This window comes from Stegostoma tigrinum, chromosome 14, assembly GCF_030684315.1.
Source record: "Stegostoma tigrinum isolate sSteTig4 chromosome 14, sSteTig4.hap1, whole genome shotgun sequence".
NCBI classification, from domain to species: Eukaryota; Metazoa; Chordata; class Chondrichthyes; order Orectolobiformes; family Stegostomatidae; genus Stegostoma; species Stegostoma tigrinum.
This window is the reverse complement of record NC_081367.1, coordinates 67,367,193-67,423,093: the sequence shown is the minus strand read 5'-3', so window position 1 is coordinate 67,423,093 and position 55,901 is coordinate 67,367,193. Positions and strand designations below refer to the sequence as shown.

General features: G+C 41.4%; 1 protein-coding gene across 1 annotated transcript; it reads right to left on the bottom strand.

The window, feature by feature from the left end:
* Nucleotides 1-2,041: 2,041 nt before the first annotated feature.
* On the bottom strand, nt 2,042-55,485 carry LOC125457415 (profilin-2-like). The gene is made up of 3 exons (XM_048541579.2): nt 54,902-55,485; nt 17,377-17,569; nt 2,042-4,175 (listed from the first exon to the last, which is right to left on the bottom strand). The coding sequence occupies exons 1-3, from the start codon at nt 55,031-55,033 to the stop codon at nt 4,078-4,080; spliced, it is 423 nt and encodes a 140-aa protein (XP_048397536.1). The 5' UTR covers nt 55,034-55,485; the 3' UTR covers nt 2,042-4,077.
* Nucleotides 55,486-55,901: the final 416 nt, after the last annotated feature.

Genomic DNA, 55,901 nt, shown 5'->3' with positions numbered 1-55,901 from the left:
GTTTACAGACCAGCTTAATATCTGTAATGAGGAAACTGAAGTTTGGGATCAAGAACTGGGGTTACTGAACACCTAGACTGACTTAATTGGGGGAACTTGTCATCAATCCACAAAGTCATAACTGATAAACATATTTAATTTTTTAGTAGCTAAGGCAGCAGACAGGGGAATGAATGTTTATAAGCTGTTGTCAAATGCCTTCTGGGAGTCCAAAGTCCTATTTCTAGGTAGAAGGTCTCAGCACTGAGGGCAAATTATGAAGATACCTTAGATTGGTGTGTGATAGGTGACAAGGTGGAGATATGGGATAGAAACTCTAGCAGGATGTGACTAGTGTTGTTGCACTAGGGCTTCAATTATTCACATCTATTAATAACTTGAATCATTGCACAAAGTGATCAGCATTAAATTATATGCTGCCAAGTTTGAGGTGGCACAGGCACTAGCACTGCTGCTTCACATCGAGGGACATTGCTAGCTAGGTAGCATTGATTGCTTTGCTGTAATTGCCCAGTGGGCAGTTAAGGGTCAACCCCACTGCTGTGGGAATGGAGTCACATGTAGGCCAGACTAGGTAAAGTTGGCAGTTTCCTTTTAGGGAAGGACGTGAGTGAACAAGATGGATTTTTCCAGCAATCAACAATGGAGTCGTCACTGTTTAGATTCTTAATTCCAGATGTTTATTGAACTCAAATGCTACTATGTGCCATGTTGGGATTTGAATCTGGGTCTCTGGATTAACAGTCCAGTAATACCATTAGGCTGCTGCCTCCCCAGAGAGACAGCTCACCTGGGAGTACTGCAAGCAGGTTTGGGCATCACATCTTATTAGAAGGATATACTGGCCTTGGAGGGACTACAATACAAGAATAATTGAAAGTATGTAAATTGTCCAGAATTTCAAAGGTTAGGGATAATTTGATAGAGGCTTCAATACACAGTCCACAGGGAAAGATAAAGGTGGATAAACTATTTCCACTGCTTGGAGAACCTTTAGAACTAGAGGGCATAAGTCAAGGAATTGGGGTAGACACACCTGGGGTAGATAGTGTTTCTACAACTAGATGGGAGATTAGTTGTCAAACTTTCATCTGATTTAAAATTGTTAGTACTTTATAAACAAGGGATTATGGGCCAAAGGCCAAAAAGAGAGTTTGGCCACAGATTAGCCATTTCACTGCATTGTGGAACAGGCTTGAATGACATTCATGTTTTTATCACATCACCCCAGCTCCCTCAATTGCTCTTAAAAAAAAAATCTAGCTTGTCACCCTATCCTTATGCATAATCCATGCATTTCTGATAGCATTCTTGGCAAAATCCCTCTTTACAGAGTGACAAAAGAGAACAACACTTTCATACATATTCATTTTCTAACCACCAATAGTTAGGAAGGTTTTTTAAAATAAATGCCTAGCTTTTTGCAACAACTTCATTTTCATGTACATGTGTAAATTGTGATTTGAACATTTAAACAATGTGGTTAAGTTGGTTCAAAGGGTAATTCCTGCTGAATTTTGTTCTTTCAAAACCCTCTATTAAAGAAATGGTAAAGTTGCAGAGGTGATGTACAATGTGAGGCTGGATGAACACAGCAGCCCAAGCAGCATCTCAGGAGCACAAAAGCTGACATTTCGGGCCTAGACCCTTCCTCTCTGAGAAAGGGTCTAGGCCTGAAACGTCAGCTTTTGTGCTCCTGAGATGCTGCTTGGCCTGCTGTGTTCATCCAGCCTCACATTTTATCTTGGAATCTCCAGCATCTGCAGTTCCCATTATCTCTGATGTACAAAAAGGATGAGTTTGCTTTTAGATGTGCAACTAGATCTCAAATTGAAAAGTCAGTTGATCAATTCTGAAGCCCAGAAACCATATAGGTAGAAATGCACATGAATCCAAGAGGTTGTATTTCACAAGATTGTTTATCAACAATAGTGGTACAGTAAGACTAATGCATTTATTTATTTTCACATTTGAGTCATATTCCTTGATTCACAAATTGACACCCCCCCAGCCCCCCCCATACAAAAACATATAGCCAACATTTGGTTGGAATAGATTTATTTCATCTGTCTGTAAACAAGGTGGTTCAACAGTTATGGCATTTTGTAAATGCATATTAAGTCAGATGAGTTAGACTGTATCCCAGATGTAACAAAAGTGCAGGGAAAGAAAATGGACAAGTCAGCAACAAGAATTTTTAAATCTGTACATATTTCACAAGGCCTGAACATTAAGTATATGCTAGAATAACGCCCCTAAGGAAGTGCCGTTCAACTGAAAGCCTTGCAGCGGCAGTTAAAATCCATCTCACAACAGCAACAGATCAAATCTCTATGCATTATGGCACAGGATACACAAACATTTGCAAAATAATTTCACAAGACAGCCAAGTGTGATTATTCCAACCAATACCATCTCCCATTTTATTCATGTGAATACAGAAGGTTTATAATTTTGTTTGAACAAAACATAAGTTAGTGATGTGCTCAAAAACAGACATTTCCACAGATTTCAAAAACTGAGCACAAGGCAATTCTTCCACAGTTTCCTTCTGCAGCATGGGCTCACCAGGTCTAATGCATCAATTCCCTTGATTTGAAAGATTTTAAAAATGAAGTTTGTAATTTTCTATGGACGAAACTGCCACCCACATATACTAACAAAAGCAGTGACCATCAACTAACATTCATGTAAAAGTTTGAATATATTCATCCAAATTGCTAATGCAATATTGAGGAGTGGCAGCAGTCCTTTAATGGCATCACACAGCAGTCTGTGCTCATTTAAAAAACCCCAAGCTGCAACTTAATTGGTCCTATGAAGCACTCAAAACCAGACACTCCAGATGGTTGTGTTTAGGATATCTACTGTTCAAAATGGCAACCTTTGTTAAAAAGTTAACTTACATTAAAAAGGAGCTGGCAAAACAATATTTTTTAAGTGCCTGAGCTACTGCAAAGATGGGATGTCCCCAGAGATTAAACTGATCAAAGTCAGGATTGTGACATGTCCATGGGGAGGGAAAAAAAATCATTTACACACACACCTGGAGCAGTTCTGCAATTACACCCATGAAGTCAATGCACAAGGTCTAATACTACACAGTTAGGCATTCATGTTAAGAGAGTGCATCCACAAAACTGATGCAAAATTACCCATTACGACTCATTTACAAGTAGTGAAACTGAAGGAAAATTGAAATGTTTTAACAATGAGAATGGGTAATGGATGTACAGGAAAGCATAAATTATGGCAAGCAGATAATGGATGCAGTTACCCTCCAATATGCTCAAACAAAACAGGAAGACTAGGTGAGCTCTGCAACTTCGCAGAAGTGCTGACTCAGCAACACTTAATTTGAAATTGTACTACCAGCACCTTCTTTAAATTTTACAAAAGCACTTCAATGGGGAAGTGGAAGGAGAGAGAATAATCAGTACCTGGTTTGGTGACGATGTCAATTAATTCTCTAAATGCTAAAACAAAGCAATGCCCAGGCTTAGCAAGTCAGCCCTATTTTTTTTTTGCAACAATATCAGAAGTAATAACATGCACATCACCATTTAGTTATTGTGCTAATGGTGTCAAAACATGGGATTTACTTTCCATTACACCTACAATGTTATTACAATTAAATAGTAAGGGGGCAAAGGGAATAAATGCGATCAGAAGTGGATAAACTTAAGAAAAAAATTCTACCAACTACACCCTGGTAGCACTGCCAATTCAACTGGGTAGTGAGGATGAATGAGTTGCTAGGTGGATGGGAAGAGGCTACTTAGTATCCAGAATTCCTCAGGTATATAACCATGGTAAATGTTTTCTTGTTGAGTACCCCTCCAGTGGACACTTTCCTTTCCCATGATAACCAATGCTGGAGCACACAAGGGAGGAAAAAAAATGAAAAATTTAAACTTTCCCCACCAATACTGGGATATGAAGGAGACATTGGTTCATATCCCCACAACCCTGCACTGCTATTAAGCTTTCTGTAACTTCAATGTGAAAGAGTAGGTGACTGCTAAAGGAAACTTTAATAGCAATTTTTTTAAACTACTGAATAGGAATCCTGGCCAACTAGAATCCAGATTCTCTCAAGTATTTTGCCATCAAGAATGCCTTTTTATTGAGGAGTCCTCCGTGGATCCCTTCTTTTCCCATTACAAAGACCAAGACTGGAAAAAAAGGAAAACATCATAAATTACAGTCATGACAAAATACAGTTACATGGCTTTATGATGACAAGCAATGTCTTACATAAACCTTTACTGCAGTATGGTTTTATTCAAGTGGATTTAACTAGACCCAGATCCTTCAGCATAATGCCATATTAAAATTAATATTCAATGCAATTATGTTGCAAATTTAGAGATACTGCTCAAATCATGCAATGAAAATTCTTAACCTGAAAATATCAATACCTTAAACACCATGATTTATATAAATCAAGATTTTTTTAAAAAGATAACCAAAATCTCAAAGCAAAGGAAAATACATAGTCATTAGATCCTAGTTATGTACTAGAAATGAAATTTTACAAAAAAGTTCTCAGCTAGCATACAGCAAGACAGGAGCCAGTTCATGCAAAAGCAATTTCCAAAGTATTTACCCTGAACACTTGGCCTTAACTGAAACCTAGATTGCTCATTGAAAAGGTTTTAATTTTAAGTTGGTGACCAAGAGGACAATTTGCTCCATAAATACGATGCAAGCTGCTCTGAAGTAATGAATAAAAACATTAGGTAGATACTATAGCTCCATCAATCCATATAAAAAGGATATACACAGTGTGTGAGGGCAGAGAAAAATTGTTTGTGAAAGGAAACTAAGTATAGAAAGCAATACAAGGAATTCCAGAATAAATGCTTCTAGAAACATGTTTTCTCATAAAAAGAATATTCATTTCTTGACCAAGTAACTGCTTGTTGCTCTTTTTGCTGCTAAGTCTGAGTTAGAAAACAGGCGTGACAATCTTTCAGAGGCTACAAACATTACTGATGTTAGATTCAAGTCCTGAAAATGTGTCCATCATATCCATACAAAGCTGTACTAGTTGAATATTTCAAAAACTCTGCTTTTTGTAAGTGCTTCTGTAAGGTTTTTTTGGTTGGAACATTCAAACATGTTATGGGGTTTTTGGATTATTTATCCATACCGATCAAGAGGGCCCAACATAACAGCTTCAAACATTAGCTCTACAGACTCATCACTAGAATGGAAAACCTTCCAAACCTATTAACATTATTCCAGGAAACTAGTCTAGCTGAGAGTAATCCAAGTTGATTTAATTTTTCAATTTGAAGATTTAATAGACGTCCCTCATGTGACTCAAGAAATGTTGCAGCTTTATTACAGATAACTGTTTAGATAGTTCAGCAACCAGCATAGCAGTAAAAGAGCAAGGCTAGTGATAACGTTTGTTATGGGCACATTTCTCTTAGTATCAGCATAGATTTTAGCTACATCCAGTCTACACATGGAATGGGGGCTTCACTTATTGATAGATTCAGCAAATAACTATACTGATTGCAGCTAAAAGTAATCATGGACTAAAAATCTGTAGACAGGCCAAAAAACTGCAAATGAATATTAAACTATAGAAATATTTGAGGATAAATAGTTACATTTAAAAATTAAAGTCAAAATGATTCAATTGAAAAAGGGGCTACAGTACACATTAGCAGCTTTTACACTGCCACAAAAAAATTCTAAATTATGGCAAGGGGTTATGATAAAAATCACAGGTCAAGAGTATGATAAAAACTCAAAGGCAGTCATTAAGGTTTTAAAAAAGGGGTCCTTGGAACTACACTTCTCCTTACAGTTGGGCAACATTTTGCAATTCACTACGTAGGAAATTACTTCCAATCCATTACTGGCTTTACACAGTAGGAGCAAATATAAACATAACCAAGATGGCAGCTCAAATACCAGTTGGTCAAGCATGTCCACTGTTGGAACATAAAAATAACACAGTAGGCCTTTTAATGACCACTTCCTACCCTCTAACTTGTTTCACCATTAGATCATAATGGAGCTATTAACTCCAGTTACTAGGTTAGATACAACCCCAAATATCCTTGTCTAACAAAAAATTATCCATCCGATTCCAAGCTTAGCAGTTTTTGGTGCAGGTTGGAGAAAGGAGAAAAGAAGAATTTGCTGACATCAGCATGATCAGTCTAGCCCTAATTTTACTGCTGTGTTCCCTTGTACGAAATGCCTCCGTAGGAAATTGCCTTGGCCTCAAATTCTTTAATCACTGAAAAATATGGAGTGATATTAGGATAACACAAGCTATACAACTTTATAGTACTGATGTCACTGACAAATCTGTATTACACCTGATCCATCCTTTGAAGTGCAGTACCCACAAATGATACGTAGTACTTTTAACTTTATGCTAACTGTGGCGGCGGGGGGGGGGGGGGGGGGTTGGAGTGATAAAGTGCTATGTATCTTTGGGCAAGATGAAACTTCAAAAGTGTACATTGTTCATTTTTCCATTTATTATCTGCTAAAGGGTTTAAAAAAATCTTTGTTCAGCTCCAATCCTAAAAACTTCAAAAGACCATGCTAATTGGATGGCAACTCCCAATGACTCATCTACAGTGTGCATGCAGATGTTAGTCATTGAAGTTATCCAACTCCCCTTTTTAAATGGCAGCATCTGTGGAGAGGGAAGCAGAGTTAACACTAAGTCTTGAACGACTTCAGTTCTGAAAAGTCATATCAGACTCGAAACGTTAACTCAATTCTCTCTGCATGGATCATGCCAGACTAGCCAAGTTAGACCAGCATTGTTTATTTCCAATTTCCAGCATCTGCACCATTTTTTGAACACTTGCAGCAAGAAAAAAAAATGACACCAGGGTTTCCCAATGCAAAAGTTGCAAGCTGAGATTCCAGAGTGAAGGTCAGAGGCAATAATGGCTGGAACAGAGCTTCAATCAAGCAAACAGATGCTAGATAGCTATAAATCCTGCATTCTGACCCATGGTGTAAATGTCGTCCTAGAGAGGCCCGTTTGGGTGCCGGAGCCAATGATTTTACATGCTTTTAGAATAAAGATCTCTCTGTTGCTCTATTCCACACAGCTCCTACAGTTCTCACTGGAGAGGGGGGCAAAAAAACTTTCCAGCAACCTCCCTAGCCAAGCTATTCCACTACAATGGCAACTACTCAGCAATGCCAAAAACTGCACAGGCATAATTTGTACACAAAGAGAGCAGGACAAATCCAACCTGGTAAATACCATACTAAATCAGTCTCTCAACAAATGAAGGAAGAAGTCAGTGCTATTAAGCAGCACCCATGTAAAGGAATGCAGTGCTCATTGGCTCGCATTGTGAATTCTGTCAGCTTAGCTTAGCTCAGCTCCTGACCGAGTCAGAAACTTGATGGAATGAGTGCAGTTCCAATAATATTCAACAAACTCAATTATATACAAAGCAACTTGCTGGACTAGCATCACATCCACAAACATTCACTCCCTTCACCACTGATCGTAACGCTACTGTCATGACCTACATGAAGTTCTGCAGTAAGTCAGAGGCTTCTCTGACAGCACCTTCCAAACCTAAAAACCTCCATCACCTAGGACAACTGCAGTATGTTAATAGGAAGGCCACCATCTGCAGTTTCCCTTCCACATTACATACCATAGTCACGTGGGACTACATCTCAACTGCTACTGGTTCATAAGAGCTGCTAGACTGTTCCAGCATTGTGGTATGGGGCATTCAAAGATTGTAGCTACTCAAAGCACCTCACCAGGTGTTTCTTCTGATGGGCAATAAATGCTACACTAAACTGTGAAATTCAACCAAGCTCATCCATCTATTGTCTCACGCAAGTTGTGACCAAAGCACCAGTCTCCTTAACTGTAATACAGGCTCAACATTTCCTCAAAAAGCACAACCTCCATTCTATAACTACCTTCAAACTATTTCCAATAAATATATATAACCTGAAAAATGACCAGCCCTGGATGTAGTACTTTAAGTGTGGTCTAACACCTTACAAAGTTGTACCAAGGCTTCCCCATTCTTAGATTCACTCATAATATTGGTCAGTCTAATTGCCTTTATCACTTACTGTACTTGCATGCCAATTTCATCAAGTGATATCAGCACTCTTCAATGCAGTACAAGTTTACTAAACCAGGAAGTGTATTAACTGGTTTGTCCAGTTTTGTTTACAGCAAAAGAGCAAAACTGCTGTACTTAGCTTAATAAGTCACTGCATTTTTTTTAAGCCAAAGGAAGCTCTGCATGCTTGAACCCAAGATCACGTGCTTCAAAAACTAGTTGTAACGTTTTTTGGTAGGGGGCAGAAGAGAAGGAGTGATAAAGAAGGGAACAGAAAGATGACCAGAAGGATCTTAATTTTAAGACAAACTAAAAAAGGCTGTAAAAATTGTGGCTTGTGTACTTTGTTCTTTGATTCAGAGCGCAATTTTTTTCCTTTTTTTGCTCCTTAGCAAAAAGACAAACCTGTCTTCAGCAAACTGGATAGTTCAACTTGATGGAAATCATGTGTGCAAAATATTCACATGCAACATTTGTCAAAACAATCATTGTTTGGTAAAATCTTGCTATCCTGGATTTGTGCAGTACCTTAAAAATAAAATGTCCTTCTAGTTTTAATATTCTAAAGTAAATATCCATCAAGGCCAAACTAAAGTTAGGTAAATTGTATAAATAGGAGAACAGAATTAGGCCATTTGGCCCATCTAATCTACTCTCCTATTCAAGTCACAGCTAGTGTGTTTCTCCATCCCATTCTCCTACCATCTGTGCCCTTAAGACCCTTACTAATCAAGGAACGCATCTGTTTTGAGACAGTCAATGACTTAATGTCACAGAAGGTTGTGGATGCCGAGTGCCACAGATTCACCACTTTCTGGTTTGAAATATCAGCAGCTTTCCACAAAGTTAAAATAAAATTTCCAAACTGAAAGCTCCCATTGATGAGTTGGTGTGAACTTTAAACTTTTAAGTTTTACCTTGTAACAAAATACCAATGTCAGACATGTTGCCTGACAACTTAAACAGCCAGAAAATTTCAGCCAGATGGAGATACTAGAGGGAAAACAGCGACTAAATGCTTGGTGGAGGATTAAAAGAATTTGATGCGGGAAATAAGGGTTCTGGGCAGGTTGCTGAGGAAAATGTAGAATCTTATTTTGCTGTGTCTGCCATTTAAGGTATGCGCTGCATGTTCTACCACTGAATTCACACATCTTGTTAATTCCTAGAGTTACAGAAAATATATATATATATACTGTTTTGTTGAATGTTGTACACTAGAAAACCTTTTTAAAAGCCACAGAATCTTCTGACTTAATTCCTTTAGTAAATACTGTCAGAATCCTGTAATTTTCTCCAAGGGCACTGTGGGTCTACCAACATGTAGACTACAGTTGCTGATGGAGGCAGCTCATCAGCACCTACTGGATAAATGCTGGCCAGCCAGTGACACCCACATCCCAAGATGGGTTTTTAAAAACCCTAAACAAAATATTATGGATACTTAATACATTTAGATTAGATTCCCTACAGTGTGGAATCAGGCCCTTCGGCCCAACAAGTCTACATCACCCTTTGGAACATCCCACGCAAACCCATCCCCCTGTAACCCACACACCCCTGAACACTATGGGCAATTTAGCTTGGCCAATCCACCTTGCCTGCACATCTGTGGACCGTGGGAGGAAACCCATGCAGACACAGGGAGAATGCACAAACTCTGCACAGACAGTTGCTCCAGGCCGGTATTGAACCCGGGTCCCTGGTGTTGAGGGGCTGCATTTGAGCCACCGTGCCACCCCAAAGCTGACATTTAACTCAAAATAAAAAGCTAAGTTTTCTAGATGAGCCACCCACCACAACGTCCCAAACCCTTTTCAATTCTGACATGGCAGGAGTCAGGAATACAAACAAAAATACTCATTAGCCTGGGTAAGGCCAACTACAAATTGGACAGAACATATCTGACTAGTACATGCAAGCTACTAGACTATCTACTCCCAGCATATCATGCCCGTAAGACACAGTTTTTTGCAAAACATCTCCTGAATTCAAGAGCTCCACTAAGAACAAACAAACAATAAATAAAAATCAATACAAATGTCAGCCCCAAAGTCACAGATCTGAAGTAGTTAACTAACTCCATCTGTCAAAATTCTTGATCACCCCATTCAGCAAGATGCAGTAATGTCACCAGAAAAACTGTAACTATGCACTAAGTATTCTACTAGTGATAGGAATAAATGCTAAATCAATACTCACATCAAGTACAGCAGACTAATTACATTCAAGATATGCATACTAAATCATTATCCACACCAAATCAGGAGACAAGTATTTATATAAAAAACATACAGTCACTTCATGACAGCTTATCCTGTTCGTAAGAAATAGCTCTGCCTTCAACCCTATTCCCACTGAACTCGTGGCCCAACTTTCTTTTCTGGTCCCCATATTGACTGCTATTAACAGTTTTGTTCAGTCACTGCTCTTCTGTAAGATGTCATTGTTTTCTTCCCCCACTCTTTTCAGAAGTTCAACCCTGAACCCCAATATCCTGTAAATCACTGCCCATTTCCAACTTTTCCTTTCTAAGTCCTTTAATGTGTTCTTACCTTCCAAGTTAATGGCCATCATTCCCACAACTCCACAAATCTTCCCAGACTTTTATTCCTGCCACACAACCAAAACGTCAAACATCATCCTAAAGAACTACAAACTTTCCCTTCATCCTTTTGGTCTTTTTTGCATCCTGCAACACAGCTGATCACACTACCCTCCACCAGCCATCATGGTGCTGTTGGGAAATGTTTCTTGGCTTCATGGTGATCATAAAAGTAAGTATATTAGTTCTAATGCTTCCACTACTCCCATAGCTACCTTCTAGTCCTCAGCTCCACGCTGTCATCTGAAACACAGTGACACTTCTCACACTGCAACAACCAGTTCTAACTTGAAGTCTTCCACAATTGCCAACTTAATTGACATCCAGTCTGGATGAAGGAAAATTTCCAAATCAAATCCTGAAGCCTGTATATCTGGCCCTTCCTCCAAACTCCACTCCCTAGCTACAGACTCCAACCATCTCCACCGCAATAATCAGACTGAACCCATCTTTCATAATCACACTGCTACATTACATCCAGATAAGAGCTAATGACCACATTCATGCATCAGTTACCATCTCCACATCAACTTTACTCAGGCAAAGCAGACAAAGGGGAACCCATATGTATGATGGTCTTGGATTTCATAAAGTCATTTAACAGAGACAGAGACAGTGTCTCAAAAGGTTAACACTAGAGCGTGAAGTCAGCGGTAACATTAACCATCCAACAGAAGCAGTGAGTGAGTAGGGAAAAATTGGGTCTTCTTCCCAGGTTGGAAAACTAACTAGTGGGGTGTTGTACAGAATCTGGTGTTGGTGCCTTAACAACTCAAATCAAATTTGATGGTTTTGACAGGCCAAATGGCCCAATATCTGCTCCTGTCTTACGGCAGCTAAATGCCTACCACGTACAAAAAGTAAAAACAAGTTGCAAATGCTGGAAATGAGAAGCAACCACAAAATGCTAAAAACCCTCTCCACAGATATTTTCCACTTGGAAAACATTGGAAGAACATGACGACAAAGTTTACAGAAGGAAAAAATAAACACATTAGAAGAGTGGGCAAAAGGTCCGACAGATTAAATTTAAGTATGTGATAAAAGGTGATGCACAGGAGACGCTAAATAAAATAACCGCCCATGATGTTAGGAGCAAGGTATGGCATGGATACAGGATTGGCTGACTGGCAGAAGGAAGTGGAAGGCAAATGAAAATCACTTTCATTTTGAGGGGGCTATAATACAAAGAGCAGAAATGTACTGAGGCTGTATAATGCTCTAGTCAAGACACTGAGGCTTGGGCTCCATATCTATCAATGTGCTGACTTTGGAGGGGGTCCAGGGATGGCTTACAAGAATGATCCCAGGAATGAGGGGCTCGTCATGTGACCAGCAGTTGAGGATTCTGGCCTGTAGAAGGACTTTGGTAGGGGAACAGCAAAGATCTCACCTGAAACTTACAGAATACAGAGAAGTTTTAATAGTGTGGGCACAGAGGAAGTGTCTGTCCTGATCATGGAAATGTCGAGGACCAAAAAGCACAGCCTCAAAGTGAAGCAACAATCCTTTAGAACTGATAAGGAAGAATCTATTCAGCCAGTCGGTGATAATCTGCAGAACTTACTGCCACAGAAGGCAGTGGCAGCCAAGGCTCACATTATTTCAGACAGAAGATGGATTATTAAGTGAGACTGGAGAATGTGGCTGATGTTTCTCAACTCCAAATCAAATAATGGAAAAAACTTGATGGGCTGAATGGATTAAATCTCATATCCTTGTAATACAAGGACCCAAGCTATTAAAAATTTCCAACCTAAACCAAGATGCTACTTCAAAATTGACTCAGGAAAAAAGGTATTTTTCTAAACAATTTCATCTTCAGTGGCTTAGTATCACTTTTTACCAAGTTAAAAATCGTATTAAAACAAAACATTTGAGATCATTTAAAATTTTGTACATGCAATAGTTGCAGGTCCAGCTCTACAGGACAGAAATTCTAGACCATACGCACGGTTAGACATCTAACTTTAAATGCCAGTTAAATTATACCGAGGGAGACAGGATTTCTTCACATACAAGTGCAATGATCAAGAAACACCTGATGTACCCTGCCTCAAAGTATGCTCCACTTTTAGATTAGATTCTCTAGGTGTGGAAACAGGCCCTTCGGCCCAATAAGTCCACACCGCCCCTTGCGGTGTCCCACCCAGACCCATCCCCCTATTACCCACACACCCCTGAACACTACAGGCAATTTAGCATGGCCAATCCACCCAACCTGCACATCTTTGGACTGTGGGAGGAAATTGGAGCACCCGGAAGAAACCCATGTAGACACAGGGAGAATGTGCAAACTCCGCACAGACAGACAGTCGCCCGAGGCTGGAATCGAACCCGGGACCCTGGCACTGTGAGGCTGCAGTGCTAACCGCTGACCCACCGTGCCACAAGCAAGCAAATAAACTTCACCAAAGTAGGTGCAAAACTGAGGAAGATGGGGAATAAATAAATAGGGAATCCTGCAAGGTTAGAAAAGGTAATAAGTCACAGACTGGATGGGTTACATTCTAAGACATAAAAGGAATAGATACAGGTAGCGGATGCACTGGTAACAATCTTTCAAGAATGCTTAAATTCCGGGCAAGTTCCATAGGACTGGAAATTGAACAAGGTAGCAGCTTTATTCAAAAAGGAAGGGAAGGGGAGACAAAAATAAACACAAACAGGCAACTAACTACAGGCCGGTCAGCTTTAATTTTCCCATGGGCAATAGTTTAGTTCATTATAAAAACATGCAACAGCAAATAAAAACAGATATAGAAATCTAGTCAAATGGAGTCAACACAGCTGTACGAAGGGGAAGTCATAGATCAGAATCCCTAGAGTGGAAACAGGCCTGTCAGCCCAACAAATCCATTCCAGCCCTCTGAGCATCCCACCCAGAACAATCCACCACAGCCCATCTAACCTACACATCCCTGAACAATACGGACAATTTAGCATGGCCAATCCACCTAGCCTGCACATCTCTGGACTGTGGGAGGAAACCCACGCAGACAGTTGTCTGGGGTTGAGGCAGCAGTGCAAACCACTAAGCCACCGTGCCAGCCTGAAAAATTGAGGTAACAAACAAAACAAAGAAGTGGGAAAAGTGAACTAATAGATAAAGATACTTGGATATCCAAAAGGCAGTCAAAAAAAGAGTGCCAAATATGTAAGAGTTATTAAAAAAAGGAGACAGCATGGTATTGGAACTAGTATATCAGCATGGAAGGAAGACTGGCAACCAAAAGACATTTGGGACAGTATTTTTCAGGATGGTAATCTACTGCCACCATAATTATTCACTATACATCAGTAACTTGGAGGAGAAAAGTCAACGTACTATCAAGTTTGCAGGTGACAAAAATAGGACTGGCAAGTATGAAAATAAGTCTGGGGCAGATCAAATGAGTGGTTGAAAAGCTTGGGAGATGGATTTGCCATTTAATCTCAGTACACATCACTCCTTCAATAATCCCAATAAATTGGCCAAACAATTTTCCTGTCAGTCATAAGACCACATGGGCTCCAATCATGACAATATGAAGCAGAATGAGCACAGCAGGCCAAGCAGCAGAGGAGCAGGAAAGTTTGACGTGTCGGGTCGAGATCCTTCTTCAGAAATGGGGGAGGGGAAGGGGATTCTGAAATAAATAGGGAGGCAGACAGAAGATGTGGGAAGAGGAGACAGACAGGTCAAAGAGGTGGGGTTAGAGCCAGTAAAGGTGAATACAGGAGAGAGGAATGGTTAGGGAGGCAGGGACTAGCTGGGCTGGTTTTGGGATGCAGTCAGGGGAGGGGAAATTTAAGCTTGTGAAGTCCACATTGATACCCTTGGGCTGCAGGGTTCCCAAGCGAAATACAAGATGCTGTTCCTGCATCTTTCAGGGTGTCATTGTGGCAGTGCAGGAGCCCAGGATGAACATGCCGTCCCAGGAGTGGTGGGTCATAGGGAAAGAGGAGTTGAAATGGTTCACGACTGGGAGGTGTAGTTGTTTATTGCGAACTGGGCATAGGTGTTCTGCAAAAGCGGTCCCCAAGCCTCCACTTGGTTTCCCCGATGTAGAGGAGGCCACAACAGGAACAGCAGATACAATATATCACATTAACAGACGTGCAGGTGAACATCTGTTCAATGTGAAAAGTCTTAGGGCCTAGGACAGGGGTGAGTTTCGGGGCAGGTGTAGCACTTGCTTCGGCTGCAGGGAGAAGTCTGGGGTGGTGGGGGTTGGAGGGGAGTGTGGAGCGGACAAGGGATTCACAGAGTGTGTGGTCCTTTGGGAAAACACAAAGGGTGGGGAGGGAAAAAATGTCTTTGGTAGTGAGGTCAGATTGCAGAAACGCAAGATGACACGTTGGGATCTGGAGGTTGGTGGGGTGTTATGAGAGGACGAGGGGGATTCTGGTTTGGTTATTACTGCGCATAGGGTGTGAGCAAAGAGTTGCAGGAAATGCTCCAATCATGTTTTTCCACCCGAGTGCCCAATTATAATAACCTTATCAATTCTGACATGTTCCTCATGATATGCCAGTTTTAAAAATTAGTCTTGTGCAATCAACATCTATTAAAGCCAGTCTGGGCCACGTAAGTTCGAACTGAATTGCTGTTTTGTGCCACAGGAGGCTCCACAGCACTGAGGACGACATCTCGTAAGGGGACAAAATGTCTTGCTGTCAAATCTCTCAGCTGTGAGCACACCAACATCTACAACCTTTTCTGGTTAGTCTGACAACAAAATAAAACTCCAAAAAGCACTTCAAACTTAACACGTGCTTCAGCAGACTGGAACAGATTGCCTGCCCTTTAGAAAAGTAAGGAAGTGTATTAAGCGGACATCAGTATTGAAAACAACGTCATAAAGGTTTGGGAAATCTGACTGCATTTTACTATAAGGAAAGAGGAAACTATGCAGCCGACGTATATTGCATCAAAATTCAAAAAGTCAATAGAAATTCAAAATAACAAAGCTCTAGGATAAATGTCAATTAATAAGACCATTTTAATTAGCACACAGGCTAATGTGCACTTGAACAGTATGCCATTAAACATTATTAGTTTTTTCACAAGAAATGGGCTTTGACGGCTAGGTAGCACTTACTGCCCGAGGTGGTGGCCACCTTCAACCACAGCCTATATACCCACACAGTGTAGTCAGGAAGTTAGAGGGAGCTCACAACCTTGACAAATTTGGAAAGTGCGGAGGAGCCTTGGTGAGTTGCTCTGCTGCATTTTGACAGATTGCACACACTTACCATGTATAATTGGTAGTGAAGTTAGAGAAGATTCAACATGGATGGGATGTTAAATTGAGCAGGCTGCTTTCTCCAAAAAAAGCCAGCATATTTACTAAAATGTGTTAAATAATGTTAGGTAGACAACCAAAGCTTCAGGGGAAAATAAAAATCAGCAATGCAAGTTTAAATAAAAACGTTATTCCCAATGTTGCGAAGCAGAGGGAAGGAAGCAAAGTAGTTGTGCTGGTAATGAAAAAAATTAAAACACAATTTAACTCAAGACTCCTGAGATGCTGCTTGGCCTGCTGTGTTCATCCAGCTCCACACTTTTATCTGAACTCAAGACAGATTGTTGTTAAAAAACAGAAACTGGCAGAAGTGAATTTTTTCAACCTGTCGGGAGGAAAAGTATACTTTATGGTTTAAAGTGTTTAAAAAACTGACATCTGTTGGGTTAAGATGGTGGTAAAGCATGTCACAAGTTAATGCAATACAGACTTTACTGTTTTACCAGTTATCTAGAGTATCCTATGGATTTACTACCACTCATTTAAGGACATCTAACAGAGTCTCTCAAATTGGAATACCATTTAAAAAGCAAAAAACCTAACCAGTATAACTGTGAACTCTGATACAATTACTAATCCAGTCTAAATCTAGGGCAATACCAGAATCAATAATTGAGCAACATTTTTCACTTTTTCTAAAGGAAGAGAGAACCATGTAACAAGGATTCTTTTGGTAATCTGCATAAATGGATGGTCAAACAAGATCAGGATGAGGTACCACTTGGTTGAATTGCATGATGGGAGAAAGGACAAGGAAAATGTTCTGAAGAAACTGGGCTTTTGCCTATTAATGCAGTTTTCATTGAGCCAATGTCTTGTTTGTTTGGAGAAAGCACACCAAACACTTATTGCACACAAAATGCAAACTAGCCAATTTGTGTACACAACTTTGATTACTTGCCCAAGTAGAAAAATTGCAAGAATATTTAAAAATTTAATCTTAGACTAGATTTAGAAAGTTACAATATTTCACTTTTGCTACATGAACTAATTGCAGTAACATATTGTTAAGTTTTAATAGACAGGGTAATAAAAGCCTGAAGCATGCCTCTTGTTTAATTGTTTAATTTTAACTCCTCAGGTTTACAGCACTCAATAGCTGCAGATTTAAAGTTCCTTCTGTGGGCTGTGCATCAAAAATGTGTTTTGGAATTTTGCAAATTGATTTCAAACAGAAAAGAAAGCATATAAATCCAAATGTTTGAAAATTTCAAGCTCCATGTTTATTGCTAACTCCACATCCTTCAATGGTTTTAAAGACCAAGTTTTAGTTTCACTTTAAATCAGAGCCCTAATTCTCTAATTGCAAACAAAAAACCCAAACAGAATTTCAAACTTGTTCGTTATTTGAGCAGGTGCATATGCTATAATGTGTGGGATCTTAATTACTTACTTTTGCCAGCTCTGGCAACAGAAACATTGTACGTTGCTTCTCCAGTTTGGCTCTTAGTCCTCAAGTCCATTGTGAATTCACCATCAGCAAACAGTTGATCTCTGATAACAGAGCACTTCTTTCCACCCAGGACTAAGCCATGGGTGAAGAAGCTTTGGCGATCCTTTCCAACTAGCACATCTATTTCTGTAGGCTATCAAAAGAAGATTTCAAAAAAAAATTGAGTAAACTTGGTGCACATGCACAACACTTGGTTGCTTGATTCAAACCAATCTTGGCAAGCTGGCCGTTATAGACAGCAGTAATTTAAAGTGGCTTAGTATTAGTTCTAATCAAGACCAAAGTAGCAGCTTCCCAGTTACTGACAGCAATACTTCTCATGAATGTAACCAGCAAATGTTATAGGTAAATTAATCCTATATTCTGAAACCATAATTTATAAATCATGTACTATATTTTTAAGTTGTGAGCTAGAGTCAGGACTGATTAGCAAGCAAGTTTGCACATTTTGTGCTGAAGAGGCTTAGCACATTGTAATACGTGGACATTAAAAATTTGCTGAATTAGCCAGACTTAAAACACAAGAACTCAAAACACATATGAGGCTTTGAGAAAAGCACGAGCCAAAATTTATAGAACAGGCTACAAGAGTACAGATGTGAAATCTGTAAAATCCTGCTACACAGGACTGGTTTGGTTCTGGGATGCATTGCCAGAGTTTGGTGGCAGATTAAATTCTTGAAAGGCACAATTTAGTGATTAAAAGAAATGCTCAAAACCTTTTATTTTGGTACTGGGGGCACAGGAGGTTTAAAAAAAACAAGTAGGGCTCATTTGCAACAAGACAGTCCTTAGATTTCCACGATCATTGAATTGTTATTTTTTGTGAAATTCTGATCAGCACGCGGATTCAAAATAGGCAGGAAAAAAATAACTTGAGGGGCAGGAAGAGAGAAAACAATTACAAGTTCCTCATTTATCAACAGCTCAGGTAGCTGCTGAAAACCTGACATCTAGCATTTGGAATTGTACAGTAATTAGCATTCATTGTTACAAAGTAGTTGGTAAAGTGGTTACACAGCATATTCACCAGCCCATTCTACCCATGTCATTTCAAAAAAGCATCCTCTGCCTTTTTCCTCAAGTCTGCAAAATTGTTTTCATAATCAAATTCTCTTAGGTAAGTAGAAACATATTTGCCCAACTCTGGTGATGCATTCCAGAACCCAAACATCCTTTTGTGGCAGGTTGAGAACAGATGCAAAATTAGTTTGTCAATTGCCTTAAATTTATGTCATATCCTTAACACATTTCTACAACCAGGCATCAAATTTTGATTTGTGCACTTTCAAATCTATATTTGGTTTTCTCTTCTCCATGGAGAAGAGACACTGGAGACTATAGCAATCTGTGCTTAGTCAGATTCATTCATCCCTTGTATCAATACACTTAAAGCCCTTCTGCACCAGCTCCCCGTCCTCATTCTTCAGCACTTGCAAATTGGACAGTATTCTATTCAAGCCCAAACCAGTTTGTAAAAACAGTTCACCATAATATTCTTGTTTATGAACCAAACAGGAGACTGTATGCCTCAATGATCACTTTATAAGCCAGCTCTATATTTGAGTGCTTATACAGTTAATTTAAGCTAGTCCAGTTGGCCAGATACTCAATAATGTAGTAGTCAATGAAACCAAAGATTTGTTATTCCAGTTCTGGCCAAACCTACGCCCTACCCCAAGAATGCATGTTAAATGGTAAACCACCACATGGCAAAAACAGCTATGAAAATAGCCAAGAATGAACAATATCAGAATGATCCAAAAAAATGCATCTTCAACAAAAGCAAACATCGCCATAAATTAAGTAGTGCAAGAATGGCACACTGGAAATATGACAGGTCCAGAACAAAATATTAAATCGATCAAAGCTAATTTGGAGTGTTGGCTATGCACTCAGACAGGGATGATCGCGCTTTGTGCCACTGAACTCAGCAGAGGAGCTTTCTGCATATGTTGCTGCTGCACACTTTTATTGTACCATGCACTGGTGTTCCATCCTGGCCTTCAACAGAAGTCTTCAACGTATCCTCCCTTTTCTTTTAGGAATGTTAGAAGGTGCTGTGTGCAGCAGTCCCATGCATCAGTAGGCTAAGTAGGTAACCGCCTCCGAAGAGAAAACAGCCTGATGAAGTAGGACTGTGGCAACTTTACCTTTTGTCCCTTAGCTTTCAACAACTACACTGCATTTGTAATTTTCCAGCCTTCTGGCACCTCCTCAGAGTCCAAGGGACACCAGCGCTTATGGTCAGTGCCCCAGCAATTTCCACTCATCCTTCAGAATGCCCAGAAGGATCTCATTTTTTCTTGGCACGTTCCAAGTACCAATCAATAACAGTTCAAATTTGGAACTCTTCTGGTGCCAGTTTCCTCATTTATCACCACGGCCTAGGCAGTATCTCCCTCTTTTGATAAAGAGGGAAGCAACATACAGTAAATCCTCTGTAGACATGAAGTCACAAACAGCAAATTCATCTACCCATGGCAAAAAATAAACAACAGGATGGTGTTTGCATGACTTTAAACCAATTTTTAAACCAAGCTCAATACATGTGCTTCATTTGTGGGGGTTTTCAGGAGCCTTTGCAGATATGGAGGAATAGCTAATTAACACATCACCCAGAACCCCCCACCCCCACCCTGCTGGGGTCAGGAGGTCCCTTTTTTGTCCTTAACTTGCTCCCAAATCAAGTGCTTCCGACATGAACCAGGGACTTACAGACAAGCGAGTCTCATCCCAGTGGTAGGGAAACTACTGGAGAAAATTCTGAAAGAGCGAATTAATACCCACTTGATGGGATTTTTTGAAAACCTTTCAGCTACACTGCGGATTATAAATTCAGTTGATATAGCATTTGACAAGGTCCCATGTGGGAGACTGATTCAAATGACTTAACCATTTGACAAAATGAGGGAATTGAAGATTTGGATTGATGAATCAGAACCTGGCTTATTTATAAGACACAAAGGGTAGTGGTAGAAGGCTGTGCAAGTGACTGGTGTCCCCAAGGTGGACCATAAACAGCAGTACTGAGAAATTTGTTACATGTATAGGATTTAGATGAACATTGTGTGCCTGTGCCCATGTGCCCGAGTGTCAAATTGGCAGAGCGGTTAATAGCCAAGACTGTTGTAGGTTACGAGAATATATAGGTGGGTTGGTCAGATGGGCAGACAGTATTTAGCCTTAAGAGCAAGGTATTGCACTTTAAAGAAACAGGGTAAAGGAATATATAAAATGAACTGCAGGACACTGGGTAGCTTAGAGGAACAAAAAGGATATTGGCGTAATTATTCACAGTACCCTGAAGTCAGAGAAGTGAACAGAACAGTTAAAAGGTGGCATATGGGACATTTGCCTTCAGTCATAGTACTGGGAGTAAAAAAGGAGGCAATGCTGGAATTGTACTGAGTTGGTTAGGCCACAGCTGGAAGCGTGCAGTTCTGGTCATCTCATTAATGCTGTGACACAGCCTTCCTGTAGAGGGAGTAGAGGACAGGTACCAGAATGTTGCATGAATGGGGAGAGATACACAGGGGTGGATGAGAAGGTCTGGACGTGCATGTGCACGCCTGTGTATCTGAATATGATTGAGGTGTTCAAAGTGATAGGGTGAGTAGAAAGCAGCTGTACCCTTGGTTGAGGGGTTAATCTCAGGAGGGATAACAAAGGTGCAGAGTTGGATGAACACAGCAGGCCAAGCAGAGGAGCAGGAAAGCTGACATTTCAGGCCCCAAGTCTTCTTCAGAAGGAATTCTGAGGGTTCTAGACCCGAAACATCAGCTTTCCTGCTCGGCCTGCTGTGTGCATCCAGCTCTACACCTTATCTCAGATTCTCCAGCATCTGCAGTTCTTACTATCTCCAATCGCAGGAGGGCATAGTTTTAGGGTAGGAGGCAGGAGATTGAGTGGGAAGTGGGAACCTGGGATGACAAGGCTAGAAACCTTATTTAAAAATATTTGGAGTATCTGAAATATCACAACATTCAAGGTTATGGGACAGTGCAGGAAATTGGGTTAGCATACTTTCAGTAGCAGTAATATTGTTGCAGACTTGGAGAGCCGAAGGACCTTTTCTGCACTCTAAATCTATAATCCCTTTACCACTTATACTATTCATACATCTAATGGGCACCTTTTGTGTTGGCTGCCAGTCCTGTCATAATTACTCTCTGCTGCTCTTACCTACTTTCTCACTTCCTCTCTCAGCATTCGGTATTCTTCCCGGGTCTCAAGTTTTATTTTCTACCCAACTCCCAAGAACACTTTTCATCTGTCACCTAGGAAGCTCAGAATTTGTTGGCCCTCTCATCTGAGAAAATAAGCTTTTACTGTACTCAACCCATCTCCTCGTTGAAGGTAGCTCATTGTTCAGTTAGTTTTACCTGCCGCTCATTGCGGCCAGTCAATCCCACCCAGTTCTTTTCTCACCCAACTGAAGTTCACTCTCCAATTGATTTCTCACTCTGGATTGTCACACATCATTCTATCACCCAGAACCTAACAAAATGATCAGCATCTCCTTCAAATAAAAAGTTCCTGTGCTGACACTTGAGCCATCTCGTCTTGTTAGACTAGACACAATTGCAAGTTCTCCTACGTGAAAGCCAGAAACACCTGCCCCTCAAATGCAGCCCCTTTTCAAAAGTATCCCATCTATATTTGGGCATTATTAGTAAGTCTGCTACCGACTCAATGGTGCATCTGATTTCCCTATTAGTGATCTCTAGGTTATGTAACAAGAAACCAAGACTGCAGTTACATTAACTCTAGCCAAATTGTTTCTGTCCGTGGATTCTCAAATCCCATCCTCCAGCAATGCAGCTGTCTCCTTAACCAATGCTTCCTACCTTACCTCCTTTCCCCTAAAAAGCCTTGTAACCCAACAACATTCCACACTTTAGTACTGCCTTCATTAAGCTACGTCTCCATCACACAATTCCACAAGGGAACCTCACGTGTAAATTCCAAATTACTACATACTGTGCATTCATATGCTACGATACTAAAAACTTCATTCATTTTTCTTTACAACTGCACCTACTAGCTTCCTATTTGCATTGAAAGTGCCGTTCAAGTGTTCATATACTATTGACATTATGCTCCTCTATTCTCTTGGTTCCTACACCCCTGCCTCATTTTAGTTTGGAGGCCCTTCAAAAGCACCAGCAACATTCCATAAAAAGGGACTCCAACTCATCTGTATTTTTGCATTCACTTCTATATAGCACAGGGAGAATCCACAGATTACTTCAACTAAAGTCTTAATTGCTAATTTTCTACCGAGCTCAAATTCTGATTGCAAGACCACATCTCCTAACATACTCCAGGTCATTGTTTGAAACATCGACCATGACCTCTAGCTGTTCACCCTCCCAATTAGGAAACTGTCCAGAACGTGCTTGGTAACATCCTTGATCTTAGTGCCAGGAAGGTAACATAACTAAGGAAATGCACTGGTTGAGACAATCACTGCCTGTTCCCCCTAATGACTCCCTTAATATTCCTTCCTCACTCCTTTACCAACCATAGAGCTATTTACAGTGCCACAAATATGGCTGACTCCACTCAAGGAACTAGTCCCCTCATTAGCTTCCAAAATGGAAAACCAATTTCAAAAGGGAGGGAGGGAGGCCAGGGGACTCCTCCACCTATGTTTTTCATGCAACAAAAACAGCTCAGGGTGAAACATCATTTGATAATGAGCAAAAACCTGTGTGCAATGTGTGAAGACCTCCCCCTAAATAACACTTGGAACTATTTTGAAAACACACTATTTTGCTTCTGGTCAACCTCACTGGAATAGCATACTGGAAATCAAGCCCTGCTATTTCCACAATAGTCACAAAAGTTAAAAATGATTAAGTAGCACACAAATTTCCCAATAGTCTTAGTATTCCTACCTGAGCCAGGAGGCCCAAGTTCAAGTCCCACCTGCTCCAGGTGGTGTGTAACATAATACATTGATTAAAAGGGAACCCAAAAAATCTATACCCAGGCCAGGTTTTTGTGCCTAACAAAACAAAAATACTGTTTATTACAAGTAAACAGAAAACTACTGATACAGCAATTATAAACCAGTGTAGAAATCTACCAATTAACAAAAACTAATTCCCCTACAATACAAAAAAAGGGTTACAGATGAAGGGAAAACTAAATAGTAATTCAGCAGTTCGGGGAAAGGATTCTTGAACTGATCAGAACGCTGCCTCTCAAGTCATCCTTCTCTAGATACTTCCACTGGTTGGTGACTATATGAATAGTCAAACTTTTTTTTTTAAAAAAAGATCACAGCTTATACCAACTGAAGGGAAGTGATAAACTGGGATTTTCTGGAGGCTGAAGTGCTTTCACTGCAGACAGCAGTAGTTGGTAGTGGTCCAAAGGATTCTCTATCTTGTTCACAGCACCAAACTATTCAGCTCCCCAAGCTGTTGGCATCTTGGTCATCAATAACCAGTCAATAATCCACAGACCAATTGCTTGCTTCATCTGTAATTACACTAACTGCTGCTTGAACAAGCAATTTGTCAAAGCCTCCCCAAAGATTGAACTGGTTGGTCTCTCATTGCTGTGTTTAGACGTGCATACTTTGAGTAAGGCATAAACATACGCAATCCTCCAGCACACCCTTGTATCTAAAGAGATTGGATGATGATCAAGGTATCCACAACTGCTGATCTCACTTCCCTCAGTATTCCCAATACAACTGAACCAGCCCTAAATGAAGAGGCATGTTTAAGCAGACAGCCTTTTTAAATACTGGCTCCAACTTTTAGCCTCTCAATAAGCCACTTTAAATGAATATTTGCATTTTTTTAAACCACTAAAGATAGCAAACATTTTATTAGGTAGCACCATTAGGACCAGAGGTGTGCCAGTTAAGAGGGCCATGCAATGTACAAAGATATAGCACAGCAGGCGCGCACACACACACACACACACACACACACACACCACCCGAATAAAAACATGGCAGAGTGTGTTGTCAGGGATTACGAAAATACAGTAAGCTTCCAGTCTTTCAGGTATACAATACTTTCCGTTAGAGTGCCAGTTAGAATAAAGTTTGCTGTACCTCAATTATTGATCTCCAAGTACAAACAGGGAAGAGTAGGCCACTCAGCCCCTCTAACTGCTCTTCTCATCAAGACAATCACCCCCAATAATTTTTCATCCATTGGGAAAAAAATCTACTTGTACCTTCAAATTTTTAAAAAAGATTCTACAACCACTGCTTTTTATTTGTCGTCCAAATGGACAATTTTACAATTTCCCCACTTGGTACTCCACTGGTGGAATTGTTGATGACTCAACATATCCCATTGTCTACTCCTTACATCCTGTTCAGAGCTCACTTTCCTACTTTTGTGAATTCAACAGATTTAGTCACTCTACCTTTACTTCCTTCATAAAACAAATAGCAAGCAGCCACTTGACCCTTTCTGCCATTCAGAGTGATCATGGCTGATCACCCACCCAGTTCCCACATTCTCCCCATTCACCTCAATCCCTTTTAACCTCCAATGACTATTTCTAACTCCTCCTCAATGTCTTGTCCATAACCGCTTTCTATGACAGAATTCCACAGGCTTACCACTCAGGTGAAGAAATTTCTCATCTCAGTCCTAAACACCTTACATCCTTAAAATGGTGTGACCCCAATTTCAAATTGCTCCAGTCTTCAAGGCATCCTTCCTGCATTTACCCAGTTTAAGTCTTGTTAGGCTTATAGGTTTCATTAGATTCCCCCTCATTCTAAAAGGAGGAGTGAATACAGTTCTAGCCAATCCAGTCTTTGTACATTGATTGCCAGGAAGGCAGGACCTGGCTGGCAAACCTTTGTTGCACTCCCTCAGCAAGTTTATTCTTGATTATACAAGATGATCAAAACTGCACACATTCCAGATCGTGCCTCTCCAAGGTTAAGTACAATTGTGGCAAGACATCCTTGCTCCTGCACTCAAAAAAATCCTTCCCTTGAAGGCCAATATACCACGCGCCATCACAATCTGCTGCACCTACATGCTTACTTTCAGTGGCTGCCCAAATCATTTACATAAATTATAAACAGTTGAGCTACTAACACCGACTTATGGTACGTTTATGACATCCAGTTCGCCTTAAAAAAAAGGCTCTTCTTACTCGGCTTGTAGTTCCCAGCCAACTTCTTATCCACAAGAATGTCAGTTCCAAAACCACAAGGGTATGCTTTGTCACGTGCAATAACCTTTGACAAACATCTCCTGGAAGTTTAAATACAACACATCCAGTGGTTTCCCTTCATCCACAGCACAAGTTACTTCTTAAAAGAATTAATTTCCCCTTGACCAAAAAATGATGTTGGATTTTCTCGATCAACTTGAACTTACCCAATTGCCTTGCTGTGACATCTACAACAGCTTAAAGGTGTGTCACAGGGATGGTGTTAACTGGCCTAGAGCATCCTGTTCAGTCTCCCTCCTTTTGGATGATAGGGAAAGACCTCCCTCATTCAAGTGGAAGGAACTATCCCCAAAACTAATGACACTTGGAAAATCAGAACTATGCAACTATTTCGCTTGCTACTTCTTTTAAAGACCCCAGAACAAAAGCCATCAGGACTTAGAACAGAGTTGTCAAATTCCTAACTAGTCAATACTATCTCCCTGGTAACTACTTTGAGTTCCTTCCTCTTCACTAGAGATACGGAGCATCTCAAATTGCTGTAGATCAGGAGCTGAAGACTAACTCTTCAAATCTGTCTGCCATCTCTATTCCCCATTATAATTCACCACACATTTTCCATACGATCAGCATCTTAACTTTAAATATCTGAAGAAACTTCTTAAACAGATAGTAAGAACTGCTGATGCTGGAGTCAGAGATAACAGTGTGGAGCTGGAGGAACATGGCAGGCCAGGCAGCAGAGCAGGAGGAAAGTTGATATTTTGGGTCAGGACCCTTTTTCAGAAAAATAGTCCCAACCCAAAAACATCAACTTTCCAGCTCCTCTGATGCTGCCTGGCCTATGTTCCTTCTGGTCCACACTTATCTAAGTTTTCTTCACTATTTTTTGGAGAACTTTTCTGTACTCATCTTTGCTTTATTTAATATTCTGTCCAATCGTCTGACCTGTTACTTAGTGATTTTAGTTAACCATGTGTAGCAGATCCATCCTTAGAATTCTTATTGTTGGAATATATCTGCACTTTCTGGACTATTTCTTAAAACGTTCATCATTGCACCTCTATTGAACTAGATCTTAAAATAAATTGCTGGCTCACTTTCACTTTTTATGCCCTCAAATGCCACAGTGCTAGGGATCTGGGTTTGATTCTAGGTCTGGGGAGTCGTCTGTACAATCTCCACACATTCTCATGTCTGCACGGATTTCCTCCCACAGTCCAAGATATACGCACGTTAGGTGGACTGCCTTTGCTAAACTGCCCTGCGGTGTATAGGGATGTGCAGGCTAGGCATAGGAAATAGAGATTTTTTGGAGGGGGGTGGGGGGAGAAGGGCAGTGCATCAGTGTGGACTCAATGGGTCAAATGGCTTGCTTCCACACTTTGGGATTCTATGAAGATAGTCATCTTAGACCCTCACTTCCTCCATTAATCCGTTTTGTATTATGTACCATATTACAGTCAGTCAGTTAATCTCCTAGGGATGCTTTCACTATATGGTCAGTAATTAATCTTATTGCGTTGGTCAAAAACTGGGGTTTATATAGCTTGCTGGCTGATTGGTTCCATCACACACTATTCCAAGAAATGTGTACTGAAACCCTGATCTCCAACTGGATTTGTCCAATTTTATGCAGGTTATAATCTCCCGCTAATTACTATACCTTCTGACAAGCTCCCATTATTTCTTCCTTCACACCTTACCATGTCAGTCACACAGCATGAAAACACATCCTTCCATGCTAGCCAAGTTTGCAAAAACTTTGTTCCACTTGCCTGCAAATGGTCCACATCCCTCTAAACCTTCCCTATTCATGTACATATCCAAATGTCTTTTAAATATTCTAAGTGAACCCACGTCACTACTTCCTCCTGAAGTTCATTCTGCACACAAACCAGTTTTTTAAACAAAATGTATACCAAGGTCATAAGGGCCGTTTCTCCTCTACCCTTAAAGAAAGGCCCTTTTGCACACATTAATTAACAGGGTGCCAAAGGGATTAGTGCTGGGACCCCAGCTACTCATTGATGTATGGATGAGGAAACAAAGTGTAACAGCTCCCAGTTTGCAGATGATACAAAAGTAGGGTGGGAGGGTGAACGGTGACAAGGATAGAGAGTCCTTCAGCATGATCTGGACAAATCAATGGCAGATGCAGTATAATTTGGATAAATCACTTCAGAAGCAAAAACAAGGCAGTTGACTACCTGAATGGCTGTGAATTAGAGGGGCGAGTGTGCAGCTAGACCTGATGTCCTTGTGCTATTCTGGCAGATGAGGATTATAGCATAATGAAGCCCCAACCCATCAATCCAAATCATCTCTGCTTCCTTGTAGCTGATATCATTTCATTCTGTAAAAAGGTACAAATGGAAGCTGGTATGCAAAGTAAAAAACCCTCATGCAAGAAATGTTCAAGACATTTTAACAAGTACATCTTGAGATTTGCTGTGACAAACAGCAAATGACAACGTTTTGGACTGCATTGCCTGGAAGTGTCCAGTCACGTAACTATAACTTCTGTCAAAGTATGATCTCTGTCCAGGACTGGAGATGTCTTTGGCAGCTAAAACTAACCCAACAGCTCTCTTTAGGATCAGGCCTGAGGGGGGGAAAAAAATAGGGTAAATATAAACGCATGGAGTTCAGGGTATTAAATTTTGCTCATCACCCAGCTCAAGAAGTTATTGTGGAGGGAATAGGCATTTCATAATTCTTCGCCTAAAACTACCAAGAAGCTAATGTTACCACAATCAGTGCATCTGACCCGACTCTAGACAAACTAACTTTCTATGCCAAAATTGATCCAACTGTAGGAATTAATTGATTTTTTTTCAGTGCCCTCAAGGTCAGATGAGATTCCAGTCTGCAGAGTGGAACCACAAGCAGGGAATGAAATCAAAGTCAGCTGTATTCTTAAATACAAAAGGACACAGGATCATAAACACTGTTCCAAATAAAATAAATTGGAATAGCAACTACACAAATACAAGTACATAACCAGATTAAGATTCAAGCAAGAATGAAATAGAGATGTCCCAAGCAGGTGACAACTAGATTACAGACTAGTTCAAGCAACTATTAACCTAGCTCCCAATAATAGATGCTCATGCAAGATCAGAACACTGATTGATCCCATTAAGGAAACAGATGCCAGTAATGCCTTCAGGAGAAACTTTCAAACTTCAAGCCAACAAAACAAGTATTCAGAGCAAGTGATGTCCTGGCATCCAATATCAACAGCTGCAAAACAAAACAATTACTTCAGGAAACAGGATTGATTGATTTGATGAAAAAGAAATCAGGAGTTCCACAAACTGCTTGCAATCAAGACTTTTCTGCCGAGCAAAAAGGACAAGACTATGACAAGAGAAACAGGTAGGAAAGGCAAAAATGTTCTTTCAGAGGACACTTGCAGCCTCTTTACTGAGGAAAATAAACTTAGGGCACAAGTATTCAACAGTATGTTCCTCTTTGGCCCAAGGGTAGGGCAGATGTTTGACAACAGATGCTGGAGTAGGCCATTCGGCACTTCGAGCCAGCACCACCATTCATTATGATCATGGCTGATCATCCATAGTCAGTACCCTGTTCCTGCCTTATCCCCATAACCCTCGATTCCACTATCTTTAAGAGCTCTATCTCTTTCTTGAAAGTATCCAGAGACTTGGACTCCACTGCCTTCTGGGACAGAGCATTCCATATATCCACCACACTCTGGGTGGAGAAGTTTTTCTTTAACTCTGTTCTAAATGGCCTACCCCTTATTTTTAAACTGTGTCCTCTGGTTCAGGACTCACCCATCAGCAGAAACACGCTTCCTGCCTCCAGAGTGTCCAATCCCTTAATAATCTTATACGTCTCAATCAGATCCCCTCTCATCCTTCTAAACTCAAGTGTATACACAAGCCCAGTCGCTCCAGTCTTCCAACATATGATAGTCCTGCCATTCCAAGAATTGACCTCATGAATCTACGCTGCAGTCCCTCAATAGCAATGTCCTTCCTCAAATGTGGAGGCCAAAACTGCATACACAATACTCCACGTGCGGCCTCACCAGAGCCCTGTACGGCTGCAGAAGGACCTCTTTGCTCCTATACTCTATATAGTTTGAAAGAAACTAAAGTCATCAACACCAATTTGAGGGATCATTTTGGAGGACCCTTTCAAAATCAAGAGTTCACTTTGTAAGTGCCCTCAATTCCATTGTGCAACACCCAATTATAGATAGACTTAGAACTCCAACATCCATCAAGGTGACAAAAGCCAGTTATCAAGTGAAAAAAGCAGCAGGCAGTGATGGAACCCCTGCTAACTCTAAGGATAGAGGACAGAACGAAGTCGATTGCTCCATGCTCTCAACTTACTGTTTTGGGATAAGACTTTAAGAATACTGACTCAATGTTCAAGGGACAAATCCAACTCCAGAAATCAGGATGCATCTCCATGCTCTTCACAAACATTCTTGCAATCCTAACCTATTACACTTGAAGAGCTACTGAATCTGTGGTATAGGCAATCCAGAAACAGTCAACATGAGCTTGGCAACAAATTAAACGTCATGAATGCATTTTTTGGACTTGACCAAAAGTAGGTCTTTGCCTCATGATAGCAAGTTTAAGAATTTGAAGTACAGTGTCCTCCAAAATTCATCATCCTTCACCTGCTCCATGGCAACTCATGACAGACCTGTGGTTAAACAGGGTGTCTAACAAGACTGTCATGCCTCTTCATGTTGCTACTTCATGCTTTAATTAGAAATAAAAGTACTTGTGGGAATGCAGCTTATTCATCAAATGGATAACAAACTATTTATTTTCAAGACTGCAACTTCAGGTGATTGAGCTCCAATACACAATTCAGATAATCATATTTACTGAGGCATATCAGAAGACTGGTCTTAATGCTGAACACGTCCCAAGTGCTCAATCTGCATGCTACAAATGTCTCCGAATCAGATGAACAGCATGGAAACAGAGCCTTTGCGCCAACTTGTCCATGCTGACTAGACATCCTAAATTAATCTAGTCCCATTTCCAAGCATTTGGCCCAAATCCCCCTAAGCCCCTTGCATTCATATTTAAAAGGCATTTGGGTGGATATGTTTAACTGTACTAGCCTCCACCACTTCTTCCAGCAGTTCAATCCATACACACACCACCTTCTACATGAAAAAAGCTATCCCTTGGGTCCATCCTAAAATCTTTCCCCTCTCACCTTAAACCTCTACCCTCTAGTTGATTAGGATATATGGAGTGTCTGGAAAACCTGTAGTTTGCTTCTACAGAAGGCTGACACTGAAATTCAGCACCACAGTCAAAAATTGCATTCACGGATGTGGCCTGAAGACATCAAGAGAACATGACAACAAAATTGAAAGCAATCTCAGTCTACCATATGAATGACTTCAGTCCCATACTAGGAGTGTAGCAACAGGAAATACACAGAAGGCATCTCAATACACACATGCCATCCACAAACTCTTTAGAACATCATACATATGAAGCGTGACAACTGTAGTAACATCCATGTCTTATGCTTAAGGAAACAATGATCGTTCATCATTAGCTGCACTGGGTTGGTCACATTATGAAAGAAGCACATTATATTTTGTGAACAGGGATTTTAATAGGCAAGTGGAAGTGGATCAATTATGTAAACATTTTAAAAATGGTCATTTGTTCAGTAAGTGCTTTAACTCAAAGCAGGTGAATACAGTCAAGGACCTGGGAGAAATGTGAAGTATAGTGCACAGTGGCTCAGTCCTTAGCACTACTGCTGCAGAGTGCCAGGGACGTGGGTTTGATTCCACCCTCAGGCAAACATCTGTTGAGAGTTTGCACAATTTCCCCCCCCCCCCCCCACTCCAGTCCAAAGATGTGTACTCTAGATGGACTGCCATGCTAATTTGCCCACTGTGTTCAAGGATGTATAGATCAGGTGTGTTATGGAGAATGGGTCTGGGTAGGATGCTCCAAGGGTCAGTGTGGAGCTGTAGGCCCAAAGGGCCTGTTTCCATACTGGAGGGATTCTATGAAAAGCAACTGAGGGATCCTAGTTCAGGACTCTCTTAAGGGCAACTTTCAAGTTCAGTTGCCAGTCAGGAAGGCAAATGCAACATCTGCATTCATTTCAAGAGGGCTAGAATAAAAAGAGCAGGAAATATACCGTTGAGGCTGTACAAGTCTCAGGTCGGACCATAATTGGAATACTGTGAGCAGTTGTGTGTGTTGTATTTAAGAATATGCTGGCCTTGGAAGGGGTTTAAGAGGAAGCTTAGAAGAATGAGTCCAGGATGAAGATCTTTCACGTGAAAAGTAGTTGAGAATGCTGGGTTTGATTGAATATCTACTTTGGAAGATGAGGGAAGCTCATTGAACTTTAGAATACTGACAGACCCGGATAGAGTAAATGTGGAGATGCTTATTCAATCAGGAGAGATTGAGGCCCAAGTGCACAGCTTCAGAGTGAAGGGATGACCCTGAGGCTGAAGAAATTCCTCACCTCAGTTCTACAGTGTGGTAACACAAACACATTGTTGCAGGCCAAGTCATTGAGAGTCTGTCAGACAGATGGGCTCCTGATTCTTTTCTAGAATTATTTTTTGGGACGTGGACATCCCTGGCTGGCCAGCATTTATTGCTTGTCCCTAGTTGCCCTTGACATAATGAGCTGCCTTCTTGAACTGCTGCAGTCCATGTGGGTCACCCTACAGGACAATACCCTCAGGTGGAAATTCCAGGATTGTCAGCCAACAACCCTGAAGGAACAGCAATATATTTCTGAGTCAGTGAATGACTTGGAGAGGAACGTGGTGATGGTATCTGTTGGTGTTGTCCTTCTGGATGGAAGCAGTTGTGGGTTTGAAAGATGCCGTCTAAGGATCTTTCGTGAATTTCTGTAATGCATCTTGGAGATAGTACGCACTACTGGTGAAAAGACTGAATGCAGTGCCAACCAAGCTATTTTCTTTGTCCTGTATGATATCAAGCTTTGTCTTGTTGTACCTGCATCCATCTAGGCAAGTGGGGAGTATTATAATCCCCCCTCAAAAAGAGGACAAGGTGAGATGCTGATTGGCTGACATGGGGAAGATGTGCATCAGTGCACTCACTGCTTCCAGAAGGTAGCGTGGAGTGGGTACGGAAAGGATTTACCAGGATGTTATCTGGTACAGAGGACATTAGCTATGAGGAGGGTATAGAAGCATGCACAGGCTTTGGAGAGTCAGGAAGTGAGTTACTTGCCCCAGTATTCCTCAGCTCTGACCTGCTCTTGTAGCCCAATGTTTATGCAGGGAGTCCAGTTGAGTTTCTGATCAATGGTAAACCCGGAATGTTGATACTTAGATTCAGTGACAGTAACACCATTGAATATCAAGGGCAGTGGTTGGATTGCCTCTTACTGGCGATGGTCAGCCTGATATTTGTGTGGCATGAACATTACTGGTCAGCCCAAGAATGGATACTGCCCAATCTTGTTCCATTTGAACATGGACTGTTTTCACCATATATGGTGCTGAACACTGCAGTGAACCTCCCCATTTCTGACCTTATGATAGACTGAAGGTCTCTGATGAAGCAGCTGAAGTTGGTTGGGCCTAGGACACTACCCTGGAGGAAATTTTGTAGAGATGTCCTGAGCTGAGGTGACTGACCTCCAAAACCACCTATGAACCAGATATAACTCCAACCAGTGGAGAGTTTTCCCCAATTCCCAATGATTCAGTTTTGTCATAGAAGTAAGGAGATCAAGGGTTACAGAGAAGATAGGAGAATGAGGCGGAGAAACATATCAGCCATGATCAAATGGCAAAGCAGACCCGATGGGCCTAATTCAGCTCCTCTTTGTGCAATTTGCTTCGCTTGTTGTCCTGGCTGTACAGATGCAACCCTTCCCTCTTTACAGGTCCCATCGCTTCATCCAACCAGCCACGCATTCATCTGCAACATCCTACTTTTACTCACTAGCATGTGGAAATAATTAGAATACCAACCAAAAATCTGTCTGCAGGATTTCACTCTTTATGCAACTTGACCAAAGCAGCACACAAAAAAGTGTTGTTCTAAAATGAAAGAAACAAAGATCTGAGTTCTTGGACGTTTTCCATTATTCATTCAAGTGATATGGGTCTTACTAATGGGCAATAAATGTTGGTCCAAAGAACAGTTAAGGGCCAAACACACTGCTGGAGTTACACATAGGGCAGATTTCCTTCCTTAAGTAAAAAAAAAGGACAATAGTGAACTAGATGAGCTTTTACAAATGGACAGTGGTTACATGGTCAGCTGGTCCCCAGACAAGTTCTTAATTCTCCATTGAAATTAAAGTTTCATTACCTGCTAGTGGTATTTGAACACAAAACTTCCAAGACTTTAACCTGGATTCAATTATCAGTCCAGTGATATGACCACCACACCATCTCCCTATATTCTGTTCTACAGCCACAAACCAAGGACACTTATTCAAGTCCACATCTCAGTTCTAGTACATCTCTGCAGGAATTCTTAAGGAAAGTGCTCTAGCTCAGCTACTCCAAATGACGTCCCTGCCCACAAAGTGGGAAATACAAATGTATAATTTGTGAACAATGTTCAGCATCAGTGACAACTCTCCAGACACTGAAAGTAGTCCATGTTCAAATGCAGCAAGGTGTGAATATTGTCAAGGCTTGGGCTGATTGGTGGTAAGTAACATTTTCTGGCACAATGTACCATCAATAATCAACAAGACAACCACTGCACTTTGATATTCAACGATATTCCCATAATTGAATCCTTATCATCCTGAGCCACAAATATGAAAACATCCACAGTATTTTGCCTTTACAATCTGATTTACAGCAAAAAGTGCTGGAGAAATTAAGCATGTGGAGAAACAGTTCACATCCAGTCCAATACCACATCCGAAGAACAGGCAGAATTTTGTATTTCATTAGAAGACTGGACTGATTGTGTAAAGCAGAGGGGTTAAAGCCTTTCATCTTGCACTCAACAGGGCTAGCACAAAAGCAGCCTTAGAAAAATAGGGTTAATTTGTATTGGTTGGCCCGCTCATACTGTATAAGCAGGTGTGACTGCAACTACTTGCTTTGCTGAAGACCTCCTTCTAAAAAGGGGGAAAAAAGGCTGTGACTTGGACAGGTCTTGTGTAGGCTGGTTCAAATTGGAGAAAGTTTGTTTGAGAATGAGTTAAATTGAAGGAAAACCTAAGAACAAAGCTGCCCAACCGATTTCTCCCATTTCTACATAGAAAAACTTTTGCATTTAGGTCGGATTAAAAGAAATGACTGAAGGAACATCTAGACTATTTCCCTGAGCAAGTGGTCTGTTGTCCAGTCTACTCAACCACAGAAATACAGGAGTACAGTGGTAACTTGACCACATGCCAGAATGGAGACTCAAACATTCTACACAATCTTTTTGCCTTTCTCCTCAAAGCTGATCTTTGCAGAGATGTGGTCTCTTTTTCCAGAAAAGACTATTTGCATGTATGATACAGGGATCATTTAAGATAAGCATTTTTACTTGTCAAGTGGAATATACAGAAACTGGTTACTCCATCTTCACTGAAGTGGTTTTAAAACAAATATTGGTTTAAGAAACCAGGTTGATAGAATGTTAAAATCTGATTAATGTGATATTTAATTGTTCATGGCATTTCAAATGTATTTTTCTTTAATGTTGTCACTTGAGTGGGACTGAAGCAACAGTATAAAACTGGGGCTGCAATGATATCAAGCTGTGTGTTTGGAAAGCATTGCTATCGTGATCTGGCATATTATAACTTCAAATTAAAGCGGCTTATAATGTTTATTCTAACGACGAGATTAGGAGTTAGCAGAAGATGGTTACTCAAAGATTGGTTGTCAAAAGATTAATAAAGTTTGATCTATTAAGAATCAGTCACTTCTCTGCCAAGCTTTGAACCCTACTAGTTTTGCACCCAGTCTGCTTCATGCATGATAACAGAAGTAGTTACATCGGACATTTGACTACAAAAATCAACTTCCTCTGCACAGTTTATTAGAATGCTGCCCAGAATCGAGAGATAGTCAGAACTGCAGATGCTAGAATCAGTTAACAGTATGGAGTTGGAGGAACACAGCAGGCTGGGCAGCTTCAGAGGAACAGGAAATTTGACAAATTGGGTCAGGACTCCAGAACAGAGCAGGAGTAGGCGATCTGGCCCACCGAGCCTGCCCCGCGATTTAATATTATGGCTGATCTTTGACACTCAGCTCCACTTACCCGCTCACTCACCATAACCCTTCATTCCTTTACTGTTCAAAAATTTATCTAGCTTTGCCTTAATAACAGTGAGGTAGCTTGAACCCTGCCCAGTGAAGCAGAATTCCACAAATTCACAACCCTTTGGGTGGAGAAGTTCCTCCTGACTTCAGTCATTGATCTACTTCCCTTTAATCTGAGGCAATGCCCCCTAGTCCTAGTTTCACCTGCTGGAGGAAACAACCTCCCTGCCTCCACCTTACCTATTCCCGTCATAATCTTGTGTTTCTATAAGATCTCTCCTCATTCTTCTGAATTCCAATTAGTATAATCCCAGTCTCCTCCAACTCTCCTCAATCCAACTCTCTCAACTCTAGAATCAAGCGAGTCTCCTCTGCACCCCCTCCAGTGCTACATATCTCTTCTCCGGTAAGGAGAAGAAAACTGCACACAGTACTCCAGGTGTGGCCTCAGCAGGATCCTATACAGCTGCAGCATAGCCTCTCTGCTTTTAAACTCCATCCCTTGAGCAATGGCAGACAAAATTTGGCTTTGCCTTTTTAATCACCTGCTGCACCTGCAAACCCACTTTCAGCAATTCATGCACAAGGATACCCAAGTGCCTCTGCACAGCAGCGTGCTGCAATTTTTACCATTTAAAACAAACAGTCTATTTTGCTGTTATTCCTACCAAAATGGATAACCTCACACACATCATAGTCCATTTACCAGACCTTTGCCCAATCTCAGACCATCTATATCCCTCTGCAGACTTGGTCTTCTGCACACTTTGCTCCACCACTCACCATAGTGTCATCTGCAAATTGTGACACACCACACTTAGTCCCCCAACTCCAAATCATTTATGTAAATTGAAAACAATTGAGATCCCAACACTGATCCCCGAGACACACTACTGGCCACTGACCACCAACCAGAAAAACACCCAAATCAGAAAAACACCCATTTACCCCTACTCTGCTTTAATCTTCTTCCAAAATAAAAAAAGTGCCTTCTTTCCCCCCTGAAGAAGGGTCCCAACTCGAAATGTCAACATTCCTCCTCCATTCTTCCAGCTCCACACTTACCTCTGTCCAGATCATATTTGGTGAGAATGAAGAACTGGACTATTTCACAATTCAATGGGACACAGTAGGATAATAGCACACTTTGTTAAATCCTAGCACTTTAGCTACCTTTTGAAACAAGGCTAGGTCTTCATAAAAGATACTTAGATTAATTTGGGTTGTCTCTTTAAATGTTATCCTTCAGAAACACACTAGCTTCATGACACATTCAACTGGCCAAATTAAAGAAACATCTGCAAAGATTTTGGGACAGACTTTGGGGTTGGGGCTCTGGAGGCACAATGATAGTATTATTTGATACCTCCTGGCTCACAGGAAGGAGGTCGCATCCACCTGTTCCAAAGGCACATAACTGGGTGGCTTAGAAAATATCAAATTGATCAAAAAAGTTGGAAGAAATCATTAATTTGAATCCAAATAGGCGAAAAACGCTTGACTGCCTCTATATGCAACAAGCTTCAAATATTATGTAAGGTTTTTAATAACATGTGCTATTGAGCAGCTAGATTCTCAAGGCAGTACATGTTGGGGATGCAAGCCACAGTCAGATGAATTTTCTTCTATTTGACTGCAGGTAAATTTGGTTTTGTTAACATCTAGGAAGTATTTGCAACACTCAAGTGAAACCTTCTATTTCACCTTGAAATGCACACAAGACTTAGGGGCAAAAATTAGGCTATTCAGCCCACCGGGTCTGCTCCGCCATTCAAATCATAGTTGATAAGTTACTCAACCCCATTCTCCCGCTTTCTCCCCATAACCCTTGGTAATCAAGATCCTATCTATCTCAAGTCTTAAAACGTACTCAATGACCCGGCCTCCACAGCCTTCTGTGGCAGTGAATTCCATAGATTCACCATTCTCTGACTGAAGTTTCTCCTTATCTCCGCTCTAAAAAGGTCTTCACTTCACTCAAAGGCTGTGCCCACAAGTCCTAGTCTCTCCTACCAATGGAAAGATCTTCCCAACATCCACATTGTCCAGGCCATTCAATACACCGAAAGTTTCTATTAGATTCCCCCCCCCCCATCCATCTAAACTCCAAATGAGTACAGAGTGCTCAAACGTTCCTTATGTTAAGCTTTCCATTCCTGGGACCATTCTCATGAACGTCCTCTGGCCCTGGAGCGGTTTCAGTACATCCTTCCTGAGATATAGGGCCCAAAACTGCACACAATACTCTAAAATGTGGCCTGACCAGAGCCTTACAAAGCCTCACTTGGACATCCCTGCTTTTATATTCAAGTCCTCTCTAAATAAAACGCCAACACTGCATTTGCCTTCCTGACCACTGACTCAACCTCCAAGTTTACCTTGAGAGAATCCTGGACTAGAACTCCCAAGTCTCCTAGCACTTCAGACTAATGAATTTTCTCCCCATTTAGAAAATAGTTCACACTTTTATTCTTCTTACCAAAGTGCATGACCTCACTTTCCCCACATCGTACTCCATCTGCCATATCTTTGCCCACTCTGCTAACTTGTTCAAGTCCTTCTGTAGCCTCACCAGCTCCTCAATACTACCTGGCCCTCGACCTATCTTTGTATCATCTGCAAACTTAGCCAGAATGTCCACAGTTCCTTCATCTAGAAGATTAAGTGTACAAAGCAAAAACTTGTGGTCCCAGCACTGACCCTTGCGTAACTCCACTGTCACCAGCTGCCATCCTGAGAAAGATCCCTTTATCCCTGCACAGGCAGTATTAAGTTTAACTGCAGATTTACTGGTCAATGCCTAAACAACGATGGAGTCTTCGGTCAAAAAAAACTTTAAAAATCCATTAGAGTCAGAAGTTAGAAGAAGAGCAAATAGGTGGTCGGGCCCAAAGTTTGAAGTTAAAAACTGTCAGTGGGACTGAGCAGAAAGAAGTGCTTCATCCACTTACTGAGCCTAAAAACTGTTTTTGTCCTTCAGCACATGATCACATCTTAAGGCCAGCATTTGTCACTCATTCTCAACTGCCCTCAAACTAAGCAACTTGCTCAGCCAGAGGGCAGTTAAGAATCTAGACTGAGGATCTGGAGTCACATCTCCCTCAAAAGGAGAACAAGGTGTGACTTCAATATAGAAATGAGGGTTTTTAAGAAAGCCAGGGTTGAGCTCAGAATTACAAACGTTCATATAACATGAATTAAAATTTCAAAAAAACAACCAAGTTTAAGGCATCCAATCAAAACCAAGCTGTCAAAACCAAACACCTCCCAATCAACACTATCAAATATAGTTACAAACAAAGCTTCATGTTGATTAACATTCAAGAGCAAAAACCAATGCTCAATTTTTTTTTGTGGGAAGTGTTGTCTCATGCTGGATAAAACTTGCACTCTGAACAGTTCACAACTTTACACATTGTTTAAAAGCAATAATCTGACTGCCACAAACGCACATACCAAAAGCAGCTTTATAACAGAAGAGTACAGGCCCTTCGGCCCACGATGTTGTGAACTTTTACCCTAAACCTAAGGTTTATTTCACCTCCACCTTATGCTATCATCCACATGCCCAATAACTCCTTAAAATGCCCCTAATGAGGCCAACTCCACTACCCCTCTGGCAATGCATTCCACGCCCCTACCACTGAGTAAAGAGCCTACCTACCTCTGACATCTCCCAGGTATCTACCTCCACTCACTAAAACCATGCCCCCTTGTAAAAGCTACCTCCAGCCTAGGAAAAAGTCTCTAGCTGTCCACTCTACCTATACCTGACCATTTTTGTACACCTTTATCAAGTCACGTCTTATCCTTTGTGGTTCAAAATAGAAGAGCCCTAGCACACTCAACCTTTCCACACCATTCCAAGACCTTCCCTCCATTCCTTGCAACGTCCTGGTAAATCTCCTCTGCACCTTTTCTAATGCTTCCAGATCTTTCCTGTGATGAGGTGACCAAAACTGGACACTACTCCAGATCAGGCAAAAATGAGGGTTTTGTATATCTGGAGAATAACTTCATGGTTCGAACACAATCCCTCTTAATGAGAACTAACACAATACACCTTAACTATCTACCTGGGTTGCAGCTTTCAGGGAACTGTGAGCATGAACACCAACATCCCTCTGCTCCTCCAAATTGTCAAGAATCTGTGTTAACCCTGTATTCTACATTCAAGTTTGTACTTCCAAAGTGAATCACCTCACACTTTTCAGGGTTAAACTCCATCTGCCACTTCTCAGCCCAGCTCTGCATTCTACCAATACCCCTTTGTAACCTAGAACAGCCCTCCGCACTGTCCACATAACTCACTTATGGATCATCCGTGAACTTGCTAATCCACCATCCCATTTCCTTCATCCAAATCATTTACAAAAGCTTTGGAGCTCATCGTGTTATGATTAGATATAAATAGATAGATATAGATAGATATTCCCAAAGTTTTTTGTTCCTAGCATATCCCTTCAGAAGGCTCAGATCAACTGCATGGTCTAAGCAGCTCAGGCAAGTTAAGCCATCAATTGTTCTTAGCACAACATTTGTGCATCTTCAGTGGTGCAGTAAAGAACAATTGACAGTTACATAGCATTGGAAGTGAGATTTATTAAAAAAGGCAGCTTGAGCACAATTAATTCTGAAACAACAGAAGAGGACCATAGCTCATTGAGCTTGCTGTCATACAATATTATTTTGGCTGACTTTAGCCTTCAACACCACTTTCCCATTATTCTCGATTCTTCAAACAAGAAAACATTGTCCATCCCAGCTTTACAAAAAGTACACCAAAAACAAAAAGTGCATATCACCACCTGAGGTACAAAATTCCAAAGATTCACAAAACTTTGAATCAAATCATTTCTCACATCAGCCTTGGTAATAGTACCTTCAGAATAAATGCCAAACAACCAAAATTTAGAACTAGGAAGCACAATGCAGAAGCAACACCCAATTCCTCCTTTCAAGCTGTTCATTAACTTATTCAACATAAAAACACTACTTTTGTGAAAATCTCTTCAGATAAACATAGCAGCATTAAATCATTGAACGATTTTCTGGTTCATACAGCCACAATTAAGCTATATAATGTGAACAGTCAGCACAATTCATTTCTCCTTTATGTTTCAAGCTAGAAAAACAAATTTACACAGTTTCTTACCTTTGCTACCATTAACAACTAACAAGTTTAATTATGCCGTTTGCCAAGTGCACAAACTTGGGAAACTAGCCTGGTTGTAACACAAAAGCCATTTTCTCTTAAAACAGCCTTAGGAAAACAATGAAACGAGCCAACGATTCAAAATCTAGTTCTTCAGAAATATTTAAAAAAGTTAAGGACTAGGCAATTTAGTGACAAGCAGCTTTATCCACAATTTATCTCCTGCAGCATCTATGCACCTAGGGGTATTTCTAGAAAGTCACATTTCAACAGGTGGTTAAAAACCCTGTTTTTAAACTAATACAGTTAGAATTAATGTTTTGGCATTAAGTGTAGCATTTCCTTGTTAAAAGAAACTACAAGATTTCACTTTCAACATGCAAAACCAGAATAAGTTTTCTCAAGCACTCATGAATGAGTTACATGCTGTGCTGCAGCTCAACATTTAGAAGTTTGTAACCTAATTGCTATTTTATACCTTGGAAGTTGCATATTTGTAGGGACCACCTTTGTTACAGAATTTTCTTCAGTTAAAGAAGAAAATGTCTGGAGGTCAACTAGTCAGATCTTCAAAGCAAGCTATAACTGAACACCAATTAGATAGTGAGTCAGAGGGACAAATGACAAAACACAAGTGCTGACGACCCCAAGTCATCTGGAGCCACACAAGCATTAAAAGTCAAAGAACTCAGTACCACCTGTACCCATGTGAAACCGGTATTTGGTTTAATACCATCTAACTGCAAAGCACAAAATTAAAGCTTAATTGAAAATACTGCCAGAAAACACAGAGAAGCAACACGGACGCCAGTAAAGAGAACTGAAGGTAACGGGAGGAAACAGCAGCATTAAAACAATGCTACTACTGAACTTAGAAAGGAAAGGGTTCTAGCCATGCTCTACTTAAAACATTAAGAAAACAGTCCCTTATTACTGTAGGTGGTAACAAACAAAGGAATGGGAGAAGTGTGTAAAAACAACAACCATCTAGTGGATAATTCACTAGAGCCATATGAAGTGAACCCTAGGGAGCAAAAAGACTAGGAGGAGAAGTAGGCCATTCAGCTCAAGCATGCCACGCCATGCAATGGGATCATGGCTGATCTGAATCCTCAATTCCAGCTTCTTGATCCCCTCAAATCCATAATACAAAATTCCCTTACTGATTAGAAGCATATTTCAGCCTTGAATACTTTTATATCCCATGCCCTCTGAATTAAAGGCCAACAATCCATTTGGCTTTCTACTGGCCACTGAACTGCAGGCTAGTTTTTTTGACGACAATGGCTGCACCACAGATCATGTTTCAATCCTCACTGGATAGGGGAGAGGTTTCAAATGACTGAGGGGTTACAACACGTTCAAAAAACCCAAAAGACCAATTAGCTGTATACTGGTCAGTCTGGCCTCAGTGGTAGGCAAATCACAAATCAAAAAAGTGAGGCAAAATTAATTGTTACTTGGAGAAGCATGGATTAAATTCAGGGATAGTCAGCATGGTTGTGTGAGGCGGGGGTTGTGGCTTGCTAACTTAACTGAGAAGTAACAATGAAGTTTATAGGCAGTTGCCTATGTGGGTATTTTAAAAAGGTTTAGGCAACATAAGAAAATATAAATTCCATGCACTACAGGAGAACGTGGACAGCTGGATCCAAAAATAGTTCAGTAACAAGATAATGGTTGACTAGCATTTCTGAAGTGGAAAGCAGTTTCTAGCGGTGTTCTGCAAGGCTCAAAACTCTGCTTTGCAGTTTGAGGTATATTATTAATTCAGATTTAAATATCATCTACAATTTCCCAAGCATGCTGCACACAAGAACAGTTTGGGTAACTGACAGCAAAAAAGATAGCTGTTCAGTGCAGAAAGATACCAGTGGTTTGAATGGACAAAAAAAGTGTTAAACTGAATTTAATCTGAGCAGCAGCAAGACAAAGAAATGCATAATAAAAATGGGAGGTTGTTGACAGGGATAGAGAAATAGAGAGTCAGAGTTATACAACATGGCATCAGACCCTTCAGTCCAACTCGTTTACACTAACTAGATAGCATAAACTGATCTAGTCCCATCTGCTAATATTGGTCCATATGCCCCTAACCCCTTCCTATTCGTGTATCCATCCAGATGCCTTTTAAATGTTGTAATTGTAACCACCTCCAGTACCACCATCTTGTTCCATCCACACACCATCCTTTGAAATCTTTCCCCTTCAACTTAAACAGTATGGTCTCCCTACACTGAGAAAGCGACTTTGCTATTGATCCTATCCACGCTCATGATTTTGCAAACCTCTACAAGGTCACCCATCAGCCTCCACTGCTCCAGGGAAGAAATAAAGAGATCCAGCCTATTCAGCCTCTCCCTATAGCTCAAACCCAGCAACATCTTGTAAATCTTTTCTGCACCCTTTCAAGTTTAACACCACCTTTCCTATAGCGGGGAGACTACAAATGCACACTATTCTAAAAGCAGCCTCACCCACTTGTACAGCCATATGACATCTCAACTCCTGTATTCATGCACTGGCCAATGAAGGCAAGTGAACCAAACTTCACCTTCCTCAGCAAGTAAAAACCGACTGTAGAAGGTTCTGAGGAAGGGTCACCAAACTGAAACATTAACTGATTTTTCTTCAGGTGATGCCATACCTACTGAACTTTTCCAGCAACTACTTCTATGCCTTCTTCATCACCCTGTCTACCTGCAACTCCACTTTCAAGGAACTGCACACCTACACCCATTTCTTTATTCAGGCATCTTAAGAATGCATGCTTTTGGTGGAAAACCATAAAAGGTGGCAAGCTGGATGATATCCTCATTGGGCAAGGTACTGAATACAAATGCTATAACTGTACACGATAGTGGCTGGGCCATAGCTGGATGTTGTGTACAGTTCTGATCTCATTACTCTACAGCAATTTTGTCCTTCCTAAAGGAGATCTGAGAATGTTGCAAGGACTTAAATCACAGCTGGGAGGCAAAACTGAATAGTCTGGGGTCATTTTCCTCACAGGCAGCTGAGGAATGACAACAGGGATGTACAATGACTGCCTTAAGGCAATATCCCTATCTGAACCAGGAGGACTGGTAATAACACCTCAAACAGGTTGATTAGAGAAAAATAATTAAGTCAGGGGCTTGAATAGAGAGTGACAGCAAAGACCAGTTTCCCATCACAGATGTCAAAACCAGGAAGTGCAGACTCAGGGAGAAAAGAAAAAGAGGAAAAAGTCACCCGGCGTGCTAGTTTCTGGAATTTGCTGTTCATTATGATGATGAGGAAACCAAGTCATTTAGAAAAGGAATAATGGATTCTCCAGCATCTGCAGTTCCCAAGACAACAAAGTGTGAAGCTGGATGAACACAGCAGGCCAAGCAGCATCCCAGGAGCTCTGATGCTGCTTGGCGTGCTGTGTTCATCCAGCTTCACACTTTGTTGTCTTCATTTAGACAAGGGACCCTGATCTACACCTGAGGTACTGCAACCAACAAGACTATGGGCTAACTGCTAATACAGTTAGAATGAGAAACTGCTTTATTCAATAGCAGACACTGAATGGTCTCTGCTATAAAACTTTCCTATGGTCTAGGTTAGAAACTTGCGATTACCAATTACCTGGCAATTTTTCTTTCCACTAGAAGTAATTATGTCTCAAACAGCTCATTGGAATGGGCCATGGTCACCAAATAATATTTTAAAATGTAAGTTCATTTATGCTTTTAAACATTTAGTTATTTACACGCATGATCTTGAGCAATGTAAACAAGAAACAAAGAAACCTATAGCACAGAACAGGCCCTTTGGCCCTCCAAGCCTGCGCCGATCAAGATCCTCTGTCTAACCTGTCATCTATTTTCTAACGGTCTAGCATCCAAATTTATCAAGTACACCTGGTTTTACTGTTTATCCAACTGATGGAACACAAGGATGGACTAAAACAAAAACTTACCAAGCGTTTCTGAGAGCCTGTCTTCTGGCTGCATATGAAAACCTCAGCTCAAACCTACACAAGCCAGATAGATAACCAGTTGGTATATTCAGGTGCATAAATGCCCTGTCAACCCACTAACAGATTAAGCACTTCCCTAGATTTCATTCTGTTATGGATGCAAGTATCACTAACACTGCCCATTCTCACTTGAAGGATAAACCACTTAACCACCGCAATCCACTTGGTTCACACACGTACACAATGAGGGTGGTGCCTAGCAGTATCATACTGGACCGTTAATCCAGAACTACGGCTGATGTCTGGGGACCCAGGTTTGAATCCCACCACAACAAATGGCGGCATGTGAACTGAATAAAAATCTGAGTTGTAAAAGCCCACCTGGTTCACTAATGCCCTGACAGCAAGTGCTACCCTTATCTGGTCTGGCCTATACGTCAGAAGTCAGATGACACCAGGTTACAGTCCAATTGGTTTATTTAAAAATGTCACCAGGTTCTAAAGCACCGCTCCGTCATCAGTTCTTCGGACTTTGTCCACCGTAGTCCAACACCAGCATCATCCACAAAGCCTGCATGCAACTCCAGACCTACAGCAATGTGGTCAACTTTTAACTGCCCTCTGGGCAATTAGAGGCGGGTAATAAATGCTGACATAGCCCACAAAACCCTCAACAGTTTCTCTGCCCTCATCCCAAGGATAAGAACACAGTGCCACAAGGCAAGATTCAGATTCCTTGACCGCGTTCTGCACTCTGGTAGGACAGGCATTACCTCTGGAATGCGACTCTCTTCCCTTTCTTCATTCACTCAGTTCCTCCATCTCCATCACAAAAGTTCAGATGAGGCCAACTTTAACAAGGGAGCCTCCTAAATGTCCACATTCTTCCTCAACCCAGGATTCCCAAGCTCCCGAGTTTTGAGAAGATTTGTAGCTCAGGTTGAGTTTCTGGATGAGAGAGTTTGCTCACTGAGCTGGAAGGTTAGTTTTCAGACGTTTCGTCACCATTCCAGGTAACATCATCAGTAAGCCTCCGGTGAAGCGCTGGTGTTATGTCCTGCTTTCTACTTATCAGCGTCTACAGGAAGACAACACACAGACTAAATACTGAACTACAGGAGCAACCATCCCAACACCCACAAACAAAGCTGCACTAGAACATTATTCCAATGAGCAACCACATGAGCAGCACAGACTAACTAAGAGCAGAAGAAAATCACCTATACAGCATATTCAAAAAGAACGAGTACCCAATGAACACAGTCCGCCGAGTTCTCAGCAACAAACCCAAACAGACAGACAAAACATGTCCACAAACCATAACCACTCTCCACCTACAAAGGCATTTTGGAAATGACTGCCAGACTACTCAGACTTCTTGGCATCATGATAGCCCACAAACCCACCAACACACTAAAACAGCTGCTAATGAACTTAAAAGACCCTACACAGACAACAAGCAAAACGAATGTCATCTACAAAATACCTTGCAAGAACTGCGACAAACACTACATTGGATAAACAGGCAGAAAGCTAGCCACCAGGATACATGAACATCAACTAGCCACACAAAAAAAACACTCACTATCACTAGTATCCTTACATTTGGATGAGGAAGGACACCACTTTGATTGGGACAACACATCCATCCTAGGACAAGCCAAACAGAGACACGCATGAGAATTCCTAGAAGCATGGCATTCCAACTGGAACTCCATCAACAAACATATTGATTTGGAGCCCATCTACCATCCTCTGAGAAAAAGAACAGGAAATGACATTACCAACCCAAGGAAACCTAAACAGAAAGCAGGACATAACACAAGCGCTTCACCGGAGGCTCACTGATGATTTACCTAGAAAGGTGACAAAACATCTGAAAACTAACCTTCCAGCACAGCAAGCAAACTCACATCCAGATTCTCAAGCTCTGTTGTTGACAGGGCCCTCAAGCGGGTCCAACCCATCTCCCACACTTCTGCTCTCACCCCTTCTCTTCCCTCCCGCAACAGCGATAGGGTCTGCCTTATCCTCACCCACCAGCAGCAATATCCAGAAGTCCGTCAGACTCTATTTCCACCACCGCCAGCAAGATGCCACCAGACACATATTCCCCTCCCTTGTCCGCCTTCCACAGGGACCACTCCCTCCGGGACGATTCGTCCTACGGCACCTTCCTCTGTAATCGGCAAAGGTGCAAGACCTGCCCATTTATCTCCTCCTTCCCCAGCATCAATGGCCCAAACACACCTTCCAGGTTAAGCAACACCATCAGCTCTTCCAAGAATCTAGTCTACTGCATTTACTGCTCACAATGTGGTCTCCTTTACATTGGGGAAACCAAGCGTAGACTCGGTGACTGCTTCGCAGAACATCTACGTTCTGCTTGCAAAAAAAAAAGACCCTGAACTACCTGTTGCCTGCCACTTCAGTGGCCCACCTTGCTCCGTGGCCAATATCTGTCTCCGGCTTGCTACAGTGTTCCAGTGAAGCCCAGCGCAAGCTGGAGGAACACCACCTCATTTTCCACCTGGGGACCCTACAGCCCTCCGGACTCAATACTGTGTTCAATAATTTTAGGAGCTAACTCCCACGTGTCCCAGCCCCCCCACCACACACACCAGGCTTGGTTACCCATAGCCTGCCACCACACACCACCCTGTGGTTAGTGACTTACAGTCCCCATTAACAACTATTCACCCTCCCAGCCTGCTCGTTAGCAACTCCTTTGTCTGTCCAACTGACTTCTCTCTCTTTGGGCTCTATCCTATCGTTTACTTCCTACCTCACCCACCTCCCTATTTTCTGCATATAAATTGACGTTTTCTCAGCCACCATCAGTTCTGAAAAAGTGTGTCACCAGACCCGAAACTAACTCTTTTCTCCTCCACCAATGCTGCCAGACCTGCTGAGCTTTTCCAGCAACTGTTTTTGTTTCTTTTCCCTCAAGGTTGTAATAATGCCTGAAGCAGAAACATCCTAAAGACTGTAGGTGGGCTTTGGTAAGCAGATTGCTGGTGTACATGTGCCAGTTGGTATCGATATTGATGATCAAAAATAAACTTGTCTAACTCCACGTTCACAACATATCTAGGCAGCTTTCCAATTTAACAGGTAGAAACTCTAATTGTACTGTATTTGAACTGCGTGAACAAAGGGTACAGTTACTTCTGGAGCACAGATCTTCAGTATTAGAGCCAATATTTACTGTATCCAATGCATTCAGCAGTTTCTTTGTAACACAACAGTCAAATTTGGCTGAAGATTGGCACGTGAGATAGTGGGGCCACAGAAAGGGGTAGAGATGACTCAGACTTGACAGTTTTGACTGATGGTTGCAAGTCTTGCCTTATGCACTCACCCCATTTGAGGACCAGGACATTCAACTTAACTATTCATACACAACCACCCCCACAGTTAGAAGATGACAGCACTGCAGAGTTTCTACCTGATTCAAAGCTTGAGGAAACCCAGGCTGTTGTCACATCTTTACAATGGCAACAGTATGTACGTTGCCAGATCAGTTTTTCACCAAGGTCTTTCTGATGCTTCTCTCAGTATCCTCTCTATAATCCACCAACTTTGTTGGTGGGTGTTGTCAACTACGGACCCATTGAAGCTGCCAGCTCTGTTCTGAATGAAAAGAGGCCTTCACACTCCTTTGCACACATAGTCACCCATACAAATACTGTTACGATAGATGGAATTGCCACAGGTAGACCAGCAAGGAAGTCAAAAAGGTTTTGCCTCAACCACCTAGAAGAGGGCAGAGGGATAGTAGGAAAATCTGAGATAACAAGGTGTGGAGCTGGATAAACACAGTAGGCCAAGCAGCAGAGGAACAGGAAAGCTGACATTTCAGGTCTGAACCTACAGGACGAACTTTCTGTTGGGTTAAGTTTCAAAAATAAATCAGTGCACTTTTGCCCATGGCTATTAAGTCTCCCTAGCCAGATGTCATTATGTCTATGCTACCCTCAGCCTTCTCCCAAATGCATTTCAACATCGCTGAATACCAATTCATCAGTTGAAGGAGGGTGGTAGAAATCCGCAGGCTTCTGTATATCAGACAAAGTGACCAGCTTCTCCCTCTCCCTCTCTCTCCACAGCCAACAGGCTATGTTTACCTCATTTTATCCATGGAGACCCAGAAGATCAAAACCAATGCATCATCATCTCTGCAGATGACTCGAACAGCTATAGAACGCATGCCATCAGGTAATGAAGATTTTGTCCAATTTTATTAATTAGCTCCATCTCACTGAGCATTTCTAGATCAAAAACAGCCAATTCCCTAATTTGATCATTGAGAATATATGGTGTCCACGCATGCATCCAATGACCTTCCCTAAAACATTAACTGCAAGTTTAATTTTATGCACTAGGCAATCCAAAGTTTGATTACTCTTGCTTATGATTACTTATTATGTACTCCTCCACCACACAACTGCTGATAAGGCAGCAGAGTAGGGCTTCTGAGCCCAGGGCTCATTTGCTCTTTATTTCTTTCCCCTCTCTCCACCCCTGCACCCCCCCCCCCCCCCCCCCCGCCCCCAAACCTCATTTTACTTACCTCCTGGTGAAGACCTTGGTCAGAGCGACAGCATCAGATGTGGCAAGTGGGCCCAGCAAAGCAGACTCATGGCGGCAGAGGATTTTGGGTTCCTAGTGTCTTCCGCACTGTCAAGGCAGTTTGATTGGTGACTCATGGCTGCTGCAGTGACATCAGTGAGGTGGGCCCAAAGCAGACTCTTAACTGGTCGTGTTTGGGCTTGTTCAATACCCAGCATCAGTAGCATCTGCACTGGCTAGGTGCAGCAAAGATTCAGTGGCAAGAGTGTTGGAGGGAGGCAAGATGGCACCAAAGAATGGCAACTTTCCTTCCAGAGGTGGCAGAATGACAAAGGGGACTTCTGCCTAGCCACAAGGCCCATGGTGGAGCACATACAAGGACTGGAAAGTTGGACACTTTATTCCTGCATTTTTATGCCTTTATATTCTATGTTTTGGTTTATTTTTGTATTTTAAGATAGCGCAAGTGATGACACTAATCAACACTTGCGTATTTTTAACAAGAAACATATGATAATAAACCAAAAATAAATGTGTTTCTGCGTTTTGTTTCTTAAATGCACCCAGATTCTGTACAGTGGATTTCCCAAGCCAATATTATTTCTTTTGTCCTCAACTTGCATTTTACTTTCCAGGGTTCTCCACCTCTTCTGAAAGTCAAATATTCAGGGATATTCTGCTCCTAATTTGGTGACTGCAACCACTCAATGCTTACTAAAAATCAAACCATTTCCTTTACTGCTATTAAAGCATCTACATTACCAGAAATGTGTATAGATATGATACTTTAACATCAAAAAATAAAAGGTATTATTTAGTGCCTTATACTTTCAAGTTTTCTCACCCTTCTTAAAACAAGTGCTTCAAGTTTTTCCTCAAACCATTCCTCCTTGGACTTGTAAGGACAGAAGAGCTGACTGAAAAGCTGGATCTAAGTGGCATGTTCTAAGCAGGGCATTAAAAACAGTGACAGAACTAGAAAGCCAAAGGCATTGGTGATGAAGCGAATGAAAAGCAGGTGTGCACAATAGATCAAACAAGACCAGGGATGACTGGCAAGCGAGATGAAGAAGTACAAATTTTGAAGAAATTAATCTAAGACTTGATTTGATTCATTGTCACACATAACTAGATAGAGTGAAAAGTTTGGTTTTGCATGCAGTACAGACAGATACCATACAAAGTGCATTATGGTAAGAGAACAGACACAGGGGATAGGGGTCAGCCATAAGAATGCTGCAAATACCATGTCTGAAAAAGAGTGATAGAAGTGAAGAAAGAAAAACAGGTGGGCAAATTTAGAATGGTCAAAAAGAAGGCAGGGAAGAGGATCAAAATCAATCATCTAGGTTCACGGCCAGAGCAACTGAACTGCTGCTCTCAATCTTGTTGGCAATGCCGTCCTGGGTGGTAAAGGTGAAAAAGGTACAGGACACAGGAGGGTAGCTTTAAAAATGAGACAGATCATCATGGAGAAAGGATGCAATGAATTTCTTTGCAAATTAGAATACTTAATTTTGGTAGAGCTCAGCCAGATTTGGTAATGAATGGTGAAGCCAGTTTGTGCACTTCAGACTCAAATAGACTAAAAGTAAGCGCAGACAAAGGGAATAACCTGGAAGAGAAAAACAATTTTATTTTGGGTATTAAAAAGGCAAACTGCAGTGTTGAACTGATTGGCAGCTGAGCGACTATCATAAATGGAGTTGTAGATTCAAACATTTGTTTTAAAAAAGGACAGGAGGAAGTGGTGTTAAAAGGGAAGTCAATGATGCAAAGATAGATAATACTGAAAAGATAGTACATATAAAGCATGATTAAGGGGATCAAACGTGTATGTATAAGGGCATTTAACAGGGGAAAGATAAGGAAGGAGAGAGAGTGTTAACATTAACAAAATTCCAGCATAAAATTTTACAGTTCACCAGCATTAGGCTAAACAACTGCTCAATTGCTAACTACTGATGCAGCTAAGTATACAAATTTTTAAACCACTTCAATATACTAGAAACTAACTTCACGATCTCAAAATCACACTTCTATTTATCTCCCAAAAATCAAAATTATGAAACTAAACTAGCCCTATTATAGCACAAAACTAGTTTCTTAGCCATCTAGTCCAAACAGAGCTCTTCTATACCCCCCAAAGTCATCAGATGGCTTCAATCTTGGCTGAGCGAATGTTAAATAATTTCCAACAAGGCAGCCTGATAATAGTTACCCATACAATCATACACAGAATAAGTGAACCTTTTCAGTGCCAAATGTACGTAGTCCTGCAACCGATAGCCATCCTCTCAAGAGCAAATAAAACCCAAGCTGTTAAATAGAGAATAAGATGCCTGTTCAACTCAAAAAGGGGCAGAACCAGGAAGGTTTCATTAAATCACCTTATCCAATACTGAACTTTGAGCAGTGTTGCCAGCTGCACAAGTAGAGATAAACTAATAGAACAATTATTATAAGGAAGAATACATAACACCACTGATGACGTATTTATGGTAAATACAAGCCAAGTAATCAGTAACTTGGATGCAAAGAAGCTACATATGCAATTCCAAAAAGTTCTAACATAATAATAATCACTGATAAGTTTACAGCTGTTCAATCCAGCAGCCATCATGACACCATCTCATGACACTCCAAGACTGAGCATAAAGAGAAGTTACTGCTTAAGCAAACTCAAAGAAATCTGCCTCAACATCAGGGTTTGTGATGTTCAAAGTCACAAGCTAACCTACAAAATTAATTCCAATTCTGAAACAACCAGTTGCTGCAATTAAAATCAGACTTAATCACAATATAAATAAGTAATTCTGCACATATGGTGAGGTATCTAAACACCTTCAAAACATCAAAACCCTGGATCTGAGTGCAAATTAGAAGGCTTATCATAAGCCTAATTGAGAAGACAAGTAACTCTTGTGGCTGAAAACTTAAAAGCAAACAAACGACATAGTGACACACCCCCTTGGGAGCTTATCTCGAGTGATACTTGAATATAGTCCAATTCCAGAAGTTTGTCATATTGCATTCTGAGTAATTTGCTTCTAAATAACCTCACGTTAGTTTACCAGACGTATACCAGCAAAGTCAAGGGCAGTAGTACACTTGGCTGAACTAAGGGAAACTCAACAGCCCAAAAACATTCCAAATGCTCCTCCTGCAAGTACAAAATGTTTAAATCAATTTACGCTTAAATCATTCCAAATACGGTGAAGACTAAGGGATCCTTACACTGCTCATAGATGGGCAGGTCTCAATGAGCCTGATTATTACAGGTTTAAAGGTCATTTGAAACAAATCCTTCCAAATATTAAAATAATGAGTTGGGCCAGTTGAAGTTCCTATGCATTTTGACAAAAAAAATTAAGCTTAAAAACATCTGCCCATTTCAGCATAATGTTTTTTTAAAAGGGGAAAAAAGTAGCTGATGTCCGCTCTGACATGGAAAACTGCGCCCTCCCACCACATCTGAGCTGAACTGCACAGTCATGCCTTGCAGGCCGGGGCGGGGGGGGGGGGGGGGGGGGGGGGGGGGGGGGCGGGGGGAAGAGAAGAGAAATCAGAACAAAACGCTCATACACAAAAAACCACAACAGGAAGGAAGAAAAAAGCTAATAATTCAGCAATATGAGAACCCTAACCCTGTGAACCACAAACACCAGAAAGCACAATTCCTAGACAGTTTCACTAACAGTAATTTCTTGCCTACAAGATGGGAACTTGGCAAAAAGAAAAGATCAGGTTCAAATGGGCCTCATCTTTACATACTTCAATTTGATTTAAAAAGCAATGTAAATAAGTCTTAGGGTGTTAAGGAGTTACAAACAAGATTACTTTCTACAAATGATGCTGCAACACACAGACTCTGCCAAATCCCCCACCATAAGAGTACAATTTCATAAGTTCACCATGAAGCACATTAGGTTCTCCTATTTAAAGAGAAAACCTTTACCTTTGCCTGATCTTTCTGCAGTATTAAGTCCACATGAAAAAGGGAGAATTAACATATTTCCCTTTAAAAAGTGCAGTGATTCTTAAGCTGTAGACAGACAGAAGCACTGCTCCTCATTTCATGATGAAAACCCTGAATGTGAACGATTAGGAAAGATATATTTGAAACTGGCAATCTCCATCGTTATGCACAGAGGACGACGAGGCTGGCCACACAGCAAGTTTTCTAGAATTTTCTACCAGAATCAGCAATCTGCCTTTACACTGGGAAAAAATATCAAAACCAAATAGGAAATTAAAAATAAAAACGATTTCAAACATGTACTTTTGATTTAAATCACAAGGATTTTAAAAAATTATATTATTAGATGCAAAAACAAAAAGGAAGCACATAATTAAAAACCATTTCCCAAACGTGATTAGTTAACCCTTTGGTAAGACAGCCAACTGTCTCAAAAGTACATCAAGGAGGTTTATAATTAGGAGGTAGAAGGACAATTTTAAACAACATCTTCCCCTTCCCCTTCCCCATGCAAATACCCTTCCCCAAGCCTTCCCTCAGTCTTTGAGGAGACAGTTCAGTGTTCTCTCGTCCCCACACCCCACCCCTCTTTACCAGTGATCATAGCATCAAAACTGGGGGGGGGGGGGGGAAAGAAGAGAGAGAAAGGAGGAGGGAACAAGGGACACACACACACACACATACACGGGAGGTGGGGGGGGGGCTGATAAAAAAATGTGGGGGGAAACACAAGGAGGATGGAAAAAAAGAGGGGGATAACAGACAGAAAATCGGGTAGAAAAAAGGAGGGGGAAAAGAAGGGGGTGGGAGTGGGGGCTGGGGTCGGATGGGGGGGGGGGGTGGAATGAGAAGATGGAGACGGCGCCATTTTATAACCGCACACACCGGTGCAATTAATGGTCAGGGCCTGGGCAATAAGTGGCTTCCTTTAAAAAACAGAGTTAATAATAAAAACCACCCCCATTTCGAATGGGGGGGGGAAGCAAAAAGAGGCGGGGGGAGAAAAGGAGGGGTGAAGAAACTTGATGCCTCCTTGTCCCCGGCAAACATTTTCAAAAATACTGTATATCGAAAAACAAAAAGATGGGGGGAGAGGGGACACGATTTTGTATTTTCCCCTAATGATGCCTGTTTATGTTATTTTTTTAAAAAGGGGAGAGAGAGTAAGAGATCGATCGTTGGTTTAACTCCGTTTTATTCCCCGATTAGAGGGCAAAACGTTTCGTTAGGCATTCGCTTCCCACCCCCCACAACAACCAACCACCGCCACTAACCCCTACCTAATTTTTAATGTTAATAATTTACACGGTTTCGTTCAAATCTTAACCACCAAACACTCCCCTCTCCCCACCCCCCCAGAGCCCCCCCACAACCCCTCCCTTCCCTTACCGTTACAACCGAGAAGGTGCCTCCGGGAGCCGCTGCCCAGACGTACTTGGCGTCCGTGTAGCCGACGACGGCCGAGTCCTGGCAGTTTCCATCGGCCATCAGGTTTTCCACATAACAGTGCCAGCCGGACATGGTCTAACTACAGTTATCCCCCTCACTCAACAAACAAAAAAAAAGGGAGAAAATAAAATAAGAAACAAAAAAGGGGGAAGAAAAATAAAAGAGGGCGGGAGAAAAAGAGGTAACCAGCCCAAAAAAAATTAAACGAGAGAAAACTCCCAGCTCACGGATGGCGTGTGAAGAGAAAGGGGAGGGGGGGCGAAATAAAAAAAATGGCTCTCTTCAAGAAAGAGGGGCAACTCCGAAAGAAAAATAAAGGGAGAAAAGTCGATTTATTTTACGTTTTCCCCTCACGCTCCCTTGTTTTGTTCTGTCAAAAATCTATGCAAACTTTTTTTTTCCCCCCCTTTCTCCCGTTTTTTTCCCCCCTCCCTCTCTCGCTTTTCTTTCTTCTACCTGCGCTCACACACTCTCTCTCTCTCTGGGCTGAGGCGCCGGCTGAGCTCTCCGTTATAATGAGGCGGAGCGGGAGCGAGGAAATCAGGACGCGGAGCGCGCTCCTCTCCGCCCCCCCCCCCCCCCGCCCCCATCCACGGCCGTTGCCTGCCGCGCGTGCGTCCTGATTTCCTCGCTCCCGCCGAACCCGGTCCGTCCGGGGCGCGCGCGCGCGGGCGGCAGCCGGCTCAGCCGCACTGTTGTCCCCGCCCCGTCCCAGGGAGGATAGGTGCCATGGGTGCGGGCCGAATGGTTACAAAGGGAGACACACTCAGAGCAAGTAATCCTCCAGATTAACTCCATTCAAAAATACAGGAGTGATTAGCTACGCTAGACTTTGAGAACATGAGGGGATCATTAAGAATGTAATGATGACTAAAGATACTGCCAATTGTCAGGAAAAACCCAACTGGTTTCCTGGTTCATTTTTTTTTCTGAAGAATGA

Bases quoted from the DNA above. Each gene is read 5' to 3' on its own strand.
- LOC125457415 (XM_048541579.2), bottom strand. From the start codon at position 55,033: ATGTCCGGCTGGCACTGTTATGTGGAAAACCTGATGGCCGATGGAAAC. The intron at 17,570-54,901 runs GTAAGGGAAGGG...TTCTTTTGATAG, and splicing joins GCACCTTCTCGGTTGTAACG to CCTACAGAAATAGATGTGCT. The intron at 4,176-17,376 runs GTAAGTAATTAA...CTTTTTTTCCAG, and splicing joins TGTTGCCAGAGCTGGCAAAA to TCTTGGTCTTTGTAATGGGA.